Raw genomic sequence first — 72,089 nt, 5'->3', positions numbered from 1 at the left:
GGATTTTCTCTGTGAAAGTGTTTTTCCAACTCTGACCTTACAATTACAATTTGATAAGATTGAAATTGTGTTGGATGTTTTTTGTGAATTCCAATATATTGTTTTGACATTTAAATTGTGTAACTGGTGGTTTGAGTTTATCCTGGGTTAAACAGTTAATTTAATGTGGTAGATTTGAGTCTGCCTGGCGCCCGAATTAGCAAAGATTTTGAATTTATTTAATTAAATTCCAATAGTTTAGGGTACCACCGTTACAAACGGCGTTGCCAGAGGAGGAGGGAGTGGGAGACCATCAGTGATGAAGGAGACTTGGAGCTGGGCTGGACCAGTGGTGACAGAGCTGACTTGGAACTAGGTGGGACCAGTGACGACTGGAGACTTTGAGATTTGCCATTATCCAGATCATCACACCAACTTGTGGGGACGGGGCTCAGCTCACCCAAAAATTAAAATATTCCATATTTTAAAGCATCAATCTAAAGCATTTTGAGATGCTTTTTTTGCCAACCTGGGGAGAGCTGGAGAAACTTAACTTCAGCCATGAGTCAGCCAAAAATTATTATGGCCTCCTTACTAAGTATTATGAAGGGGGATCGAGCGGGAAATTATGTTTTATTAACAAAATTCGGGAGGAGCAACGTTCAAATAATCTGACTAATCATCACGTCATCTCAGCCAGCTGTCAGCAATCAGTAATCAACATATCTACCCAATCAGCACGAGTGAAAGCATATATATAACAAATGGTCGACTCACCTATATTCCGCGACAGTTTGACAGCATCCCTCCACCACCCCGTCTCCTCACATTTGCACTGGTTACTTTCCAGAGTGCTAACCAGAGGGTTGCCTATAACTTTCTACTAATCCTAAAGACCTTGATTAGCTGGTTCAGGTGTGTTTGATTAGGGTTGGAGATAAACTCTGCTGGACACTGGCCCTCCAGGACCGGAGTTGTCCATCCCTGGCGTACAGGTTGGCAGGTCTGCTTATTGATTTGTTTAGGTGGACCACTTTACCTTCTGCCTTGTCAGTCCCCTCACCTCAAAATCGACCTCCTCAAAAACGGTAGCGTTAGCTAATAATTTTCCACCGGAGCTTTAGCTAGCTGGCTAACGTTGCGTTCTCTCCTGCTGTGTTCAATGACTCAATTCATCAAGCTGTAGCTAACGTTAGCTAAGTCTATGTCAACAGAGCTCCTGGGTAACTTAACTTAGATATACCAGAAAATATTAAAATTATTGAAACCATCACTCACCAAATTCAGTCAGGTAGATCGCCGAGGCCAGGCGTGCTTTCAGCTTCTGATGGTGGTCTGCACTGGTGATGCAAGGCCCTTTGCATTAATATTTCCATGCACTTGTGCTCCCTTCTGGCACGCGCACCTGTTCTCAATTCACTGAATCGCAGCTTGCAGTTCACTGAATCTCGCGCTCCCTTCTGGCACGCGCACCTGTTCGCAGTTCACTGAATATGAATATTGTGTCGAATCAGCTGTTCGGAGTGCCAAAGTCACATGATTTTAGCAGTTTGGCAGTTTGACACGCAATCCAAATCATGATTCGATACGCTGATTCATAATGCTCCGAAGCTTCCTGAAGCATTGTTTTGAAATCAGCCATCACTAAATAAGTCGTTATTTTGTTTTTTTGGCGCACCAAAAATATTCTCGTGGCTTTATAATATTAATATTGAACAACTGTACTCACATGAACTGATTTAGATGTGTTTTTAGTACCTTTATGGATCTTGAGAGAGGAAATGTCATTGCTCCCTATGCAGGCCTCACGGAGCCATCGTATTTCAACTAAAATATCTTAATTTGTGTTCCGAAGATTAACGAAGGTCTAACGGCATGAGGGTAAGTAATAGGTGACAGAATTTTCATTTTTGGGTAAACTAACCCTTTAAGGTCCATTCAGTTATGAACTATTTGCATCATTTGATTTTAATTAAATAATTATATTCTCAAAATGCATTTATTCAAATTGCTTAAAATCAGCACAAATCTGTTCATAATGAAAAAAAAAACATACATTCATTTAAAAAGTATGAACATGGTAAAATATGATTAGCTGTGGAACAAACAATATTCATTAAGTTCAAATATATGAGATTGAAATAAATTGGATTGATTATAAATATATAAACCTGGTAAATCGTACCTGTTTCATATATTTATGACTTACAAATATGCATCACATTTAGTTTAACAGTGTATGTTAGAACTGTGTAATCCAAAAGAATGGATTCCTAACTTAATATTAATTTTATAATATTTCTGAGTTAAGATGTAAGTGTATAATGCCACATGTAAGAATCAAAGTATAATGTAAAACAGTTAATGCACACAGCAAAAAAAATTATTGTTCACTTTTAAGTAAACTTAATATACTAACTAAAGAGTTAAAATTCCTATTACATGACCATTAATCCTGTTTGAACACAAAAGAAAAATGTGTAAAACACTGTAAATGATCTTCTATGTTGTTTAGAATTTCTACCATTTCCATTTTATTTCTTTAATACATCGTCTCAGAATACACAAGAAAAATCTGTAAAAATAGGGCCCAATGTACTGTGTTAATATAAAATAATTTTCTGTATTGATTTTTCACTGGTGTTTTACCCATATTTTGAATTGCACATTATATTTGTGTTGTGCTTTAAAGTAAATGTCTGTAAACTTAACGGACAATATCCTGGCAAAAAAAGTACCTGGATCTTTTTTTTCCTTTTCTGCTGTTTTTTTTTTTTTTTTTTCTTACAGTGTAGGACAAAAGAAATATAAGACAATAAAAGCTTGAGATATCAATTAGAACTCTCCCACATTTGATTTTCAATGGAACACAGCATAAAACCACTGAAAGAAAAAGAGCCACATGGCCTTTACCCACTTTTAGATGCCATCTGGGACCTGCGGTTCAACCCTTTGGGCTCCTCCAGAGTTCTAACCAGACATCCTTGTTAACACAGGTCAGAAATTAGCACCTGCTGTTCTCTTGTTAGTGTTTGTGAGTGAAGTGTTAATGGAAGCCTAACCTGTTGAGAGTTTCCAACTGTGAGATAAAGCAGAGATGGATAAGGTGAGAATATTGTATTTGGAGGAAGCAGTACTTTGTAGATTGTCAAAAGTCACTAGTTATGAGCACGTCTTTCAGTGTTTATCTTATGACAATGGTCTATATAACTAACTATGCTCAGATACTCAGTATCTATGTAGTAAAGAGCAAGGTTTTCAAACCATTCTTGAAGCCTCCCTAGCACTGCACATTTTGTATGTCTCCCTTAATTATCCCAGCATCAGATGATTAAAATAGTTACTCTGAGTTACCATGGACTGAGCTGGGTGTTTCCAATAAAGGAGAAAATGTGCAGTGCAGTTATGGGAAAGAATGGTTTATAAACTCCATCACAGTGTGGCCAAAAATAAGACCAACACAAGCAGTCTTTCATTTGAGATCACAGTACTAATTTTCTTTTTATTCAAACCACAACTACTACTGACAATTGTAAATTACCTCAACATACAGCATATTACCTGATTAAAGTCCCAGTTTACACGGCACCATTTTCAACTTAAAAACGAAAACTTGTTATGGTTTTTGGCCGCTCATTTACACGACAATGGCGTTTTGGGGGTCCGAAAATGAAAACTTTTGAAAACAGGTTTCAAAGTGCAAGTTTTTGAAAACGCTATCATTGTTATCCCCTTTTAAACTGCAAAAACGCAAATCTGTGAAAACAGTGACATCATGCACATGTGTATTACGTGTTTAGTATATCCACCTTATTTTTTTACGCTTAAGTAAGGTGTTTTCTGTGAATGTGTGAGACTTCCGATTTATTAGCCGCTAAAGGGAAATAAAGAGAAGAATATCAATAAACTGTAAAAATATGCAATAAACTGTAAAAATGAGGTAGATAGGCATGCGCGTTTGGTGCAAGTGCTCTGTAAAAGAATACGTATGCGCAGGAGCATAGTCTTTCTTATCAAAGTGACATCGCCAACTACTTGTCTGGCATGCGTAACACAGCATGTTTTAGCCATTTTCGTGTGAATGGAGATAGTTCTGATAATGCTGTCATCTGTAAAGGAAAAAACTTTTTAGTTTTTAGTACACAGTTTAAATTTACCCTCAGTGTAAATTTACCCTCAGTCTCATATCATAAAATGGTGTGGTTCAGGGGGTGAATCTCATGAAGATCTTATAAAAAATGGGTTGTTCCCAGCTCATATTTCACCCCATAACCAAAAGAAAACATACAAAATAATTTTCTGCATTAAGAAAATGTAATCTACTATTCAGATATATATTCTCTTTACTGTAATGCATCTGGTGTTGTATTCTCATTTTCTCATTTTAATGATAATTATGATTACTGGAATAAAGTCATTGCAGTAAAAATACTACAATGTAAAAATGTAATTTTTACAGATTTTGTTTTTTTAAATCTACAGTAAAAACCTGTTCTTTGTTTAAATGTATGTTACCTTAACATATACAAGGTAAATTGAAAATAGTTTAACAGTGCATTATATGTAATTTCACTGTAAAATATTGTCAAATTTATGTTTTTTGCAAGTAAAAACTATGAATTACTGTATAATTTACAGTGAAAAACATTAAAATGACATTCCCAGAAGTCCTTTAATGAAACATCAAATATAATTATATTTTACATAAATAATTTTGTTTTTATTATTTTTTTGTATCTTCTCATTTTAATATAGGCTATATTAGGATTTTACATGTTATGTTATTTGAGTTTTTTTTTTTTTTTTTTACATAATGATGGTGTATTTGCATGTTTCTGTGCTTTTGATTTTTGGCCATATTTTATGGACAGGCCATTATAAAAAATGAATGAATTAATATTTAAATAATTAATGGGTGTTCAGTCATGACAAGTCTTGGAGTGAATTATTTAACCAGCATTTATTGGCATGAGGCATGGAATGTAGGGAGACTGGGGATGGTTGTAACATTTTTGACATTTCTGTCTGTATCTTGGAGTTCTTTTAAGCTAGTGCGGTCAAAATGTGATTAAAACTAGTTACAAGTGTCTTGCTATTAAATGACATAGCTGTTTTCTTTGCAGCACTAACAGAAAACTCGGGGAGTGAAATGTTACAATTCACCCCATAGTCTGGGTTAGTTGTAACAGACCCTGGGGTGAGATGTAATATTATGAAAAAAAGGATTATAACAAAAAAAAGCTTGAAAGCTTTTGAAAGCCTTATATTCAATTTACATCCCTTTTCTCTTCCAAGACCTAGGCCACAGGTATACAATCCTGCTTCTGGAGGGCCACCATCCTGCAGAGTCCAGCAACAACCCCATTTAAACACACCTGAACCAGCTAATCAAGGTCTCCTAGGCATACTAGAAATTCCAGTCAGGTGTGTTGAGGCATGGAGCTAAACTTTGCAGGACAGTGGCCCTCCACGACCGAGTTTGGAGAACTCTGACCTAGGCATACAGAAATGAATAAAAAAGAAGCATAAATACAACTAAAAATGTATTTGGGTTAAGCTGTAACATGCTTCATTGATGATACAACTAACACAGAGTCTTGTAACCATTACAGCTAACAGCCAAAACATTGGCACTAACAACTTGCATGAAAAATATCTACGCAGACACACAATAAACATAATTTAACTTTGATGAGTTTAACTACAAAGCAGGAATTGCCATAACAAAAATAAATAAAGTAAAAAAAAAAATGACTTTCTTACATCAAAATTAGTTTTTCTCCTCTGAAATCTGCTGTGTCTGCCACAGGGCTCTACTTTCTCACATGTGGAATAAGGACTAAACAAACCAAGCATGTGTGAAGTGAATCAGGTGATTTGTAACTTGTTCCTGATTGGAGAAATGGGAAGTGTTACAACTAACGTCTCGGTTACAAAGGTAACCCTCGTTCCCTGAAGGAGGGAACGGAGACGTACGTCGGACAGACCGACGAATAGGAATCTCGCTAGAGAGGCCAATCTACTTCGAGTGTAACTAAAACGAGCCAATGCACATTGGCATGCAATCATATGCATCAGCTGCTCGCCTCGCAGCGCGGGTATATAATGAGCAGCAGGTGCGTTGCATCTTCAGGTTTTCGCTGAGGAGCCGAACCGGATAGGCGGCAGCATCAGCGGGGTACAGCGACTGTGGCGACGGGACGTACGTCTCCGTTCCCTCCTTCAGGGAACGAGGGTTACCTTTGTAACCGAGACGTTCCCATTCAGTCGGTCACGTTCGACGTACGTCGGACAGACCGACGAATAGGAATCCCTACCAAAGCGCCACAGGAGCTGCCCCCTTCCAGCGCTCTGTTGTAAGCCACCTGAACCCCCTTGCCTGAGGATGGTGGGACAGTGCTAACACAGAGAGAGTCGATCACTGCTGTTCCCCAAAACCCATTCAGTGAGACTATTGGATAACGCTGGGAAAGCGTACCCTTCGCTGGGAAAGGAACGCTGCGGAAGCCACATCCTTCCCCGAAGGATTTATGTGGAGAAGTACATATGGACTAACCCTGTAGGGCTGTGCTACATATGGAAGAGCTGGGGTGACTCCAACCCGATGAAGGGTAGGTTCTCCCAGAGGGAAAGACACGGGCTTCGTTTAGGAGCAACCGTGGAACCAACCATATGAGATCCCCGTAGGGTCACACATATGGAACCCAGCCTAAACCCGGTTCTCAAGGATACAACGGAGTATAGGCCTGGCGCCAAACGCTCCGCCACGTCGGCTGCGAAGGGATATCGGAGGACTCGACAGGGTCTGCCTTGTAGGGACTCTCTGGAGAAAAGAAGCGCATGTAGCGCAGCAAGCCGACACTAAGCCGGGGCCTCTCCGTGCCTCTGACCTGTGGCGAGAACATGGGAGGAGACCGGCTCGACACGAAGGCTATAGTATCTAGCGAACGTGTTAGGTGTCGCCCAGCCCGCAGCTCTACAAATGTCTGTCAGCGAGGCGCCACGAGCCAGCGCCCAGGAGGATGCGACACCTCTCGTGGAGTGAGCATGCAACCTGATCGGGCAGGGCACGCCCTGAGCTTGGTAAGCCAGGGCGATGGCATCCACTATCCAGTGGGCCATCCTCTGCTTGGAGACAGCCTTTCCCTTCTGCTGGCCTCCATAACAGACAAGAGCTGGTCTGAGGTCCTGAGGCTTTAGGTTCTGTCTTTGTACAGTCGCAAAGCGCGGACTGGACAGAGTAAAGCCAGGGCTGGGTCTGCCTCCTCCGAGGGCAGCGCTTGCAGGCTCACCACCTGGTCCCTGAAGGGAGTGGTAGGAACCTTGGGCACATAGCCAGGCCGGGGTCTTAGTACCACGTGGCTATCACCCGGCCCGAACTCCAGGCACGATTCGTCGACCGAAAATGACTGCAGGTCCCCTACCCTCTTGATGGAGGCCAATGCCACCAACAGCAAAGTCTTCATAGACAGAATCTTTAAGTCTGCTGACAGCAAAGGCTCAAAGGGAGCAATCTGAAGTGTTCTCAGCACCAGAGTGAGGTCCCAAGAGGGTATGGAGAGGGGACGAGAAGGATTTAACCGTCTCGCCCCCCTAAGGAACCTGATGACCAGGTCGTGCTGACCAAGGGGCACTCCTGCCCGAAGAAACAAGGGGTCCGACCACGGACTGATGGTTCGGCGGCACTCCTGAGTGATTGGCACCCGGAATGTGCCGCGCTGCCACTCCCATCTCGGGACTCGGCCGTGAAGCCAGTGCTGAAGCGGTCTCATATGAAGCAGACCGAGCGGTGTTACAGCCGCAGCAGCCGCCATATGCCCCAGGAGCCTCTGAAAGAACTTCAGTGGGACCGCTGTCCTGCCATTGAATGTATTCAGGCAGTTCAACACCGACCGAGCACGTTCCTCTGTGAGGCGTGCTATCTGCTCGACCGAATCCAACTCCATACCGAGAAAAGAGATCCTCTGCACCGGGGCGAGTTTGCTCTTTTCCCAGTTGACCTGAAGCCCCAACTGGCTGAGGTGTCTGAGCACCAAATCCCTGTGTTTGCACAACTGATCCCGGGACTGTGCTAGAATGAGCCAGTCGTCGAGATAGTTGAGAATGCGAACACCCTGTTCTCTCATGGGAACAAGGGCTCCCTCCACGACTTTCGTGAAGACGCGGGGAGACAGGGCCAGCCCGAAGGGTAGGACTCTGTACTGATATGCTCGACCTTCGAACGCGAATCTCAGGAATGGCCTGTGTCGCGGAAGAATTGAAACATGGAAGTACGCGTCCTTCAGGTCAATCGCTGCAAACCAATCTCGGGGACGGATGCACTCGAAAATGCGTTTCTGCGTGAGCATTTTGAATGGTAGCTTGTGGAGGCTCCGATTCAAAACTCGCAGGTCCAAGATCGGTCGTAACCCACCGCTTTTCTTGGGTACAATGAAGTAGGGGCTGTAGAACCCCGACCTCAAATCGGCTGGAGGGACCGGCTCTATCGCGTCCTTCGCCAGTAGGACTGCGATCTCCGCACGCAGGACAGGGGCATCGGCATCTTTCACTGTAGTGAAGAGGACGTCCCTGAACTTGGGGGGGGAAGCCGGGCGAACTGAATCGCAACGCCGACCCTGATGGTCCGAAGGAGCCAGCGAGACGGACTGGGGAGCGCTAACCCGGCTCGCAGAGACCGTACAAGCAGGACCAAAGGGACCACCGGTGTACCCGCAGCAGGGCAGCGAGGTGGAACACAGAGACGCGGCTCGGGGGGCTCTCTTTGTGAGGCGGCCCGAAGCGGCGTCACAGTGTGCTAGGCAACACTTACCTGGCTCCACGGATGGACAGAGGGAGCAGTCGAGTCTTTGACTGCCCGCTGCTCGCTGCTGTCCGCTGGCGACAGAAGAGGGGGATGAGAGTGGTGAGGTTTTTCTCCTCCCACTGCTCTCCAAACCCTCTTCAGACCTGGAAATGGAGGAACTGCTCTTTAAAATTTGGGTACCGCTGCCTCTTGGGTCAGTGGCGGAACAGAAACAAACCCAATAAAGGATTTACCACCTGGCCCTCCTCCAGGGGTGGAAGAGCAGCCCCACCCATCTCTGGTTCGCCCATCTCAGGGGTGATTCTCACCAACCAGTTAAACAGCTGCAGAGACGGGAGGCGTCATCTCCCCGCAATGGATACAGCAGAGCCTGCTGGGCCGGAGTTTCTTGCAGGGGACGACACCCTTGGCGACGAGCAGACTGAGGGGCGGCCCAAGAGGAACTCAATGGTTTGTCATGGGAAGCTCCCCGATCCGCTACTAACTGAGGAGAACCGCTGGGCTCAGTCCTCGACAGTGTCACCGAAAGGCCACCTCGTAAGATGGGAGCATTGAGAAAGCATTTAGCTTGACAACCTCTCACACCTCACAAGGTAAGCCAGGGGGCACTTTTGGACCACAGAGGTGGACATCGTCTGGCTGAGGGCCTGCGCCGTGACTTTGATCACGGTTAGTCAACAAGCGCAGCTCAACCCCAGCACAGAACTACCCTCATGCAAAAAGAGTGCCTTGGCCTCACATGCAGGGTGGGTGTGGTCTGTGTACAGCCGCCCCATCCAAGAGGGTAGTGAGAGATGAAAAACTTATGCAGATTGGCACCTTTGGCATTCCATATTTATGGCACCAATATACCCCCATAATGCCAAGTTTTCCATGCACATCTGGAAGACCCAGGAAAGCATGGCTGTAAACTCTGAATCTGAGTCAACATAAGCACACACCATTACAGTGGGCAGCGTCACCCTCATTTCCAGAGCATAACAGCACTCTCTGCGATGCTGCAATCGACGTCTGTCCCTCAGCTGGAGCTCTGAATGAAATGCTAGGTTCCCCTATGAAAAGGACCAGCAATCCAATCCAGAAACTGCACAGCTTGCAATGCGCTAGAGAGGGAGGGGCCCTAGGGGGTTGGTTCCCCGAAGGAACCCCTCAACCTCATGTCACCCAAGCCATATCAGCAAAGTAGACCTCTTCTGGTGCACCAGAGAGGGCGCTACAATGGAGATTACGCAAGGGAACCGCGCATCTAGAGCGCCGAGCGAGCGCTGGGTTGCCGTGACAACCCGCGCTGCTGCCCGGCAGCTCGACGGCACACGACACGCAGAGGAGCGAGAGGTTTGCTCTCGTTGATCTCCACGGTCTCCCAGAGTGTCGGGCAGACCCGCGGCTGTGCTTTTACACACAAGCGGCAGCTGGCCAACAACAGAGGGGACTCAAGCTTCCCGGAGAAAGAAGAATCACGACCGGCGTGTCGACGTGATCATGTTCTCATATGAAAACATGAACACCCACGAACATCATTTCAGCACGCGCCCAGACATGCGAAACGGTGATCGTGGCCGGCAGTGAGGACAGGAACGATCGCATCCAGAAACACAAGTAGGATGTCGTCTTTAAAAAGACGCAAATCTACTTGTGTAAGCTCTTTCAGGGACTTTACTCTTTTAGAAGTGCTGAATCACGCAGGGGAACGGCCACCGCAACACAGACAGGGATTGTGTGCAGCCTGTCATGTGCTTTCTCTCTCTTTGAAGGCACTCACTCTTACCAGCCGTAAAAACGGCTTTTCAACGCTCAAAAGCGCACCGTACCGGCCGTGAGAACAGCCTTCTGATGCTGTCAAACAGCTATTTGCTCAAAAACGGCAAACGAAACAAAAACAGAAAAAGAGAGGACTTCGACCCCGCAGCTGTGCTGTTCGCCCGCACTCGGAAAAAAGAGAAGTTCAACCAAAAAGCTTGACTCGTCTTCTAGCAGACACTCGCTTGCAGAGAACAGGAACAAACACCGTTCGGCTCCGAAGCGAAAAGCTGAAGATGCAACGCACCTGCTGCTCATTATATACCCGCGCTGCGAGGCGAGCAGCTGATGCATATGATTGCATGCCAATGTGCATTGGCTCGTTTTAGTTACACTCGAAGTAGATTGGCCTCTCTAGCGAGATTCCTATTCGTCGGTCTGTCCGACGTACGTCGAACGTGACCGACTGAATGGGAACCTGTGTTACAACCATCCCCGGGCTCCCCCTACATATGCTTGATTTTGGCAGACGAGATTTGCAATGCTGCTGCTGTTGACCAAATGTAAGAATTTTTTTAGCTTAGTGAAAATTGCATGCATAAAGGACATGCCGTTGCAAGAATATATAAGAACCCCCGTAGCAGATCTCTACAGGTGGCACTGGGGAGGAGGAGGGGTACAGGCTTTGAAAAACATGGCAATACTAGCATTTGTTTTACAAGTGTGGGATTAGGAACAAAAAAAATAAAATAATAATAATAATTTACTGTCTGCAAATTACGGAAGAGGATTAGGGCCAAGCAATAATAAAAAAATAAAACCATCTCAAGATTAAAGTTGTTAAATTTCGAGAATAAACTCATTAAATTACGAGAAAAAAGTCGTTCAATTATGAGAACAAATTCGTTAAATTATGAGAAAAATGTTGTTAAATTTCGAGAAAAAAGTCGAGATAAAATGTTGAGAATAAAGTCATTAAATTAACACATTTATTCTCTTAATTTAACGAATTTGTTCTCGTAATTTAACGACTTTTTTCTCGTAATTTAATGACTTTATTCTCAACATTTTATCTCGACTTTTTTCTAGAAATTTAACGTCATTTTTCTCATAATTTAACGAATTTGTTCTCGTAATTTAACAACTTTTTTCTTGTAATTTAATGACTTTATTCTCAACATTTTATCTCGACTTTTTTCTTGAAATTTAACGAGTTTTTTCTCGAAATTTAACAACTTTAATCTCGAGATGGTTTTATTTTTTTTATTATTGCTTGGCACTAATCCTCTTCCTCAAATATTTGTCTTATTATAATATAGGCTAAAATTAAACCATTAAACATGTTATTTTCTATATACACAAGGTTTCATTACTTAATTTTGCGAGTCATTGAATGTTTGCTGGACATCAAAACACCATCTTTCTGCGCATTTCCTTCATTTAGACTATCACTGCCTCAGTAAAATCACCCCCTGCCAGAGTTTAAACATACACTGCAGCACACACACTGCACTATATCAAAATGTAATTAAATTATGAACTGATATGCATCAGAGCGGTCACGCTTATTTGTTTCTCCATTATTAGAGAGGGAGCGCTTCATGTGGTGAATATGAAGTAGGGTTTGTGTATGACTCTCCTCTCTTTGCTGTGCGCCAGGGGCCGTCTACTCCAGCGAGACACACTCATGCTGCGAAAACACATCTTCTGCTGGGAGCCCCTCTCTTAAATAGTTTTACTCTCTCTGTAGAGCAGAGACGCTACATTATCTGCTGTGCTAATTGAATTGTGGGGAATCTCAGTGAGGATATTAGACTGCATGTGACAACAGCAGTAGGAATAATTATTGCTAACAAGGCTGGTCGAATTGTAATTGCTGGGAGAAATGCATATGAAACCTTGATATTTACTGACCGGAAACCTCCAAAAAGCCCTGGAGAGTAAAAGAAGAGGTAAGTGAAGATCACAACTCTAAAATCACATTGAAAATCTGAGAGTTAATAATTAGGATGATTGGAAATAAAGTTTGAGGGTTGTTTGATAATTTAATTCATCCGAAGAGACATAAATGAGGAGGAGTTTTGAAAATCTCTTCTGACCACTGTTATGTGCCATGCTATTGACACTTTATGTTGCAAGCATTTGTGTATTTTGTATAAAATAGAGGCTTATATATAATATGCTTATATAAAACTCTCAATAAATGCTAGGGATCTGAACATGACATTTTTTTGATTATTTAAATATTATTTGATATATAAACATGGATTATATGCACATTATATGGATTATGAACATGCAACTGACTTCATGAGAAGAAAAATTCCAGGTTCGTCAAACAACAGAACACTTCATTCAATTACTTACCACCTAGATTCATAGGTTTCATCATGCATTTTAATAGACTTCCATCTAATGCCGAGTTCACACAATTTTCAAAGTCGTCAGATCACTGTTCTTTTCACACTGCATGACTATCTAGGGTAGCTTTCAATCGCTGCTGTGTGCACATTGCACAATGGATCAGCGACGGGGTTACACATTGCAAGAATTTACAATAGGAAGAATCGGCAACAACTCTGTCTGGTCCGCAAACTATGTTTCAGAACCAAACACGCGAAAAGTGATAAGGAAATAACGCAAGGTGAGACTGGAGATCGGAAGTGTTATCAAAAATGTTAGCCCGCAAGAAGCTTGTGATCCAAATTGTCTGTGAACCAATTTGCTGTGAAAAGGAGAAAAAAAAAAGAAAAAAAAAAAAAGATTATGCAGGAGGAAACATTTGGGGAGATGTGGGTCTATAACTTCTCCCCGTATGTCCCGCTGCCCTGTAGCTTTCTCTCTCATTGGCTGTAGGCCAATGCCGATGTCATTTTCAGTCAGAACACATTTCACACAGCAGGATTTTGAATCGCTGACAAGTCTAGAGCTTTAACATGCCACATATGTCACGGGTGTCTGCGATGCATCGTAGATTCTTTCAAAGCACCAATTTGCCTCTGATTTCGGGCATTTGTTGGCGATTTCGCAAAATCTGCCGCCGAGTAAAAATCAGGCCTAAAATCAGCAGGGGTCTCCAAACTAGGTCCTGAAGGGCCACTGTCCTGCAGAGTTTAGCTCCAACCAGTTCCAACACACCTGCTTGAAAGTTTCTTGTATGCCTAGTAAGACCTTGATTAGCTGGTTCAGGTGTGCTTAATTGGGGTTGGAGCTAAACTTTGCAGGACAGTGGCCCTTCAGGATCGAGTTTGGTGACCCCCTGTCATACAGTGTTAACTCGGCATAAGTGTTATACATGGATCTATTCTAATTTAAGTATTGCTTCACAGCAATACATGTAAGGACAACAACTGATAGAAGACAATTAAAACACAGAGGCATATATACACTGGATAACAAAGGGGTTAACAAGGAGCAGGTGTGGGCAATGAATTGACATGGTGGCTAACAAAGGGAAACTAAGGAAACAAAGGCAAACAAGAACTATTTAGTTACCCCAAGTGAACAAAGGGAACAATGGAAATCGAAAATACACTTCAAAATAACAGAACACAAAAAACACAGGGGGGATCGTGACACTAAGAAATATTTACTATCCAAAGTAATTCTGCACTATTTGTTTTGACACTTTATGTGACAAGCATTTGTGTATTTTGGATTAAATTAACACTTAATCAAAAGAAATGTACTGCTTAGAAAATTAAGTCATTGTTGTCAACAAAAATGTGATTCCTTTGTACAGATGGTCAGATGTTTTTTCTTCTACTGAAGTATTTGGATTCTCAAAGAACTTCTCAAGTTCTCATTTTATATATATATATATATATATATATATCTAAATATATATATATATATATATATATATATATATATATATATATATATATATATATATATATATAAACAAACAAAACCAGAAGCATTGTCTATAGTGAATTGTTACATTTTCACTAGTTCAGTGACTTTTGGACCTAAACATTAGTATATGAGTCTGACTGAAAACTGAGTTTGAACAATTTTGCTTTTTTTGTTTTGTCCCTTTCCAACAAAGTGGACTGACCTTGTACCAGAATTACATTGGCTATTTTTACAGAATTTGCCCATGCCATATTTATAGCACACAGGGCAAATATTGCCCTACTTCAATCCTTTTGACAGAAAAGACTGTTTTTTTTTTGGCATCTCTTTTGTTCGCAAGCTGAATCTGTTTTGTTGTACAGAGAAATTGGTATATTACATTTTATGCATTTTACTTTTTCAAATTGAGGACACATTATGGTATGTGGGACTCACAGCGAGCACCACTGAGGTGAGGGCAATTCATAAAACGCTCACTGTTCAACAGCTTTAATGACCTCCAGTGGGTGATGTACTGTTTAGAACGTGTCTGAATCAATATGAGGTATAATTGGCTCTGATGGGACTTTATGACATGTTAGTGGTGGGACATGACAGTGTAAACACTCATTTGTCTAAAGGAGGCTTTCTGAATACAGTCACAGGAAGGTACAGGAGAAGTGGAGAAATACAGCAATCTACCATAATCACCTCTCCATTTTCTAAAGGAGCTCTTTATTCTGCTCTGTATTTCGGCAGCGACCAATTTGAGGCTGTTTGCTTACTTATTAGTGTGCTTATGTGCTGTTTGTTTGGTGGTGCTTACAAAATCATTGCGTTTTATTTTGCTTTTCATCTAGAAAATTGAGTCCAGCAGGTCATTTTGAGACATTAGTATACAACACCATCTTATCTTCATTGATAGAGCACTCAAAAAATGAATGGAATAGCTTGTTGAGTATGAATATTTGATTTTATATAAATAAATAAGCGTATTTTCAAAATGTATTTATTCAAATTCGTTAGCATCAGCATAATTCTGTTAATTGTGAAGAACAATTAAATGTAATCAGTTAAAAAGTATGAACATGGTTTAAATATGATTCAAATAGTTAAAATAGATTAGTTAATATAGATTTGTTTACATATAGTGTGTATATATAAACCTGGTTATTGTGTATTTACCACTGTTTCTGTTTATTGGTACTACTACATAAATCTCATTATTGTTGCATTTATGTATAACTGACAAATATGCATTACATTAAGTTTATGTTAAAACTGTGTAATCCAACTGGATATAAATTTTATATGCAATTAAAATACATAAATCTTCGAGTGAAAGGTGAAATAAAACACTTTGCATTGCATCTGCTAGGCAAAACCATTTCCCTTTCATCTCACACTTGTTTGTTTACACAGACATATATAATATAAGTTGCCCAGTAAACTAATTATGTACTGTCAGATTTCAAAGTTCAGGTAAAATAGAAAGAATGATAGTTTGAATATCGCTGATATTGGTGATATAAGCAGTTTAAGACAGACACACAAGCAGATGACAACAAATGTATTTATTTTTCCTAAATAATACAAAATACAGTATTTTGTCTGGTAAGAAATATTTATGACTGGGCATTTACAACTATTCACGCACCATGTACCTACAATCTTATATTATAGTAAATATCTGGACAGAGCATATTTTAGCATCTAAAAATTAAGATCAATACCCAAATATTCACCCAAAACTCTTTCTTTTGATTTGATGTATTCCATGTGATATGTAAAGCTGTGATGAATGTGTACATGAAGTGGATGCATAGTATATCAACATTACTCTCGTCAGCCCCTGAAATCAATTCAGTCTAATTAACAGAAAGGGCTCTCCAGTATAGACACTGTCTCATTGACATGATGATGCCACTCAACCTGATACAAAGTTACCACAATTATGGCAATTACATGTGGATGATTGCACTCAAACTGGGCAGAGCTCCGAGAGACTCTCAGCTCGATTATCACTCTATTCCTACGAGCTCTCTGATGGAGGGCTGTGCTGATGACACATTAGGGGCCCTCACAGGCCCTCTGACACACTGCCCAACATTACTCAGGAAATACAAAACACAAACATATTGCACTTTATTACACTATTCAATGGTCACATGGTGATTTAGTCCTTACAAAAGATCTTTGTTGTGAATCTGTTTCAAAATCTAGTGAGTTAGCTTGATTAAAATGAACTTATCCTAGGTTATCTTGGTTCACATTTCACACTGCTCGGTTAACGATTATTAAAATAATGAGTATTCATAAGCTGATGTTTCACATTTCACCCTGGGTTAATGTTCTTATTTGCAGATTTGTTGTGTTGTGTCAGTGATTGGATGAACGCAGCATGCGACCTGTTTATATAAGGCTTTAGCATTGCATATCCTTCTACTATTTATTGCCGACTGTACTTTTTTGTTTTTCCTGAATGGACTATACTGTCTCTTAACTCCATTTGACGTGTTTTCCATCACCAGTTGACATTTGTTTCCTCAAACACTTGTGTGAATATGAGGCACGTGATTGATAGCTGTAACATTCTAATGCCATGCCATTTAACACTGTACAAATTTGGCACCACAATGTGGGGTTAAAAAGATTTCAGACTGAATGTGAGCAAAGTAGCATTTATCACCTTTTTTTTTTTTTGCAAGTGTGTGAGCAGTTGGTTGGCAAGGATATAACTAGAAATCTAAAACAACAACAACAAAAACATATAAAAAGGCCCCTAGTGGTCTGGCTTTCTGACAACAACAATGTTTATTAGTTAAGAGGCTGGTTCTGGTTAATGGAGCATTGAGACAATAGGTTTGGCTATAAAGGGAGATTTATGGTTAATGGATCATAGCTGCCAAATGCTGGCAAGTCTTCTTTAGCTACAGATAGGAGTCATCTTCTCAAGTTGGCAGCCTTTCAGCCCCCCGCCCAGAACCCTATCATGTATTTAACACCTAATCACCATAGAGAATGAGCCTTACTAACACTGTTATACACAAAACATCAATGGCAATTACAATGTTGTAATTGTAATTTCACTTGGAAAGTATGTGATTGACAGTGAATGTTACACTCTAAAAAATTCTGGGTTAAAAACAACCCAAGTTGGGTTGAAAATGGACAAACCCAGCAATTGGGTTGTTTTAACCCAGCGGTTGGGTTAAATGTTTGCCCAACCTGCTGGGTAGTTTTATTTAAACCAACTATTGTTTAAAAATTTCTATATGGCTAGCTTAAAATGAACGCAAAATAATTGGGAAATTAACCAGATGCAATTAGAGGCAACAATAATAGAAAAAAGGTGAATGTTTATTAATAAGCTTTAATATTGTATTAATATAAATTTAATAGTTTAATAGTTTATTAATATAAATTTATTAATAAGCAATTTAATAAATGTTTGTTGTTTAATAATTATTCATTGAACGTTAATAAATGTTAATTTCCAACATACTTTGGGTTAATTTTAATTAAGCAATACAGTAATTTTTAAACAATAGTTGAGTTAAATAAAACTACCCAGCAGGTTGGGCAAACATTTAACCCAACCGCTGGGTTAAAACAACCCAATTGCTGGGTTTGTCCATTTTCAACCCAACTTGGGTTGTTTTTAACCCAGCATTTTTTAGAGTGTATAAGAAGGTGAGTTACTATTTAGTTACTAACAGAGAAAAACATATATTGCTAGGCCTGCCACAATTTATACATACACTGTAAGACAAACATAGAAAAACAAAAAAAGTACTGGTACTGCTTGGACATTATCCATTAAATTCACAGACATTTACTTTAAACACAACTGAATGTAACAAATAATCAGAAATACTGGTAATACTCTTAAAAAATGAATACAGAAATTTCCTTCATATTACATTGTATACAAATACTATTTTGAGGACTTTTTCTTACAATATACATATTTAAATAGAATTATTGTATTTTACTGTATTGCATAAAAAGAACTTAGATGTATGAAATAAAAAGTACATATTTGTGGAATAAATATTAGTATAATAAACATTCATATGGAAAAACACATCTTTGAGGTTTCATTGAAATAAAGCACATCACACGTCTCTTCATCAATTTGCACTGGTAGCCAATTGCTGCTCGCATCAAATTCAAGGCACAAATGTTTGCCTAACGAACAACCACTGGCTCTGCGCCCCTATACCTAAACTCACTACTTCAGGCTTATGTGCCCTCCAGAAGCTTGCGTTCTGCAAGTTAAGGGTGCCTTGTGGTGCCATCCCAAACAGGCACAACATCACTTTCACTGACCTTTACCTTGACTGTTCCCTGCTGGTGGAATGACCTGCTTAACTCCACCTAAGCAGCTGAGTCTTTATTTATTTTCAAGAAACAGTAGTTGAAGTGTGCTCAATCTGAGGTATATAGCAATAAAATTAAAATAATTAATCAATAAAACAACACATGTAACCATTGAAATGAGGGTTGATAGGGTTGCATGGCATGTCTTTGCATGTCATAAACAGGCCAAGCACTAAACAAATCCACAACTTACAGAAATATAAGTGTCCAGATGAGCTGAAACACCACAGCAGATTAACGTTTATTTGCAACCTTCCACCCCACAGCTTGACCTCTCACACTGTTACTCATCTCGCACAGTCTTGACTTGCAGCAGTGGCTGTGGTGACACTGGTGGTCAATGTGGCCTGTAATTGGGTGAAAGGAGAGGCCAGCAGCCCCTCTATTAGTCCTCGGCACCTCTGCACTGTATCACAGGGGAGCTAATGGCAGGAGGTGAAGTAATTGGACCTGTCTAGTCTCTCTCCAGTCACCAGTTCATGCGTAAAGTTATAGAATTATTAAAACACAAAAGAGAGCTCAGATATTTTAATGTCAGGTGTAGGAAACAGACTCCAAGTGCAGAAAAGCCAGAATGTTTTTGTTTTTTTTTAAGTATTTTTTAACAAAAAGTAATAAAAATAACCACAAACTTGGCAAAAAAAACAAAAAAAAAACAGACTTCAGCCAACAGGGCTGCAAAAAACAAAACTTTTTTTTTTTAGCCACGTATCAATAATTTCAACTTTTCCCCGCAGCACCGCTCACCAATGTCAGTTCCAAAACAGTGGACCAATCAGAACTCGGAGGCGGGGCAGGCATTGTGAGCTTCTGTTTACGCCAGCAAGTTGGCATGGCAACTGTTTTATTTGTTCTTTATTGCCGTTATTGCATTACGTCTCAAAAGCGTGTTTTTAGACGCAAAGACGCGTTCTGTGTGAACAAGCCCTAACCCTGGTTCTGAGGTAGTGTGTGACATCATGACTAGAAAGCTATAAAGCTGAGTCAGGGGAGAGATAGCTCCCAAGCGTCTCTTCCACCTTATGTATTGCCTTGTACCCCTGTTCATTCAACCCCAATATTGATGTGTAGTTCGATACTTGGGGGCTGAAGAATGGGCGGAAAATGGTTTATTCCATCTCGACACCTCAGTGTGGAGAATGGGGAAAAAAAGGAAGCCCGTCATGGAGGTTGTGTTCATCGAGTTTGTTTATTTGATGAACCACCTGCCTCTCAGCGGGCCATTCAATATTTAACTTGCTTGAGTAACAACCTCCACAAGCTGCCTCGATACTGATACCTCCTCAGAGCTGGAGAGCGTCAATACTGGGGAGAAAGTGTTGGACCAGCGGGACCACAACTTTGAGGAACATTGACAGTGCTCTGTCTGCTCCCAGAAAAACAACAAATAAAACGTGTGTATCCCCACCTGTGATGTACCATGGCCAATTTAAAGGTCCCATTCTTCGTGATCCCATGTTTCAAACTTTAGTTAGTGTGTAATGTTGTTGTTAGAGTATAACTAAAATCTGTAAAATTTTAAAGCTCAAAGTTCAATGCCAAGCGAGATATTTTATTTAACAGAAGTCGCCTACAGTTTGGACAAAATCCCTCTACTTCCTTCTTTAATGACATCACTAAAACAGTTTTTTGACTAACCTCCACCCACAGGAATACACAAGAGTTGCATTTGTAGAGTGTGTTTTTCGCCATGTCGTCGAAACGCTGTTATTTTCATCCCGCAGTCCAATCACCGGGTCTGATTCCGGCTCAAATTGATAGGGTAAAATTAAAGACATGTTTACAATAACACTGAGCGCGTGCATCTCCACGTTATATTAAGAGGCGTGACCTTTCCTGGCAAGGTGCGCTCAGAGCTGTCGAATCACAACACCGGAACCGCTGGCACAATCAGAACTCGTTACGTATTTCTGTAGGAGATACTTCATAGAACAAAGAAGTCATCAGCCCGTTTTTCTCAGTGCCCAAGGAAGTCGACCGGAAGTTGAAGTCGGCTGGGTGCCGCCATCTTGTAGCAGAACTTCACTTGCGTTAGCATCCCCATTGACTCCCATTCATTTTGGCGTCACTTTGACAGTGAATAACTTTACATCTGAGGCGTTTAAAGACTCCATTTGTCCATTATTTATTTCCAAAGATACATGACAATGTATAAAGGGCTCCATTACCTTCTATGTTACATTATGGCCCCGTAGAAACAGTTTTTGTAAAAATAAGCTAACGATTGCGTCATAACCACTCGACTCTCTGTCGCACAGTAGAGAAATTACCGTACAGACAGGAGGAGAAGCTCACAGACAATCGGGAAGATTATCTTAATATGGCGTACTGGCGTTACATTTTAAAATACTACACAAACTAATTAATCAGAATACTTACTCCTGCTCACTCACGCCAAAGAACTCCCCGCTCAAGCTCGCCGTCTCTGCAAGATTAACGATGGCAGTTTGCACGCACAGCTACTAGAAGATTTACATCTGTCAGACAGGTTGCTGAAGTCATCAAGCTTAGTGTGAGTCTGCGCGTCAGAAACGGAAGTGCTAAAAATCGCTAAAAATGGGCTTCACTTGACTCAATCGAGTTCCAATGGGGTCGCTTTGTCCATTTCTTTTACTGTCTATGGTTTTTATGACGCAATGATGTTTTGATGTTTTTACACGCAAAACATGAAAACGTTATATTGCACACTATAAACACAATCAAAGCTTCAAAAAAAAACACAAAAAATGGGACCTTTAAATTACTGTTTGCTCACCATTTTATGTATTTATATCTTTATAATAGGGCTGGGCGATATATCACATGCGATTGTCAAGCGCATTTTGTCAATAAAGCCGGTTATCTGATTACCGTTAAATCGCCATCACCTGCTTTCAAATGGAGCGGCATTTAATAGACAGAGCCGTAGATCACTGACAAGCTACGCAATATCACGTTCATTATCGAAGGCGATTCATCTGCGATAATGAACGTGATATTGCGGCTCTGTCTATTAAATGCCGCTCCATTTGAAAGCAGGTGATGGCGATTTCTTGGTAATCAGGGAACCGGCTTTACTGATGAAATGCACGTGACAATCGCATGCGATATATCGCCCAGCCCTACTTTATAATAGATACTATTGGACAAATAAACAATAAATAGTACACATAATTTCTGCAGAGCACTTGCTGAAGGCAAAGAAGCTGAAGTTGTTTGGTCTGGGTGTGCTTTATAGCTTCCTGATCATGACATCACATGCTACGGGATGACATCTCGCCATGCCATTGGATTGATTTCACACTTGCTTCAAGATGCAATCACACAGAGACAGCATCAACATCCTTCTCAGGGAACCAAACATGAACATTTGAGAGCAACTGGCCTATGAATACACTCACAAGCCAGGTGCTCACCAGAAAGATAACTCAACCTGTGTGCTCACAACAAAAGACAAAACATGGAGATTGAATGTCCGGACCCCTAAACTGAAACAAAAGTCAAACTAGACAGGATTACCGGAATCCAGACGCCACACTCCGCACACACAATACATCACATAGATGGAGGAACGGCTTGTGGAAGTGTGGAAACTACATCTGAGCCATAGCTTAGTGGGCAGAGCTATGGGCGACCGGAGTTCGAGTCCCAGCTTGTGGTCCTTTCAAGATCCTGTGGTCCTCTCCTAATCTGTGAAAATTATCCTGTGTGATGCAACCAGATTTCATAATCAGATTTAAAAACTCCTGTAATCTGAGCCAGGTTTTAGTCATTTATTCTATGATGCACTGTTTTCCTCTGTAACCATTTACAGTTTTTAAGCAAACTCCACTAATTAATTCAAAATATTCATTTTAAAATATTAAGAAAGAAATCCTGGCATTAGTTTACTATTGGGAATTTGTCATGTTGTGTCGCCCCCGCATCCAGTGTAGACAGCATCAATGAATATAATGGGTTTTATAGTCTTGTATCTATTGTATTGTCTCATGTCGTGCCAATCGTGTCAGTGAAGACCAGTACATGCAACATTTAGGAAGTGCCGCAAAAAAAAAAAAAACTGGCATGCTAAAAATAAAGAATTGTATGGGCCATTTCAAGCATTGGTGGAGACACAAAATTACACTTTGTCCTCATCAAGCTCAAACAGACTATTATGTGCCCAATGAATCTATATCATCACAAAGTCATGTGCTGTTATATTCCCCATTATTTCCCTCCCATGCATCAACATTTAGGAAGGTTAAAACGTACTTCATTACGCATGCTATGAATCTGAAATCAGGTGTTTCTGTAATGATTTGGTATCTGTGCTGGTAGACGGCTTGAGTGAAATCAATAACTGGCGACACCTGTCTCCAGCATACCGGAGAAAGGATCTATCATAGTAGAAGCGTGATTTATGCCGTTAGAAGACAGATCAGGAGGACAGGCCACAGAGACAGATGAGGGCGGATGGAAAGATGCAGATAACGATAGATGCACATCCTTCCTTGCCAGAAAGTGTCAGGGAACAAGACTGCTGTGTTTTTTTCTTATGTTTCCTGTTCCCACCAGCAATGAAAGGTCTGTAACCATCAGTGCTTTTTTATCTCAAGCAATATGTGTGAAAGTACACGCATTAACAAGTGGGAACTGTTTGCGATAAAATGAGTTAAGACACAGTGATAAATGGACAAATCATTGCAGCAGGTGAAGAAATACAGCATGCTAGAATTGTAGTGGAATTGTATTGCAGTACAGTCTTATTACACTATTATCATTTGTTTATCATTGTGATGTATTAAATTTAGAGTACCTCCCTACTATAGTGTTCAATAAACAGTGTACCTCATACCTGTGGCATATCTGTGCGAACCTGAGGAGAAATTACTTCATGTATCTGCTAAAAATCGCTGACACTAGTTGGTTAAAACTAATGGTAATGTAAAATGGTTAAGTTAGTTTTGGGGAAAACTCGTGGAACATTTTTTTCCAGATGCCACTTGGTTTGTTATGCCATGCAGTTATATGTAGGTATTTAGACATCATTTTAATAAACACCATAGACATTTGCAATATACTTTAGTATTTAATACTACAGTATATTAAAAATGTCTATATGGCTGTTAGAGGTGAGGCTCCCTCTCCGCTTCCTCTGGATCATCAGAACCATTTATACATGAGTTATAAACATTAATAACCTATGAAAATGAACCTTAACCTGTGAACATAAACATAACATAACCTGTGAACATAAACCTGTGAACCAATTATTAATGAGTTCTAAACATTAAAGGGTTAGTTCACCCAAAAATGAAAATTCTGTCAATTATTACTCACCCTCATGCTGTTCCAAACTTGTAAGACCTTCGTTAATCTTCGGAACACAAATTAAGATATTTTAGTTGAAATCCGATGGCTCCGTGAGGCCTCCATAGGGAGCAATGACATTTCCTCTCTCAAGATCAATAAAGGTACTAAAAACACATCAAAACAGATCTAATTCATGTGAATACAGTGTAATATTAATATTATAAAACGACGAGAATATTTTTGGTGTTCCAAAAAAATCCAAAATAACAACTTATTTAGTGATGGCCGATTTCAAACACTGCTTCGGGAAGCATCGGATCATAAATGAATCAGTGTATCGAATCTGCTGTTCGGAGCGCCAAAGTCACGTGATTTCAGCCGTTGACAGTTTGACACGCGATCTGAATCATGATTCGATACACTGATTCATTTCATGCTCCGAATCTTCCTGAAGCAGTGTTTTGAAATCGGCCATCACTAAATAAGTCGTTATTTTGTTTTTTTTTGGTGCATCAAAATAATTCTTGTTGCTTTATAATATTAATATTGAACCACTGTACTCACATGAACTGATTTAAATATGTTTTTAGTACCTTTATGGATCTTGAGAGAGGAAATGTCATTGCTCCCTATGGAAGGCCTCACGGAGCCATCGGATTTCAACTAAAATATCTTAATTTGTGTTGTGAAGGTCTTACAGGTGTAAAACGGCACGAGGGTAAGTAATAAATGAAAGAATTTTCATTTTTGGGTGAACTAACCCTTTAATAACCTGTGAAAGTGAACCTTAATGTAAAGTGGAAGCCTGTGAACCATTTATGGGTAAGACTGAAACTTCTGGTAAGCAACATAGTAAGAAAAGTGGCAGTCATGAGATATTAATAAGATATTAATAAGAAAACCACAAATACAACACCCTTCAGTCTAATTATGATAGTCATTTTTTGCTGCATCATGAAATAAACCAGGAAACTGGTTGAATTAAATAAGTGTTAATAAATACATTTATTAAGCATTTATAACACGTGAGTTCAAAACGGCTCGCTATTTGGCAGGTATTGCATTAAAGTTACCCTTTTTATTCATGCAGTTATAACTGCATTATTAATGATTTATAATGTATTTGTAAATGACTTATTACTCATTAACAAACACCTTTATGAACCCCTACAAAGGGAACCTTAATGTAAAGTGTTACCGAAATATCATATAGAAACTGGCGAGCTGTGAGCAAGTACATGATGTAAATGCAAATCATTTACGGCACAGTCTGTCTCCTCCTGGCTCTGTGCCATAGCAACCACAGTCTAATTTCAAATGTGTCATGCTGCATTATCATCATACACACACACACACAGGCATTCACACACAAGTTTACAGTTCAGTGTTCTTTGTCATCTTTTGTCTGACACTTTGACCAGAAGCCAAACTGAATGACAGAGCATATCTGATGTCTTCCTTGGTTTTCAATTAAATTTAAGTAGTACCAATAGTTTAATAAACCAAGAAATATATTTTGTAAATCAATAAAGAATACATTACAATAATGAGCATTTGTACAAGTTTCCCCACATACAAGAAAAAAAAAAAAAATCATATAATTGCACTAAGGATACACTTAAATACTTAAAACTAATCCAATTTAATTACATCTAATTATATTTAAACATTTATAGAGGACTAGACCTATCCACATAGGCATTAATCCAGGCAGTATTTATTTATATGTCTTTTGGTAATTTGGCACATTGAATAATTATGGAGCCCAGTTTCCCTCTAGGCACATTAGAGAGAAAACGAAGATGAAAGGGAGGGAAAGAAAATTGATGAATGCCAATGACTTGTATTTCGTTACAAATGGATTCCCTTAACTAGATTGAAGTGACAGCATTAAAACACAGCAAGTCATTTTACTATTTAATGCAAAGTCTTCAATATACCCAATATATTGAAAAGTACAGTTACACTGTAAAAAATTACCGTGATTTTAAAAGTAAAAGACTGTAAAAATGCTGCGGTGAAAAACTGTTAATTGGTTTACAGAAAGTTTCCGTACTATATACGGTGAATAACTGTAATAGATCTAACGGTACATTTAATGTCATTTTACGGTAAAATACCGTTAAATTCACAGTTTTTGAAAGTGAAAAATAACAATTAATTGTAAAATTTACAGTGAAAAAACGTAAATTGACATTCCCACAATTCCCTGCGTGACACTTCACATTTGATATATTTTTGTTGAAATAACTCTTTTTTTTTTTCTTAGTTTTTCTCTTTTTTTTTCTAATCAGTTATGTACATTAGGGTTTTGTGTTACATCTTATATTGTTAAATTAATGTTTATTGCATTTTTAAAATGTCATGCATGTTACCATGATGGTGTTTAGTGTGTGTGTGAATGACACTGTGTGCTCCTTCTATATATTAGTATTGTCTTCCTCAGCTTGTGGAAAAGCTGCTTGTGATGAACTTTGATTCATCATGTGATTCTTATCACCACTGTGTTTGGTGACTGTCAGTGTATTATAAAGATACAAAACAGATATTAGTACTTCATTAGGTTGGTAAATTAACATTATATAAGTTGATGAAATATGTTATTTTACCGTAAATTTTACTGGGATTTTTTTTACAGTGTACTGAAATCCAATGTTAAATATACATATTTAAAATGTAAAATTCACATGTAACTCCGTAAGTATGTTTACGGTTTATGTAATTTTTACAGTATTGTTCTGGTAACCACAGCTGCCGGTATTTTTCCATAGAAACAACAGCATTTTTTTTACAGTGTACTTCAAAAGCTGAACAATACATTCAGTTGTCCTATTCAAAATTGTCATATGCAAATAGTTATATTTTATAAAATATATATATATTTGTTACGGGTGGCTGGTAGAGAGATGAGGCAGATACGGATTTCCACGATAATAGAGACTTTACTTCAAACAATGGCAATGAACAACAGACAGACACCTTAACAAAACAGAGAACGGAACGAGGAGTGAAGGGAGTGAGTGCAATATATGGGGAGTGCTGACAATAGAGTCCAGGTGCAGGTGATGAGTGACGATGAGGAGCTGACGAGGGAAGTGAGTGCAGGTGTGGAGAACAGGAGGAACATGGGAATTGAAGTCCAGGGAAACAAGGGTTCTGTGACATTACCCCCCCCTCCCGGTAGGCGCGTCCTCGCGCCGTAGATGTAACAACCGGGAGGGGGGCGGGCGCCCTGGAGACCTCAAGCTGGTGCAGGGGGAGGAGCAAACTGGAGTGGAGGTCTCCAGGGCAGGTTCAAAAGCCATGGCAGGTCAGGGGCTGAAGGCAGCCATGGCGGGTCAGGGGCTGAAGGCAGCCATGGCGGGTCAGGGGCTGAAGGCATCCATGGCGGGTCAGGGGCTGAAGGCATCCATGGCGGGTCAGGGGCTGAAGGCAGCCATGGCGGGTCAGGGGCTGAAGGCAGCCATGGCGGGTCAGGTGCAGCGGGCAGCCATGGCGGGTCAGGTGCAGCGGGCAGACATGCAGCAGGCATACATGGCGGGTCAGGTGCAGCGGGCAGCCATGGCGGGTCAGGTGCAGCGGGCAGCCATGGCGGGTCAGGAGCCGAAGCCTTCGAGGCGTTGAGCCCAGGCGTCGCTGAAGGACTGGCGGGTGATGGCGGAACCGAAGGCTCCGCCGACCGAAGCGCAGCCGGGGCTCCAGAAGGCCGCAGTGAAAGCAGAAGGACAGCCAACAAAACGAACACCGGGGGGAGTGAGGAGGCCAACTGAATCCGAGGGACGGAGTGACGGAGCGGAGACGGAGGAGTGAAGTCCAGAGGGGAGGGCAGGCTGATGAATGACCAAGGTGTGAGTGGAGGCAGGATGGAGACTGGTGAAGCTGGAGGACTGATGGGCAACGGTGGAGCAGAGGGAGGTTGGAGCCGGGGTGAAGGTAATCGCCCAGAGGTCCGAGGTGGAGATCTGGGCGAGGGGGCTTGAGGTGGAGGTGCAGTATAGACATGACTTGGAGGAGGCGGGAGAGGGAGGCAGGGAGGGAAAACAGTCTTTGGGCTGGAGGGTTCAAAAACACAGTTCATAGGAGCAGTAGGTTCGGCGGCGGCGGCTGGAGCAGCTGGCTCGGGCGGCGGCGGCTGGAGCGGCTGGCTCGGCGGCGGCGGCTGGAGCGGCTGGCTCGGCGGCGGCGGCTGGAGCGGCTGGCTCGGCGGCGGCGGCTGGAGCGGCTGGCTCGGCGGCGGCGGCTGGAGCGGCTGGCTCGGCGGCGGCGGCTGGAGCGGCTGGCTCGGCGGCGGCGGCTGGAGCGGCTGGCCTCGGGCGGCGGCGGCTGGAGCGGCTGGCTCGGCGGCGTGGAGCGGCTGGCTCGGCGGCGGCGGCTGGAGCGGCTGGCTCGGCGGCGGCGGCTGGAGCACTTTGCTCGGCGGCGGAGACTGGAGAACTTTGCTCGGCGGCGGAGACTGGAGAACTTTGCTCGGCGGCGGAGACTGGAGAACTTTGCTCGGCGGCGGAGACTGGAGAACTTGGCTCGGCGGCGGAGACTGGAGAACTTGGCTCGGAGGAGACTGGAGAACTTGGCTCGGAGGAGACTGGAGAACTTGGCTCGGAGGAGACTGGAGAACTTGGCTCGGAGGAGACTGGGGTTGAGGGCCATTTCATCCCCTCAAATACAATTAAAATCCCCACAGGCACTGGAGCTGGCTCTGTGGGGACTGGAGCTGGCTCTGGAGATACTGGAGCTGGCTCTGGAGATACTGGAGCGGGCTCTGGAGATACTGGAGCGGGCTCTGGAGATACTGGAGCGGGCTCTGGAGATACTGGAGCGGGCTCTGGAGATACTGGAGCGGGCTCTGGAGATACTGGAGCGGGCTCTGGAGACACTGGAGCGGGCTCTGGAGATACTGGAGTGAGCTCTGGAGATACTGGAGCGGGCTCTGGAGATACTGGAGCGGGCTCTGGAGATACTGGAGCGGGCTCTGGAGATACTGGAGCGGGCTCTGGAGATACTGGGGCCGCTTTCTTCCTCCTCCTCCGCTTACTGGGCCCAGTAGCGGAATATGGGTCCAGCCTGGGGCAGGCAGGGAGTTCGTTGGAGCGGTATGCGGAGGAAGCCGGAGGTTGACTGACTGGCCCGGCCAACCGTGTTTCTGGATGGACCGGACGACAACACTGATCCTGAACCTCTTCTACTAAGAAATTGGAGCCATTCAACCACAAAATTAAATTGATAGTGTCGCTTAAGGAGAAACAAAAACAGGTTCATCAAAACGGATAGTGTCGTCATCCAATCCATCCAAAAACAAGGAGATCAACTGAGCATCAGGCCAGTCAGACAAGAAAGCAAGCTCCACGAACTCCTCCACATACCTCTCCAGCGAACGTCCTACCTGCAGGAGCCCGATAATGCGTTCGCTGGCTGTTAGAAGAGTGAGAGGCGCTGGAGGAGCAGGAGCCAGGGAGCTGGTGGAAGTCTCCATTTTTTTTTTTTCGTGGAAAATCCGGTCGGTTTAGGTCCGTTCTTCTGTTACGGGTGGCTGGTAGAGAGATGAGGCAGATACGGATTTCCACGATAATAGAGACTTTACTTCAAACAATGGCAATGAACAACAGACAGACACCTTAACAAAACAGAGAACGGAACGAGGAGTGAAGGGAGTGAGTGCAATATATGGGGAGTGCTGACAATAGAGTCCAGGTGCAGGTGATGAGTGACGATGAGGAGCTGACGAGGGAAGTGAGTGCAGGTGTGGAGAACAGGAGGAACATGGGAATTGAAGTCCAGGGAAACAAGGGTTCTGTGACAATATTTAGAATAACTTTGTTTTTTTTAAGTGAAGCTCAAATGCAATACTCACCCATTAGGCGTACATTTAGTGTAATCATAGCACACCATGCAGCTCAGTCAATGTGGCCTGAACTTCTAATGAACAAATTAGCTAATAACTCACCATCTGTAATGAACTAAAACACTGTCATACAAAATTTATGATTAATTTTCATTTGTGCAATGGAGTTGCCTCATTTAGTACATAGAGCAAAGGAGGGTGGACGAATATGAGCGATTAAATGTGACAGACAGACAGATAGATAGATAGATAGATAGATAGATAGATAGATAGATAGATAGATAGATAGATAGATAGATAGATAGATAGATAGATAGATAGATAGATAGATAGATAGATAGATAGATAGATAGATAGATAGATAGATAGATAGATAGATAGATAGAGAGATAGATTCAGCATAAGACTCTTTTGGTCCTACTGTATTTGCTTGAGGAACTGAGAATTTCCCTCAGCCTTGACCTCCAGCTATCAGTGCTGGCAGGCAGCTTTTACGCTCGGCTGTTCCATTACTTTGCTCCTTTCTGTGGCATATTAAACAGATTAATAGAACTGCACTCTGGGGAGGGGGAAATGCCAGTCAATCTAACCTGCCGACACAAAGGCGAGAAAAGCAGACACGCCCGCGACTCATCCTGAGAGCTGATAAAGAAAGACAAATGTCACATGAGAGGAAAGTGGAACTCAGCGAATGTTGACTTTCGGCTTCAATTTTGTAAACAGAGGAAGGATCAGAATAATTTGCTCACTGAGAAAGTACCAGTGAGAAGTGGATACTTTTAAGGGTCCCTGCTAAGGCTAGAATCACTCAAACTTAGCTTAAAGATTTGAACAAACTACTAACAACTTGGTTTGTGAGAATCCCACACTAATCCCACACCATTTGTTCTACAGTCTTTCATTTAAATAATCATCTTTTCAAAATGCATTTATTCAAATTGATTAGAATCAGCATAAATTATTGTGAAAACTACTTATTCAATTACAAAAGTATGAACATGGTTTTTAAAATATAACTATGGAACAAACGATATTAAATTAGTTAAAATGTACAAGATAAAAAAAATATTTATTGATGATAATCCTGTTTATTGTGCATTTTAAACTCATTCAGTTTATTAGTATACACTCGAAAAAATGCTGGGTTAAAAACAACCCAAGTTGGGTTGAAAATGGACAAACCCAGCGATTGGGTTGTTTTAACCCACCTGCTGGGTAGTTTTATTTAACCCAACTATTGTTTGAAAATGACTATATGGCTGACTTAAAATGAATCTAAAATGAAATTAAAATGTTCATTTATTAAACATATTAATAAATGTTAATTTTCAAGATATTTTGGGTTCATTTTAAGTAAGCAATACTGTAATTTTTAAACAATAGTTGAGTTAAGTAAAACTACCCGGCAGGTTGGGCAAACATTTAACCCACCTGCTGGGTTAAAACAACCCAATCGCTGGGTTTGTCCATTTTCAACCCAACTTGGTTTGTTTTTAACCAAACATTTTTTAGAGTGTACTATTACAGAAATCTTACCAGTTTCTTTTAATTTCTTTTAACCCATTTAATTTACGTATGACAAATATGCATCATACTTATTAGATTGTTTGTGTGATCCAAATGGATGGAATCCCATAGATGTACATTAAGCCATATCTAGGAGCCAGAATATTATAGAGATTTAGGGTTGGGCTTTTTGACTTATGCCAGTAAACAACTACCTAGCGACCACCCTTACAAATAGGAAAAGAACACTAAAGGACTGTTATAGCAACCAAGCAGAGCAATGCTCTAGTTTACAAAAAAAGATATTTTAAAGAATGTTGGTAACCAAATAGTTCCGGTTACCATTTACTTCCATTGTAAGGACAAAAAAAAAAAGAAAAAAAAAAAGAAAAAAGTCTGGGGCCGTATTCACAAAACAAAAATAGCAGTAAAAGTTCTTAGCCAAGAGTTTTCTCTTAAAACCTATTCACAAAGCTGCTGAGACAAACTTTTACTAAGGAATAGACTGAAGTCTTAAGCTAAGAGTAAGGGCGGGGTTGACCTCATTGCTATGGAGTAAACACACAGTGATTGGCTGATGGGGGAGGAGTCAGTGATTTAATCATAGAAATATTGTAGAATGAGGTGTCATGTTTCCACATTAAAATAAAGGTTTTAAAATACAAATGTTGCCCTATTCAAATACATTTTTAGTATTTTTTGTCAATTTTGCCATATTGTTGCCATAAAGGTTTTAAAATGTAGGCTAGTGTCACTAATTAAACTAGTATATACAGTTAATTGTCCACCTCTTGGATGTCTTCATCTCAAAGGAATGCAGAATTCAAGCGACAATTTATATTATATTATTATTATTATTTTTTTTTTTTACTCTATTCAATCATTTGTAAGTGTGAACTCATCAAAACTCATCGTAGATTCAAATCTGTAAATCAAAATGTATTGCATTGTATTGAAGAAAGGGTTCAGCACCCAAAGCTCTATCACTATTGTCTCAATGGTGAACAGTGTCTTTAGGTGGATTAGGACTGTTTGTGATTTGGTCTTAGTGATTTAGGATTCCTCTTGACTACTACTAACATTTCCAGATTTAGGAGCTAGTTTTAGTTCTAAAATGCTTTGTGAAATACTCTTAGAGCAAAAATGTAGGACTTCTAAAATTAGGATTGACACACCCATTATTTTTAAAGGTTTTTCCTAAATCGGCAAGTTAGGAGCTACTTTTAGCCTTAAGATGTTTTATGAATACGGCCCCAGGTTTCCAGGTTTGGACTGACACGAGGTAGAGTAAATAATGAGAGAATTTTCATTTTTTTTAACTATCCCTTTAAAGAGATATAAAGTTGCACAAGACCTAACAAATAACGCCATTCCAGAGCATTCCAAAGAAGAAGTATCATTAGTATCATTGAGCTATTGTATTTTCCATTTCCATGTTTTATAAATGTTGTGTTTTTATTACTTTTTTTATTTATTGTTTATTTTTTTTACTTGCTTTGGCAACTTTTTTCCAGTTAACGTTTATTTTATTTACATGAAAATGTTCTTTTATGGTTTTAGTATAGGTCTGAGAAACATTAAAAAGCAATCAATACCCAAATACATGTACTTATATACATTTAAATTACTTAAATTGAATCAAAATGCTATGGGAATGCAATGAAACTCTGCTAATGAAATTTAACAGCTGTCCCAATCTGCTGAAGAAAGGATGCTTGAGCTATTCTGTTTGTATTGAAAGGGTACATAAGACAAACAAGGTTGGGATTCAGTGGTCTAAATTATCTATTGTGATTATTAGTATTACAAATCCACAGATCTGTCCATCTAACTATTGGAAGGATTAACAAATTGGCTGCTTGATGAGACACATCAGCATATAGCTGTTTCTGTCACAAAGACCTTCAGATTACTCTTCCCTGTAAAAACAATAGAGTGGTTCATTACATTCAATCTCATCTAATATCTCCCTCTCCCCTGCAGCTATGGGTAAAATGAAAGTGAGGTCTAACTGTCTATAGTATTAGCAGCTTAATCGTCCTGTCCTGCTCCCTGCAGGCGTGCCAATCGTGCACATTTTAGTTTAATTGTAAACCATCTTGGTCCATAACCTGCAGTCAGCACCTCGCTGTGAAGCGTGAAGGGAAATGGAGGTGTGAGATATCTTTCAGTGAACTTTACGTAAATGCTGCTAGATGTAACTGGTCTAGCACCAGCCTCCATGTGTCAAGCCCTCATCTTAATTCTCACAGGGAAAAAAAATCAATGCTGATGTCTACTATAGTCAACACAGAGTTACTATAGTCTATATATGCAGTGCCACCTGCTGAACTAACTTATGTACTGCTGATTTGTTGGAATACATATGCACTCTATGGCCTATTATTTATTCCACAATACATTGCACTTGCCTTCATTTGACTAATCTTATGATCATTGTTTTGTTGGTTATCATAGCCCGTTATCTACAATTTAGCCTACTACTGTTTATTGTGGCATAATCTGTGATGTTTACATTTTTAAAAACTAGGCAGTAAACAGCAGTGCAGTTTGTACACTAGTATTACTGAACATTACCTTACTGCCTAACATTACCAGGACTTCCACTACCATTCAGAAGTTTAGAGTCGGTAATGTTTTTTAAAATGTATTTGAAAGAAGTCACTTATGCTCACCAAGGCTGCATTTGTTTGATCCAAAATACATTAAATTAACTGGTTTCGGTTTTAATTAAAATGTAATTTATTCCTGTGATGGCAACGCTGAATTTTTAGCAGTCTTTAGTGTCAAATTATCTTTCAGAAATCATTCTAATATGCTGATTTGGTGGTCAAGAAACATTTTCTTAAATGTTAAAAACAGTTGCTTACTATTTTTTGTGGAACCGGAATTTTTTTTTTCTTTTCAGGATTCTTCGATTAATATAAAGTTCAAAAGACAGAAATCTTTAACATTATACAAGCCTTTACCATCACTTTTGTATTAATTTCATTAAAAAAAAATTATTGTCTGTTGAGGTTCTTTTATTTATTTATTAAAAAAAAAAAAAAAAAAAAAAAAGTATTGTCCCAAATCCTTTGAATGGTAGAGTATACACTACCGCTCAAAAGTTTGGCATCGGTAAGATTTTTAATGTTTTTAAAAGAAGTTTCGTCTGCTCACCAAGGCTTAATTTATTTAATTAAAAATACAGTAAAAACAGTAATATTGTGAAAAATTATTACAATTTATAAAAACTGTTTTCTATTTGAATATATTTTACAAAGTAATTTATTCTTGTGTTGGCAAAGCATCATTACTCCAGTCTTCAGTGTCACATGATCCTTCAGAAATCATTCTAATATGATGATTAGTTCCTCAAGAAATATTTGTTATTATTATCAATGTTGAAAACAGTGGTGTACTTTTTTTCAGGATTCCTTGATGAATAGAAAGTTCAAAAGAACAGCATTTATCTAAAATACAAAGCTTTTTGTAACATTTTACACTACCGTTCAAAAGTTTGGGGTCAGTAAGAATTTTTTTTTTTTTTTAAGAAATTAAAGAATACTTTTATTCAGCAAGGATGCATTAAATTGATCAAAAGTGACCGTAAAGACATTTATAATGTTACAAAAGATTAGATTTCAAATAAATGCTGTTCTTTTGAACTTTCTATTCATCAAAGAATCCTGAAAAAAAAAAACATTGTACACAAATATTTTGTACAATTGTAAACAATACATGTTTCTTGAGCAGCAAATATTAGAATGATTTCTGAAGGATCATGTGACACTGAAGACTGGATTAACGATGTTGAAAATTCAGCTTTGTCAAGAATAAATTACATTTTAAAATATTTTCAAATAGAAAACAGTCATTTTAAATTGTAATAATATTTCACAATATTACTGTTTTTACTGTATTTTTAATTAAGTAAATGCACCCTTGCTGAGCAGACGAAACTTCTTTTAAAAACATTAATAATCTTACCGATCCCAAACTTTTGAGCGGTAGTGTACATACTGTATATAGGACTACCCCTACATTTTGACCTCAAAATGTTAAAATGCATTGCAAGCTCTTTAAATATGTAAATATTTCTGCTTCTTTATTGGCGCATGTAGGTGCACTAGCCTCAACAAGCATCCTACAAAGCTCATAGATATGGAATTTTATATTTAAAGAGTAAAACATATATAGTTATATATTCCTGCAGCTCAAACATTGCATGTAGAAACTCAGCAACACCAAAGCCAATGGTTTGATTCAAAGGGAATGCATGAATTGATAAATTGTATGCCTTGATCCATAAATGAAAATGTACAGCATGGGTCAACTGGGTATATAAACCGCAAATTATTAACTACATATTAAGCTACAAATGGGAATTTTCAAAGAATTATCAAATGTATTCAAAATAAAATTAACATGAATTTTCATCCATCTTTATGTGGCAAATGTTTACAGTGATAAAGCACAATAAATAATTAGCATGTTTCATGAATAATAATTGTTTCATATAAGTATATAAGTATCTCGAGCTCTTGGAAAACAAACCAAACTCCTTGTGTACACTTGGTGAATAAAGTGCATTTTGATTTTGATAAGATGAATAATTAAACATTACACCTCTGTTTTTAAAAGCACGTTGTCCCAGAGATTATAGAGACATAAACAAGGTGGTCATAGTCAGTAACTGGACCAGAATGCATCTACATCCTCTCTTTATCTGATCAATGGGCCTCTCCAGACTCTCAGACTGTTAATTGATGAAGTAATCCAGTCATTAATCACTGTAGGGGGCTAATGAGAGACGCCTGAGTAAATCATGCTGCTGCCTTGTCGTTGTTGCCATCATCAGCAGCTTCCTGTGCGTGTGGACAGAAGAGAGTGCAGCAGGATGCCTGGGAGAAGGAAAAACAAATCCATAAAAATATGCTCTTAATAATCCATATGCTTTGTTAATTTATATTCATAGATGGAGTCTTGAAAGAAAATCATATTATATATATATATATATATATATATATATACACACACACACACACTGATAAGACATAACATTATAAGCACTGACAGGTGAAGTGAATAACACTGATTATCACGGTGCCTGTTAGTGGGTGGGATATATTAGGTAGATGTGTAAGAAGCAGGAAAAATGGGCAAGAGTAAGGATTTGAGTGAGTTTGACAAGGGCCAAATTGTGATGGCTAGAAGAATGGGTCAGAGCATCTCCAAATCTGCAGCTCTTGTGGGGTGTTCCCGGTCTGCAGTGGTCAGTATCTATCAAAGGTGGTCTAAAGAAGGAACAGTAGTGAACCGGCGACAAGGTCATGGGCGGCCAAGGCTCACTGATGCACTTATGTAAATCTCATTTGTTTAAAAGACCTCCGAAGAACAGGCGAATCTCAATATAACACCGACTGTTACGCAACAGTCGGGTTCATTAATATGTACGCCCCCAAATTTTGCATATGCCAGCTCATGTTCAAGGCATTAGACAAGGGCAGCCAGTATTAATGTCTGTATCTGTGCACAGCTGAATCATCAGACTAGGTAAGCAAGCAATAACAATAGCAAAAAATGGCAGTTGGGGAAATAATAACTGATATCATGTTTCGTTAGCAGGTTTCTAATGTACTGGTAAATGTGGTTAAAGTTACCATTGTTTCTTACTGTATTCATGGAGACTGAAGCCATCGTTATTTTCATTATTAAACACTTGCAGTCTGTATAATTCATAAACACAACTTTATAAATCTCTCCAACAGTGTGTAATGTTAGCTTTAGCCCGTTAGCCATGGATCATAGCCTCAAACTCATTCAGAATCAAATGTAAACATCCAAATAAATACCATACTTAAAAATCTATGGGGTATTTTGAGCTGAAACTTCACAGACACATTCAGGGGACACCTTAGACTTATATTACATCTTGTGAAAAAGCATTCTATGGCACCTTTAAGTAAATACCAGCAATTCAGGGCAATATTTACATAAAAAAAAACATACAGTACCTGTGGCTACAGATACATTGAGTGACTCTATTCCAGGGTGCATGTTTCTGCGTGGAGGGATGGTGAGCAGGACGTCACACAGCTGACGCAGTTCTGGAGACAGACCGTCACCCTCTCCACCTGATAGCACAAACAAAGACAGACTAGCGTTTAAACAACACAGAGAACAAAACAATTATCGGTCCAAATAAGTTTGAACACATACCCATTAACAGCAGTGTAGGTCTGGACATCTTGAAATCTGAACATGGCATAACAGGGGATTCAGGATTGCCTTCCTCTAATCCAACAGTGCCGACTACTTGCCAACCTTGTTCCACTTTCACCTGTAATGTCATACAAAATTGGTTATAGCCATTAAACTATGGAGTATTAGCATGTGTTTCTCAAAAGGACTTGACAGAGACAGTCTAAACCTCAATGATTTCCTTTAACTGCCCTCTACAGGCTATAGATGGAAAGACTGTTAGAGAACTTGGGAGTTATAAACGGGTCTTATCATATAATTCTTAAAATGTTCTATTCAATTCATAAACTAAACCAGTTTTGATGAACACCTTGAAAATTACCTCCTTCTTAAAATGTAAAGACAACTACAGTAAGTTTTAATATAAGTTAATGTAATGCATAAAAATATGTGCAAGTAATATACCAAGTGTGATATTATAAAAACATATTATGAAACAGTACAACCACGATTTCACTTTCTTGTTTTTGGAGAATTTCAGGACTTCCTTCCAGTTTTGTGTTTCAAATAGACAGAATTTGCTTTTCTCAAAAAGTCAGAATTTGCTTTTCTCAACAATGTTGGTGATATTTGCAGCATTTCTGTGTCGATTTGCAGGAAAAAAAAAAAACACAAATAATCATTTTCTATTTATATAATAGTATTACTGCAGTAGCAGCAACCTGTAAACTGTTTTGTGCTTGATCATTGAAATAAATTGTGAACAGTTTGAAAAAACAACAGACAAGAGTAGATGGCAAACTGATCTGGATTACTTGGAAATATTAAATATTACCAATAGGCCTACCTCAGAACATTCCTTTTAAAACACCATTTCTTATATAACCTAATTGGTGTCAAAGTCTTATTGCTCTGTGTGGCTGGTCTATCCCTGGTCATTTTACAGAAGAATTCACTACACTTGCACATTGATTAATTTGTCTGGGCTCAGAATTTGAATTTGCCATTCATTTTTTGGGATCGCACAATCCTGGAGGGACTGATCAAAAACTATGGCAGTCACAAGAAAGAAAACACAATTAGTCTCATGATTTCCAACCATTTATACTTTCTGACTGAAAATGTATACTTTTTTTTCACTTATATATATATATATATATATATTATATATATAGCAGACCCCTAGAAATTCCCTGGACCCCAGTTTGTTAAACCTTGGACTTAACCACAACTGTATTCTTTAACTGCCCTCTACAGGCCACACATGTAAACACAGTGAGGTGAAGTGGAGTGATCAACTTCCAGACCTTTATCATATCTTTCAAACTGCTGTAGCCAAACACCTCCATGACCTCCATCACACCAGCACTGGCTTTGCTCACTGTGGGCGTCAGAGGACAGCTAACAAAGAGAGCATACAAAGTAACAGTTCATACAAAGTAACAGTTAAAAGCACATTTTAATTTAATCATAACCAGTCAATATGACCAAATATACAAATAGTGTTGGTTTTAGATCCTACAGTCCATTTAACAAAGTTATAACACACAGGATAAACACAAAACCTCTTTTCACTCCACCTGTTTTGAATGCTGCTGGCAATCCGATCCACTCCCAGGAAGTAGGCAGACCGCAAAATGGCACCAAGATTCATCGGATCCTGCACTCCATCCAAAACCAGCCATAATGCCCTGTCATTCCTCACCTCTTGAGATGTTATTGGTCTTTCCACGTTGATAAACCCTAGAGAACTTGCCTGCAGACACAATCCCTGGTGCACCTTTCCACCACACATCTTGTCAAGTGTTTGCTTGCTGACTCTCTGTATCTGCACACCACGTCTGACAGCCTCCTGACAGACCCTCAGAATCGCATCTCTCTGCGGCCCCTCACCACTCTTCACAAAAAGACGACTCAACCTCCTTCTACCCTGAGTGAGGGCCAGCAAACATGGGGCCACCCCGAACACAATCTCCAACTGTTCTTCATTTGACTCTTTTTGGATATGCCTCAAAGTCCTTTTGGTTTCTGACTCGCTGAAATCCTCAAACCTTAGTTTCTGAAGCTCTGATGACACTTTTCTCTCTGATATTGAAGACGGAGCTGCTTGAGATTGTCTCCTCTGTGTTTTTGTTGATTTGGGAATATCGTCTCTGTTAGCAGTATATTTATGCTGCCTAGGCACAAATATCTTTTTGAGTTTCTCATCTGACTTTGAAACACTGTCACTTGAAAAGAAAAGTGCTGCATGTTGTGTTAAAGATGCTGGTGTAATAGATAAATCATTCAGCCCAACCAAACATCTTCTATTCCTAGTTTGGTTAGAGACTCTGAATGCTTGGACACTCATTTTCCATACCTGCATATTTGCGTTTAATAACTTGGTATGCCTCAATAAACAGCATAAAACAGTTTATGCTGTTTTTTTTTTGTTTTTGTTTTGTTTTTTCTTATCAACTGGTCAGTTTGGAAGACCAGTTGACTGATACATAAAACCAGCTGAACACCAAGTCTGAGAGACCAGTTAAGAGCAGCAAACCTGGTTTAAGAAGTCGGTTGCAGGCAGCTGCTAACCAAAAAGCTAACTTGCCCTTCAGGATCAAAGCATCAGCAAAGTTATTTAAACATTTAATGAAGCAGAATTTTCTGTATTAGTAAAATTCGATATATCAAAACAAGCGACCTCAAGCATATCTATACCATTATATTCGTTGTTCTACAACCACATGGAACGGCTTTCAGTTCATTAGCAGTAGTCAATGTGTAGATGTGAAGCGTGGAGTGTTTTTACAACCGCTTCTGCTCCCAGATCAGCTGTGGCTACTGGCCTCGTTGCTGTGTACTGCTTCAAGCAACGCAGACTGATTTGAGAACAGCGTATTTATATTCGTACCGAGCATGCGCACAATTGGCTTCCGGCTTCTTCCGTTTGTGTTACTATGCAACAAGACGCTCTGATGTGTAGTATTAACTTCCTACCTGAGTGTTACATTGAAAAGTAACTTAAATTAGTTTAAAATCGCTCTGCTTTTCCATGCTTGGCGTGTGTTTTTAATAGTAACCGACGCAAATGGTACACTAAAGCTAAAGACTTTTATCTTTTGAGGCTGAGTGTCAGATATGGCCGACGGCTGGTGCACTGACACCGGAGAATCGGTTTACCGTTCCCGGGATGCAGTTAAAAACTTACGAATACGGTAAGTCACGTCGCTTGAGTGTACCTGACATCTATAACAAAATTATACACAGTATTAAATATATAATAATGTCTTTTGGACATGGCAGTACCGTGCTATTCCTGGAATTACCTTGTAGTGCCATGTAAATACCATGGTAAATGAATTTCAGTTCCATTGTACAGTATATATCGAAGTACCATGGCTTTGTCATCTCTACTGCAAGCCAAAATGTCTTTACTGTGATTCTAAATGATTACTAAATTGCTTATGTGCCACTGTTTTTACATGGTACTCCAAGTCACTAAACACAATACCTTTGTGTTATGCCCAAAAACATGGTATTACCATGGTACTTTTTTTGCTCCTTCCTTTTTTAGAGTGCGCATACAGCGTGTGACCTCGACAGCTGCTCTGTCTCAACACCTCCATCAGCAAATGATTTCTCAGCAGGAAAGAGGAGTTATAGAGCTGGAAACCTTCAGCTCTCAGACACGATCAGCCTCCAGTATGTGAAGGACAGATATAAACCTGTTAAAAAGTATTTACAACAATTACCTGGTATATTGTGAATAATTTTTTTTCTCTTTCTTATTCTAACCCAGCCACTGATGAGGAGGAACTGGTGGTTGGTTGGCAAGAGAAGTTCTTCAGTCAGGTAGGCAACTAGTGTGATATGTGTGCTACTAGATAGTCGGGAGGCTACCTGTTTTCATGATTTATCTGATGAGTTCTGCTTTTTATTATTATGCAGTATGAAGTGGACCTTTACCAAACAGAGTCAAATTGTCAAACACCACTGGAGCGTCAGTATCACACAGAAATCATGGCAACTGAGAGATCCAAAAGAAGGCAAAACCAGCGCATTTTTACCTACACAGATTTTGATCGCTTTTCCAAATGGGAAGAGGTTGGTTGACTACTGTTTTCATTTTTAAACATAAAAAAAAAAATACACAGGTCATATTTCACCACAAAATCAAAAGAAAAAAGAAAGAAAGAAATGTTGGTAGCGCTTTATTTTACATTTATAGTGTCCCTGTTATACATCTTACATATATTTTGCCCATACAGTGGAGATCAAAGAAAATGAAAACTGTTAAGGAGTTATCTGCTACCAACATTCTTCAAAATATCTTCTTTTGTGTTCCACAAACGAAACAATGAATTTTGGGGCAGACTATCACTTGAAGATAATTTTTCATTGTGCATTACATTGTCATGAAATTAAGAATTGTCATAAAAATAATGACAAAATACAGAAAATTTTAATGTTTCTAAATTATTTATTTTCCTTAAAGGTGCCATGAAATTAAAATTCATATTTTTTATGGAATATTCCAGAATTTATTATAAATTATTTATCCGTGCACATAATATTTTTTTAAACTCACGCGCCCTCATAATCTTTAATCAAATAACTTCCTCTGCCTCCATCTCATCTCTTCTCTGGTGATGTGTTCACTGGCACGAGGGTGGAACAACCTGTCACTCACATGACATCACAGCGATAGCAAACCACAGCAATCCAATTAATTCCCGATGGACAAAATCAAGTCCCACCCTACATTTTTTCTTATTTGAAAAGCCATTTCACTTGGATATACGTAATAAAAACTTCAAGTTCATGCTTGACTTTAAAGGGTTAGTTCACCCAAAAATGAAAATTCTGTAATTAATTACTCACCCTCATGTCGTTCCACATCGTAAGACCTTCATTCATTTTTGGAACACAAATTAAGATATTTTTGATAAAATCCAATGGCCTAATGAGGCCTCCAATTGACAGCAAGATAATTAATACTTTCAAATGCCCAAAGACATATTTATATTTTTGTATCAAACTGCCAAAGTCACTTGAACCATTGAAATTTCAAAACGTTTCAAAACACTTATGACGTAACGAAGCCTCATTTACTGAAATCACGTGACTTTGGCAATTTGGTACATGCTCCAAACCACTGATTCAAAACAAAAGATTTGTAAAGCTTCGAAGCTTCATGAAGCAGTGTTTTGAAATCTGACGATGAATGTAGGTTTTACGGGTTTTACGGGACATGAGGGCGAATAATTAATGATAGAAATTTCATTTTTGGGTGAACTAACCCTTTAAGCAAAATATAAGTTCTTAATAATAAATAAATATCTGCAGTAAAATATGACCCGGACATGATTTTGACAGATTTGGTGAGATTCACCAGTAGATATATAGACTACATATGTTTTGCAGTTTCCTGAAGTTGTGATTTTATTGGCAGCAAGCTCAAAGTCTGCTGACCCCAGCTCAGTCAAAGCCAACCTTCTTAGCAGAACGCATGGCCAATGTTAGACACAGGAGACAAGAGAGACGTCCTGTGTAAGTGTACCTATAAGCAGTTTCTGTGAAAGTCAGATCACATTCAGGAAGTTAAGGAGATTTACCTGTACATAATTTTGATTTTTTTTCTTACATAATTTAGAGAGTCTAATGTTCCCAAGTCACGTTTAATCACATGGGAGCCTTCAGAGGAGTTCATAAAGAACAGCCACATCATCAACACACCAGTGCAGACCATGTACATCATGGGAGATCTTGGGCCTTCAGGAAAGTAAGTGAGTCAATGATACTCTTCATTAGCCACTTAAAAGGCTCATATCATACATTTTACATTAACTTGAGGTCCACTTATAATGTTATTCAAGGTATTTTGCATCCAAAATGCATTATGTAGTTTAATATAACCATTTTCCACCAGCAGACCAATTTTTTACTGTACCTTTAAGACTTCTATGCAAATAATCTTCAGAAAAGTTACAGAAAAACTCCTTTATTTCACTTTTAAGTTCAGAATTAGATTTTTATAATATGACCCCTTTAAAGTTACGTGAAATAAACAGACATTGGTGTCCATTTCGCAAGGGAATGAGATCTGATCTATCAACTGACTGAGTTGACGGTGTTTTATAGGTTGGGCCTGAAAGAGAATGAATATATATTATGCACCATAAAAGCAGACGGTAATGGAGTAATCTCAATAAAACCAGACTTTAACAACAACAGAGGAGCCTACAGGCAAGACCCACCAATTTCTTTTAATTTCTCTTAAGAATAATGTGGGGATGAGTTGTGATTACAAAAAGTGTATGTGACTGTCTTTCACTCCAGGCTGGAAACAGAGGGGGAGAAGAGGGAGGTGTGGAGGCTGTATCTGGAGAATGCCTCATCAGACATTCATGCGGAGGAGAAAGAGAAAGAGCAGCGCATGTACAGAGATGTATGGCCAATTGCCCTTGCTTATCTTGGTTTGCCTCATTGTCTAGACCAGAGGTATCCAATCCTGCTCCTGGAGGGCCACTGACCTGCAGAGTTTAGCTCCAACCCCTATTAAACACACCTGAATCAGCTAATCAAGGTCTTACTAAGCATACTAGAAACAAAGATGGATTTATTATTAGGAGATACGAGGGTCCGTGGTTCCACCATTGGAGAAAGCATAACAGCTAACTTGGATCACATGTGCCTTGATAACTAATCACAGTACATCTTTGACATCACTGAATTTTGTTCAGTGATTCAGAGTTGTGCGTCAGTCAATTAACTGTTTGCAGATATCATAGAAATGAATGAGAAGTGTCTTAAACTAGTGATGGGAGAAACAAAACACCACATGCTGGTGACCATGCTGGTCAGATCAGTGGAAATGCAACAAAAATTCAGCATAAAAACACATTTTACAAACATTGTAAACTGAAAGTAAAATCTATCATATGCAATGAACTAATCATCTAATAAGATTAAAAAATTAAGCGTCTGTGTAATATGTGTTCTTTTATCAATTTTCATGCTTGTTTTTTTTTTTTTTTCATGGATTGCTCAGCTAAACAGATACTATTAAAGGGTTAGTTCACCCAAAAATGAAAATGTCATTTATTACTCACCCTCGTGCCGTTCCACACCCATAAGACCTTCGTTAATCTTCAGAACGCAAATTAAGATATTTTAGTTGAAATCTGATGGCTCAGTGCGGCCTGTATAGGGAGCAATGACATTTCCTTTCTCAAAATCCATTAATGTACTAAAAGCATATTTAAATAATTTCATGTGAGTACAGTGGTTCAATGTTAATATAAAGCAACGAGAGTATTTTTGGTGCGCCAAAAAAAAAACAAAATAACCACTTATATAGTAATGGCCGATTTCAAAACACTGCTTCAGGAAGCTTCAGAGTGTTATGAATCTTTTGTGTCGAATCAGCGGTTCGGAGCGCCAAAGTCACATGATTTCAGCAGTTTGGCAGTTTGACACGCGACCCGAATCATGATTCGATACACTAATTCATAATGCAAAGTGAAGCATCACCCTTCACTTTGCAATGTATCTAGACAGTTTGGAACAGAGTCTCCTCAATGTGACCTTCTTGGTTACTAGAAAACTCTGTTCATTAAAGCATTTTAAACTGCACTTACTGTGCGTCCCTGGAGCAGTATGGAATTCTTTGGATGGCCCAAGACTCAGTAGTAGATTGCTGACCCCTGTCTGGTGGATTCATCATTCACACACTTTTTTTTTTTTTCTTTTAGCTGTACATGCGTCACAAAGATTACCTTAACAGCCTGGTTGGCCAGGACTTTGAGATGGTAAGAATTACAATTCTTGGTTTAAAGTATAATCCAAATAAAAAAGGCAAATCATTCTTCATTCTGATTCTCCAAAAACTTCCTTTAGCCACCTCCAGGGATACTTCGCCTGATTGTAAATGGAGAGATTGGTGAGTAGAACAGTTATTATAAAATTTAAATTTTGCTAAGGGGAAAGCAGTATAACATCTGTCCATTATATGCACATTATGCATGCTTAAATTGTACAGTGTCTGCAATATATTTTTACATTTTAGCACAACCTGGGGTCTCAAAAGTTACTGTTTGGATCATAATATGACCATTTTTCTTTTTTTTTTTAGTTTCTGCTCAGGGCTATGAGTATGACAATCTTTATGTCCACTTCTTCCTGGATTTACCAAACAGTAAGTCAATCTACTCTCATGCACACACAATGACAAATATTATTTAAACAGTTAAGCCACACTTATAAATGTACAACCCGAATTCAACCCGACAACAAATGTTTAACCTGAGAAACTTTTATCCACTAAATGAGCTCATTTTGTGCATAAAATTGTAAAATTTCTCAGTTTAAACATTTGTTATGTTATCTATGTTCTATTGTGAATAAAATATTAAAATGAATTAAAAGTCTTAGTTTTCATTTTATTCAAATTTAAAAAATGTCCCAACATTTCCGGAATTCAGGTTGTATATATGACATTGCTTTTGATGATAAAATCTAACCAAGTGCCATTTATTTAAATTTTTAAAGAAAGCACAATCATACTTTTCAAGCTTTAAATGATAAACAATAGTTATACTGTTAAGAAAATACACATTCTGATGGTAAAAGTAATAAAATGACATTCAGATATTTTAAAGGGATACTTTACCCAAAAATGAAAATTCTGTCATCATTACTCAACCTCAAGTTGTTCCAAGCCTATATGAATTTCTTTCTTCTGTTGAACACAAAAGAAGGTATTTTGAAGAATGTCTGTAACCAGTTGAAAGGCCCCATTGACTTCTATAATATTTTTTTTTTTTTCATACTATGGGAGTCAGTGGGGCCCTGGGCCTGTTAGATTACCCATATTCTTCAAAATATCTTATTTTGTGTTCAACAGAAGAAAAAAAATCATACAGGTTTGGAAGAACTTGAGGGTCACTAAATGATGACAGAATCTTCCTTTTTGGGTGAACTTTCCCTTTAAGTTACTGTATTACTGATTTGTGCATTTTCTGTCAGTAAATCATGGTGTTGAGGTTGGTTTATGTTCTTCAGGTTGGTCCAGTGTTCCCTTTCAGTGTCTGTCTGGTGTGACTCAGACATGTCGCACACGCAGTATGGGAAAGGTAAGCCGCCATTTTAGTAGACCCCCATCAACCGGCTCTGTGTTCATGTGGTAAGCATGTTCTCTGTTTTATAGGAGGATGTTGCCTTCTTCTCCTATCCATTCAGCTTTGAGACCTTCTTCCATAAAGAAGATGAGTCTGATGGTGAGATCTTTGATTGCCTCAGAATATCTGTAAATAAAGGATGGAAAATACTTTACATAGACAACCACCTGATGTGAAATTGAAGTACCACTGTCAATACATTTCAGTGAATAAACACAGGTGCTGATGTTCTGTGCAGGGTCATTATCCCAGTGGCCTGTGCTGTATTTCAAAGTTCTCTCACTGGATTTTTGGCAGCGCTACAGAACTGAGGGCTATGGCTTCCTGGTCATTCCCTCAACGCCAGGTATGAGTCGGACAGTCTTTTGTTCTGAAGTATTGCGTCTATTATAATGATTTTCAATTCATCAATTAATCGTTCTTTCAAACTGGGAAACATACAGACATTCAAAAGTTTAGAGTCAGTCAAATGATCAAAAGGGACATTTATGTAAGTTAATGCATTAACTAATGTTAACAAATGAGACCTTATAACACTCGTAAAGTGTTAACAACAAACACATGCACATGCTATAAGGGATGCATGTGTTAGAAACAACTTTTGACTGGTTCATCTCTTATGATTGTGCCCATGTAGTTTATATACAGTCAGTGATTAAAAAACAATTAAAATTAAATATATTATTTTTGTGTGATATTGAGAGCTGTTTGGGGAATTATTTTATGGGACCAAAATCTCTTCTTTACTTTACTGTATTGAAAGTCTTATTAGGTAGCCTAATGTCTTCTTATAATTTATTACTTTAACAGTTAAACTAATCAAGAGCAAAATAAAAAAATATATAGAAAAATGTGCACATAGAGTATTACATGATACAAATATTTTTTTGACCAGTTTTATTACATTTTTGTTTCTGAAATCCACCCTTCTGCATGGATCAGGATAATCCTGAATTATAAATCAAAGGTATCCCAATCTTACTAAAAAGTTTTGATCGACACAAACTGACGATTTGATCCAGATCAAAACCAAGATTGGATTTTGTGATCTAATCCAATTTCAGAATCCATTTTTCTCTTTTGAACAACCCATTTTCAAGATTTGATCCAATCCAATTTCCAAAATCTGATCAGATTACTTTTGAACAACTGGGCCCGGGATATCATATATATATAATGTATATATAATATATATGTATATACTGTATATAACAAGTACATTTTATTAAGTATATTTGTATCAGTTTGTTGAATAATGGCGTTGTTTTATTCTCAGGTTGTCACAAAATGACTTGCCGCACATGGAGACCCGTCCAGCTTGGCACGGTGGCTGAACTGAGACGCTTCTTCATTGGCGGAGCACCTGAACTCGAGGACATCAGCTATGTCAGAATACCTGGCACTTTCAAGGTGATTCATTATACATTTTGTGCTGTGAAGTTTTGTATAAGCATATCTATTAATTAAATTTGCTTCTATTTTTAGGGAGAGCGAATGAGTCGCTTTGGCTTTCGCACTCAAACCACTGGAAGTGTGACCTTTACTCTTAATTGTATCCAGCATGCCAGGTTGGCCAACCCTATCAGTGAATCATGCTTTTTGTGACTGCAGCAGTAGGCTACTATTTTGTCCCTTTGAGATTGTAAGAGCTTGTTGTACCTTATTCAGGGCTTTTATTGATGCCAGCACCCTGAAAAAAAGGAGACAGACTGTTCTGGATCAGTTGGGAGGCCACAGTCAGCAGGGATCTGTCTATAATGTTCTGGGTAAGGCAAGTCTAAATAATTTCAGTTAGGACTTTTATTGCTATTACTTAGTGTTGTTTGCTGAGGTAATTTCAAAGTAAGTAAATGTTCATATTTAGGATTTTAACAAACCCCTAATTGTTCCACTTATTTCATCCCACCCTTTAAGTTACGGGGATTAGTGATAACTCAAATTATGAATTTTGTTGAGGATTCAGTCATTTTGTAAAAATAAGTCTGATTGCTAAGAAAAGTAATGGTTCACCTTGTACTGTGTCTACACCACACATGACATGACATGACAAAAGCAAATACAACCCATTATAAAGAGTGATGCTGTCTATACTGGATTCAATGCAAATTCCCATTAGTAAATCAGTTAGTAAAGACAGTTTCAAGTAATATTGTAAAAATGTATAAAACAAAACATCCTCTTTAGCACCTTTAAATATATTATTACATTATTATATTAAATTATTTAAAATATGACAAATAAGCATTAAAACAAAAACAAAAATCTAAATGTTATATGACATATTTCTCATTTTGCTCATTGCTCAAGTCTTTTTTCAGTTAAGAATGAGGATTCACCAGCATGAGGAAATTGATTTTTAGTGTGATTTTTTTTTTTTTTTAGCCCATGAAAAAGTTGTATAAATTAATAAAATATTTTTGAAAAATAAAAATAAAGTAATAGGAATTTAAATAACAAGCATACATTTTTCTATTTATGTCAAGCTATAAAATATCAATAGCGTAGAGATGTATAAAACATTGTTCACACATAAATCACTTTCAAACTAAGTTGCTTTCTGTTGGTCAGCTTGATGGATTCACATGATCAAGTACATTAAGGCAGAAACCAAAACATGTAATAGCTATGCACCAGAATATCATAGTAATTTTTTTTATTTGGGCCAGTAAGCAACCATCCAGCAATGCCCTGCTAACCACACAAGAAACGCTAGTGCATAGCAACACCCTGGCAACCACCCATAACACCCATGCATTGTTGTGCAGACTTAAAAAAATCTAGTTTCTTTTGACAGAATGCCAATATATCAGATTATACAGGACATATTTATTTTCTGATTTGGTGTGTGTTTGTGATTTCAGAAGCATTTCAGAGGGCCCATAAGCGCATGCAGGAGGCAAGAGAGACTTTACCCAGAGATCTCATCACCACCTCTGCACAATTAAACTCCGAGTCTTCTGCATAGAAACATTACACGTCGAATGTATATAATAATGATGTTCATAGTATTTGTGTTTATATGTGAATAGGTTATTTTTTTTTATTGTTTGAATTTTTCAGTTGTGTCTTATGTAGTTAGGATTTACATTCTTAATGCATTCTAACTATTTTTAAGAAGAATTTGCTTAATAAAGATATGTTTTTTTGTACATATTAAAACTGATTGCTTAGTTCACTTATAAAGAGTGAGGATATTTCAAAGAAATTCATATTGCGTTCATAATATTTCACAGACTGTACAGTGTGCTTGTGCTATCATTTCACACAAATAAGTTTATTGTTTAAATTAACATTTAACAATAGATATACTTTTAAAATGTAGGGGAGAAATGTATTTGGACATTTTCAGTTTTGTCAGACATGGGTCAAAGTTAATGTGGCTCATGGCTTTGAAAGAGTTGGTTTAGCTGCACAAAAGGATCAGTTCTGAGAGGCTCATGCTTAATTTATTTAATTGCAGATGTCACTTACTTTAATATATTATCTAATGCAGCCAGTGGGGCCACTGTACATGCACATGAGTGAACAGCAGATGGCACCATCTAATCTATAAACATCATAAAACATGGTAGGTCAGTTATTTGATTCATGAAAATTATATGAAATTACATGACAAAGTTATTAATGTAATCCTTTACATTAAACATTTAAGGTAATATAATCTGATACTTTTAGATTACTTTTGACCAAACTCATTTATCACATACATTGATTTTAATAGGATGATCTTGAACTATAATGATATAAAAATGCAAAGAGAAAGAATATTCCATTCTTTGTTATCAACAACATGAAGTGCATTAAATATTACATTATGTGAGGGTTTCCCAGACTGAGGTTCATGATGGAACTTCAGGGGGTTCATGAGTTTAATGTAAAGCTATTAAGTAATTAAATTATAAAAATGTAAAATTAAAATAAATTATTTTAAAATAAAAACAAAGATGAAATATTTTATTTGTTTACCTACATGAAAATCTCTTTAAATAAATAGGCTATGTTGAAAAGAGGATTTTGTGAAAGAGGATCAGCTGACAAAAAAGGGGGAGGGGGAGATCTCTGCATTGCATTTAAATATGAAATGACATAAATTTGTACATTTTAATGTGTTTGAAAGAGAAAAAAAAAAACCTTCCACTGACAGTATTACATGGTTAACTGACTCACTGAGTGTTAATTCCATTGCTGTGTTTGTAAGGAGTTGATTAGATATGCAATGTTGAGAAAACACTTGTTAAAAGTTAAATGATTTCTGTGAATCCTGTAATAAAATGCTGTGTGGGTCTCAGTTTTCAGTGACAGACACATGACTTGTGGCTGGTCTATGTGTGCAATTCCAAAAACCTTCTGAGTGTATAAGCTGCAGACTTTTATAGAAAAGACCATTTTAAATAGAACAAAGAAGTTGTATTAGAATTAATGAATTATAAATAATTCACTGCCCTTGTGACATGTAATCATTAAAAAAGTAACTGTAGCCCGATTACGAGTATTTTCAAAAAGTAATATAATTTAATTACAAGTTCTGTACTTCATTTTTGGAATCTGACTTACATGTAATCGGTTACTACCCAGCATTGAAAGAAATGCATGATCACAAGGCCTTCATCTGATTTAGATGGATATAGTGAAAATATGTGTTCACAGCCCTTAAAGCAGGCACTCGGATTAAACAGAGCTCACTGTCCCTCAGACCACCTGTCCCTGTGTTAAGGGAAGCAGAGTATGCAGACTCTTTGGGTAACATGCAGCTGTGTGAAGTGTTCTCCATTTTCATTATTAAAAATAAAGGTTCTTAAATGGATTTTTTGAATCTTTAAAATTCATGGAAACTTCCAACTGCACTCTTTGTAGAGGTTTTTTTTTTTTTTTTTTAAGAATCTTTAGATTATAAAAAGATTTTTCACACACAAAAAAATGTGGTTCTTCTGTGGCATTGCTGCAAAAAGCCCTTTTTAGTTCATCCTGGCGCTTTTATTTTCGAGTGTGTACTGCAGAGTCTAAAGGGGTGACCATATCAGAACTGCCCTGATCAGTCCTGGCGCCTATAGCACCTGCTTCTGTCAGATTACATCCTGCCCATAACCTCGTGTCACTAGAGACACAAGGTCAGAGTGCCACAGATAAATGAGAGAAAAGCAAAGGTTTCATTTGCATGAGTGAACAGCTAGGGGCAAATAAGTCTTCTCAGCATGCTGTGCATTGTTCAGGTGGCGCTAATGAAATTTGCACACATGGTAGGCAAGTTGCTGATGGGCTCTTTTAATAGTGCCGCAGAGTCTGTCATCTAAGGTTACTCATAATAGTAACCCCCTCCCACCCACCCAAACACACACTCAAACAACAGCTTAAATATTATATTGTAACAGAAGAATGCATTCAAATGCTTTTATAAAATTATGCTTTACATTTTCCTCAAAAATTTGCCTCAACATAACTCTGAGTTGGAATTTTATTTGTGGTAATCAACATTGTGCCACAATGTTGTCATTTGAGCTTGAACCTGGAATATTTTTAAAGCCTTGATTGCATTGATTATTGGGTTCATTGTCTATTGTCAATAGTGTATTATGAAGCGCGGCTCACACAGAAGTCACTTTCTATCCAAGCAGCTTTCTGTTGGTCAACGAGGCGAAGTGGCATGACCAACGTGAATCCATTGCTAAATCTGTGTAGGAAAATGTTCCACCTCAATGCAAAATCCTCCGTTGTGTGGATTCCTGTTGAAATGACTGGATTTTTGAAAAATTGCTGAACAACAGTAAATGTGACTGATTCTGGTAACTACCCACAACACTCATTGTACATAAGTATTCGCATTTTATTTAAAAAAAAATCTAGTTATCTTTTTAAATTCTGTGATGTGTCAGAAATGACAGAATTCTCTTATAGAGATAGCTAAAAATTTAAAGCAGATGAGACGGAATTCCTGGTGGCTGGCATGGAGGCGACATGCCTGGCACAGCTTGGCCTTATCCTGTCATCATAGTGACATCTATTACCATATGACTCTCTTTCATTAAACCCTTCTGCTTCTGCTTTAGCTTGTCAGCCATGCCAGGCATCTTCATTAGAGAGTCCTGCTGCTCTGTCTGCTGATTACCAGCTGACCTTGTGTCCCATCTCTGTCCCTGCTCTCCAATGATCAGCCGACAGAGCACAAGTTATAGCCCTGCTCCGTCTATAGGGATGACCTTGCACCACCCGGAATGGGGAAGTCTCATGAAAGCACAAGATGCAGTGGATCACATTCACGAGTCCCTAAACTTTTGCTTTTAAAAGTGTGTAATTTCTGTGACAATAGCAGAAACGTTTTTTTTTCTTTTCTTTTCTTTTCTTTTCTTTTCTTTTCTTTTCTTTTCTTTTCTTTTCTTTTCTTTTTTTTTCACTTTTTGAAGAAGAGATTTTTTATGAAAATTTGTCACCATGATGTTAAGGCCCATTCACACCTAACAATAGATGTGGTACAGTAACTGTGCACAGTGTAAATTTATAACGAAGTGCCATTTCTTTAGTCATCTGCATTCTGCAACAATGGAAAATTAATAAGTTTAATTACAGTAAAATTAAAGTTATTTCATATAACATAATATAACAGTTATTTGCCAGTTATGGTACTTATATTATATTGTATGGCCTACATAGGAAAAACACAATCGAATTTAAAAACATGGATAGCCAAACATAGAAGCAACTGTATAAGATACCAAGAAGAAGGGGTGACATCAACAAATTACGGTAACACTTTATAATAACTGCACACTATTAAGCATTAGTTAAGCATTAGTTAATAGTTAATTCATCACTTATAAAGCATTAATAGACATAAGTAGTTTATAAATATAGCTATAATTGCTTTATTCACTCGTACTGAACCTGGGAGCCTGGCTAGTGCTAGTCAGACTTGGCTACGCGATTCAGTTTGCCAGGTGTCCCCCCAGGATCAGTGGCATCCTATTTACCTCAGTGGCAGGCAATAGACATCCATGTCCTGCGAGTGGAGATTGCTTTCCTGTTGGCAAAAGATGCAATAGAGCCTGTCCCTCCAGCCGAGTTACTTCATCGTACCCAAGAAAAGCGTGGGTTACGGCTGATCTTGGATCTGCGAGTCTTGAACTGGGCCCTGCACAAGCTCCAGTTCAAAATGATAATGCAGAAACACATTCTCATGTTCGTTCGCCCCCAAGATTGGTTGACAGCGATCGACCTGAAGGACGCATACTTCTACGTCTCGATTTTACCTCAACATAGACCATTTCTTCAGTTTGCTTTTAAGGGTCAGGCATACCAGTACAAGATCCTCCCCTTTGGGTTGTCTCTGTCTCCCCGCATCTTTACCAAAGTTGCGGAGACTGCCCTTGCCCCGTTAAGGGAAGTGGGAGTTCGCAATCTCAACTATCTTGACAACTGGCTCATTCTGGCTCACTTTCGAGATTTGTTGTGCAAACACAGGGACCTGGTGCTAAGACACCTCAGCCATTTGGGGCTTTGTGTCAACCATGAGAAGAGCAAGCTCTGCCCTAAGCAGAGCATCTCTTTTCTCTGTATGGAGTTGGACTAGGTCGATATGACGGCATGTCTCACGAACGAGCGTGCACAGTCAGTGCTGTACTGCCTGAATACGTTCAGGGGGAAGACAGCGGTTCCAATGAAACAATTTCAGAGGCTCCTGGGGCATATGGCATCAAGAGCCATGGTAACGCCTCTCGGATTGATGTATATGAGACCACTTCAACACTGGCTGCACAGCCGAGTCCCAAGATCAAGAGCCATGGCACACATCATGTGATCATCAGACTGATCTGTCAGCAAACTTTCAGCCCTTGTCAGACCATGGCATTCTATGGGCGGGAGTGCCCTTAGAACGAGTGTCCAGGCCCGATGTTGTTACAACGGATGCCTCCAGAACAGGAGGCACCCCTCAGTACGGACACGCTGGCACACAGCTGGCACCGGGACTTAGGTAAATATGCATTTCTCCCAGTGAGCGTGATTGCACAGACACTGTGCAAGGTCAGGGAGGACTAGGACCAGGTCTTGATGGTTGCGCCTTACTGGCCCACCAGGACCTAAATCCTCCCAGGCCATGACTCAGTCCCTCCTGGGATCTGTCCTTGTAGTCCTTTCGGGACTGCAGAGAGCTCCCTTTGAGCTGCTGGTGTCAGTCGAGCTTAAGATCCGATAATGCTCCTTACCGCGCTCACTTCCATCAAGGGGAGGGCGGGTTACTGCAGGCATTTTCATTCAGAATTGTGCCTTGAATTTGGGCCAGCCTTCTCTCACGTGATCTTGAGTCCCCGGCCCGAATACATGCGCAAAGTTCCCACTACTTCCTTCCGGGACCAGGTGGTGAATTTGCAAGCCCTGCCCACGGAGGAGGCAGATCCAGTGGATGCCATCGTCTTGATATACCAAACCCAAGATGTCCCGTGCCCCCTTGGAGTGGGGGCTCACTCCACCAGGAGTGTTGCATTCTCCTGGGCTCTAGTGCACAGCACCTCTCTAGCAGATATCTGCAGGGCTGCAGGCTGTGCAGCACCTAATACTTTTGCAAGATTCTAATCTCTGGGTGTTTAGCGGTTTCTTCCTGTGTGTTGGGTACAAACAGGTAGTGCGGGAAGACTGGCTCAATGTGTTTCTTGCAGAGCCATTCCCCACTGTGCTCTCCTTGAGAAATCAACAGTTGGCAAAATCTTGATTAGAGTCAGACGTGGCTTGAGATGCATGCGTGGTCGGTCAGCCCCTATACTGGGCTAGAATAACTTTTGATTATTAAACACAATGAGGCTGTAAAAGTTGAGTAGTGAGTAGATCAGTTTACCTGTTCAACGTGATGACATTTAACGTCCCCGACAGTTAGCCACATGTTAAAAGCTTTGAAAAAAAAAATCACAAGGGGGTATTACTGATATATTATAAAATAAAAAGGGAAAATATCTTGATCTTGTGTTAACAGACCATTTTTCAAAAACCCATTGAAATTCACACTGAATTCAGGACAGTGGAACTGGAAGTGCTAAAATGCTAACTTGTTTTGGCCTACAAAAATATAACATCCCTGCATTTCTATGTTAGCCTTAGTCAGTCGAGATGGTCCTGTCCCAACCTCACACCACTGGTAGACAATGTTCAGACTAGGCATGTCTTTATTAAACTGTATTATTGCTGGAAACATTCACTATGGTGGGGAAGATTGTCCAAAGAACTCTAGTAAAATATTTACATTCACACTTGTAACATAGCAAACTGCTGATGAAAACTCAACTCATGTGGTGGGCATCATCTGTGTGCGCGTTGTTGCTGTGTGGTGGAGGATGGTGTGAGAGAGGAGGAGAATTGAAGTGGCGCAGCTGTGGAGGGTGAAAGTAGAGCTCACAGCTGTGAGCAACTGTTCTGCTCTTTATTTTTACACACTGACTCTGGAGCCCAGCCGGTCCATTACAGTTGGGACATATCTTCAGGGAACAAGGACAACACAAAGGCATCCCAAATTAGTCTGTGCTCTGTTTTCCTGTGGCCATTCAAGAATTACAGGCAGTGTTATTATTGTTAATGAAAATTAAAACTTTTTGAAAATCCCCCAGTTTCACAGACAAGGCTTAAGATAGTCCTGGACTAAAATGCATGTTTGAGCTGTTTTAATTGAAAGTTACTTGCACTGACATATCTTAAAATATATCAGTGCCATTGTTTTGTCTCAAGATGCACACCAGTAATGTTTTTTTCTAGTGTACGTTTATAAAATTTATTTAAATACCCTTATTGAACTAAGGCCTAATCCTGGTTTAGGCTAAGCTCTGTCTGTGAAACCGGGCCCACGTATATTAAAATTATTTACTGTGGCTTTTGACACATTGTATTTCAAGGGATACATCAAACAAGCCAACATGAAAATTACGCAGTTAGCAGGAACATTAGACTGTGCTGAGAAATTATTAAATGAGTTAGTGCAATAAATCTGTGTGCCCTAAAATTAACTTAATAAATTTAACTTTAAAATAAGATAAAATGCTTTTATTTCATTTTTTTTTTTTTTAATAAAAAAAAATGCTTAATTTGAAAGTGAAAATACAAATTGAAAATAAAAAAAAAAAATCAAATAAATACATATTGTGGCCAAGATTTAAAAATGTGTTTCCTTATTTTTAGTTAAATCATGGCCATGACCAAACTTAATTAAAACAAGGGAACAAATTAATGAATCACGTCCACAAAAACTTTTTTTTTCTTCTGTAGCATGTGTGAGGCTCCGTAAACAATTGAATCTTGAGTCGAAGGGTTAACAAAATCAAAGACAGACTGAATGACTATAATTTTAAATATTTTTTAGTCTTCAAACAGAACATTAAAAGGAGTCAGGAAAGTGCAGCAATTAGGGAAAAAGGCAAGTTAGGGAAAAGACACAAATTGGATTCAATCCTCGTCCTCGTGATCCAACATCTCATATTTTGTGAGCAACAGCATTACCTTCTGTGCCACGGCTGTGATGTCTGTGATTTTAATGCTGTAACAGTGGACAGCTTTTCTTTTTCCCAACGTTCTGCAACTTCACACGCTGCCTCGCTCCAGCTATCAAAAAGGGGATAATCAAAAAGCAAATATTGATGTCTGCAAGGAATGCATTCCTGTTTCCACAAATCAGCTTTGCAAATAAATGTCTCTGGGTCAGTTACAGGGATCCATTAAGGAAAGTAAATACATGGATGAAACTGTGTTTTTGTGGCTGCATAGATCAGATTATAACTGCTTTCATTTACATCTGGTTCAGGCAAAGTTTGAGACAAACAGCTTCTGTAACCGGCTGTTTCAGAGGGGATGTAGGGGTCCATTCGAATTCTACAAGTGGACACTCTGACTTGAAGCACGGAAACCCACAGCAGTTTTCCAGAGTGGGTGGAGTATGCTGGCATCTAAGGCCACAGCCGAACCTTTGCCAACTAAAAGTCAAGAACTCTCGACTGAATTCATACCACAGAGAGAACAATTCCCACACTCTTAAGAAAATTATTATTAATAGTGCAAGTACTATTATTAGTATTGGTATGAAAGGGATAGATAACCCCCACCCCCAAAACATTCTTTAACTTAACTAAACTAAACTTTAACTTAACTTAAATAAAAAAAAAAAAAAAAAAAAAAAAAATATATATATATATATATATATATATATATATATATATATATATATATATATATATATATATATATATATATATATAAATGGTTTTTCTTTCATTATTTACATTTATTATTTTATATTTAAATTGTTTAGTGTCCAGTCTTCAATATAATGAAACAGGTAATGGGGCTCTCAAGCTTGAAAAAAAATAACAAAATCATAACGTGTAGTAGTTTGAGGTTTGAAAGCAAGTCAGAAAGTGGATTTTTCTTGATTTTTCGATGAGACAGACATAGCAACAGATCTTTATATTCGATTGTAGCAGATTATGGAAGAAGAAAAAATATAGGACAGGGACTTGATTCTCTACAATGGTTGTACTCAAAAACATTGTTTTTTGAGGGTTGCACTCAAAAATGGAAGCAGATAAACGCGAGCTTGCAGTGAAAAAATCCAATCAACAACCAAGTCCCCACTGTATATTTTTTCTTTTTTGATAATATGTTTTTAAAGGGTCATGAAACTCCCCTGTTTTACCCTGGTCGTTCACACCTCAAAGCTTAAAAACTCTGTGAAAATGGGCGTGTAAAGCTTTGGAAAAGTGGGAGTGTAGGGGGAGGGGGGGAGAGAACAACCAATGAAACACAGACATACATACAACACACTCATTATACAGAATAATGAATATTAATATATGAGCATGGAGAAAATGACAACAAACTCCCAAGCACAAGGGAGAAATGCGAAAAAAATATTTAAAAGGGCTGATAATACTTTGATTACGTTTACAAGCACTTCAGTCTCATGATAAACAACATGTAGTTTAACACAGAAAGAATAAAGACATAGTTTATTTTTTGTCCATTTTTCTTTGATCTAAATCTAAATCAGTCTTTTGTCTATTAGAATAATCATGTCATTGTGTTCAGACACCATTGTATCAGTGTCCAGTTTGCACATATATTTCATTTGAAGAAGACTTGTGTGCATGAAGAAGACTTGATGAAATATGAGTGCATACACTGTGCTGGTTCATGTTTGGTGCAGGAGAATATGTGAAATATGTCTATAAAAACTTTAAACAGAGATACTTTATTCTGTATATGAGCTATGATCCACGTGGCTAGTGTTGTTAAACTCATCACAGAGCTCCACGCTGAAACAGATCATATGCGTGTTCCGCGTGTATATCATAACAATTTTATTTTTGTTGTGTTCGTAATCAAACTCCAGTTACGATTACATCGCGGGGAAAATACAAACAACACTTTTTTTGTGCTTGCTGTGCTGGGGGAAACATACACACGGCTCGCGTGTTCGAACGCAGAGGTGAATGAACAGCACTTTTGTGACATTTGAATTCTCGGCTGTAATGCGATCTCATGCAAACATATTCTTTCTGCTGGGAGATTACAGCAAAACAATCCACATGCACCGAAACTTCTGCTCTGGTCGCGTCACAGGAAAATGCATTTTTGTGTTGTAGCACTGAGGAAACGAGCACCGACCCATGAATGACAACAGAGAGTCAAGAGAGGTGATACTTCCTCATGCATAATACTGCAATTATAATCTTATGCATACTACAGCACAGTGATTGGATTGAATGAGCTTTATGTCATGAATAAATGCAGAGAACCGCTCGAAACTGTTGACATCAGCATGTTCGACCAGCCCATAATGGAGCCAATCAGCACTCCGGATATTGCCGGTAGTACACCATGATGTCAGATTTTGTGACATTGCTCCGACTTTGTTTTTCAAACCGGAAGACAGAAATCACTCTGAAAAATGCAAAACTAATTTCAACTTTTAAATAAAATGAATGAGTACCTTTAGTGTTTCAATAATGTGCAGCCTATACATATCTGTTCACAGCTCAAAAAATGTGTTCTGGGGTTTCATGACCCTTTAAGTTTAAGCAGACTAAATGATTGGAGAAGTCCTGCATATATCACTAGAGAGAAGTCTGTTGTTTTTCTTTTAAAAATGAAACATACATGATGGTTCGCAATAAGACCTATAACATGCATTTAGGAAGATTTCATTTCATGCTGACTTGAATTTCACACAAGGCTCTAGAAGATTTGAAATAGACTACACATGTCCCATGAACTTCTTTTGGGACCTTGGAAGTCTTGGTCACCATTTACATCATATGGAAATTTGATGTAAATGTTTTGTGTGTGTGTGTGTGTGTGTTCCATGGAAAAACAAAACTTGAGGGTGAGTAAATGATGACAAAATGTTTATTATTAGATGAACTATTCATTTAATGCTATTTTTATGATTATGTCAGTCCTCTTGGGGAAAACTCTAAGGCATTGCAGCAGGCCAATTATTGTCCAAGCCTCATAGGATATGTTTAATCCCTGCCTAGCTAGCAAGCAATTCTTCACTCTAAATGGCATATGACCCTCTGGGTGACTTAATCCTATTTTTGACAACATACGCTCACATATGGTAGCTTGTCACACAATATCACATGGCCATGTCTTACTCTCAGTGGTCTGGCAGAGAAAGAGAGTGTGTTTGTAAGTATGGTAATGTGTTGTCAAAGAGAGGATTAAACACTGTGTAGGCCATCTGCCAAGTAAAGATCCTGTTTCCTTTGCGCCTTCATATTCGGCAATGGCAGAGAGTCTTTGGTCAAGCTTTTGTGACTGCTCTGTGTAGCAGTCTGCTTTTTCATTATTATTCACAATTGCAATAAATACAGCACACTGAAAACATTATAATTTGCTTATCATGCATGATGCTAAGATATTCTGTGTGGGTGCTAGAGTAGCTGTCAGAGTTAATCTTTTATAGTTGCTATGCAGTCTATATTGTGTTTTGGACCTTTTTAGCATGTTTCTATACAGCTAGGTGGTTGTCAGGGTGTTGCTATGCAGTTTCTTTGGTATTCTGAGTGTTTTTTTAGCAGGTTGAGCTGAGTGGTTGTCAGAGTGTTGCTATACTGTTGCTATGGTGTTATGAGTGTTTTAGCATGTTTCTATACAGCTGGGTTGTTGCCAGAGTGTTGCTATGCAGTTGCTATGGTGTTTTGAGTGTTGTTAGCATGTAGGTATACAGCTAGGTGGCTGTGCAATTACTATTATTTTCTGAATATTTTAGCATGTTGCTAACATGTTCATAGCACAAACAATGATGAGCTTTATGAGCACAAACAAGGACAACTAATGTAGCACACTTGAAAGAAGCAAAAAGCATGTGAGTCTTTTGGGTTCTTTATTCAGCCAGCACCATTTGCACAATCATTCACAGATCAATTCACAGCTACAGCTCCGTACAATACTGACAGTTGTAACGTGACAGCTGCTAACTTTTTTTTCTTCCCTACTAGGTGAACTCTGGGGTTCTCTACCTGGTTACTGCCACCAACTGGATATCCATTTCATAGCTGTAAGTATACTACAAATAGATGCTACACGCATACGCTGAATAATTTAACAACAATTGTTAATAATCAAATAGAAATTACCCACCCAGACTTGGTTCTCAGAGCTCATGCTCCTTATGACAGCCCCTCCTTGGTGAATCCCCCTGAGGAAGAACCTTTGGACTTGTGGAGCCTGTTTTCTAACTGGTGTGCTTCCCGAGGGGAAGAGCCACAGAGATGTGCAGTCAGGTCAGTGCTTTCCTTCCTGCAGAAGAAGTTGGAGGGTTGGCTATCCCCTTCCACCTTGAAAGTTTATGTGGCTGCTATAGTGGCACATCATGATGGTAAGTGGATGGTAAGTCTTTAGAGAAGCACGACTTGATCATCAGGTTCCTCAGAGGAGCCAGGAGGTTAAATCCTTCTAGGGCACACCTCATTCCCTCATGGGATCTCTCTGTAGTCTTGCTGGGCCTGCAGAGAGCTCCATTTGATCTGCTGGAGTTAGCTGAGCCAAGACCCTCTCTTTGAAGGCGGAACTCCTGACTGCGCTGACTTCCATCAAGAGGGTTGGGGACCTGCAGGCATTCTCTTAAAATGCCTTGAGTTTGGTCTGGCTTACTCTAATTTAATCCTGACACCTTGACTGGGCTACGTGCTGAAAGTTCCCACTACCTTTTTCGAGGATTAAGTGGTGAACTTGCAAGCGCTGCCTCAAGACAAGGCACACCTAGCCTTATTGTTTCTTTGTCCAGTATGTGCCTTGCACATCTTATCTGGACTGCATGCATAGATTCAGAAGCTCTGAGCAGCTCTTTGTCTGTTTTGGGGGACAACAGAAGAGGAAGGCTGTCTCCAAACAGAGGTCTGCCCACTATATTGTGGGTGCCATGGCCTTGGCTTATTAGGCACAGGAGTCCTAACACACTCCACAAGGAGTGTTGCATCCGCCTGGGATTTAGCCAACGGCTCCTCTCTAACAGACATCCTACTGCAGCCGGATTTGGCAAAGGAATTTGGTGCCAGGCCCAGTACTTGTGATGCATGCCCTGTTGGGTCAGCCCGTATACTGGAGCTAGTGGACCCCCCTGTTTGTAGTAGACCCCACCCCACCATTTTCAGGTTGGACCTACTGCAGGGACTTCTTTCCATGTGTGGTACTTCTCAGGTGGTAAATCCATGTGTGTTTTCTCTATCTGTGCATTCTCTACATACTAATCTCCCTTCGGGTAGGATGAAGAACAGAGAAAGGTCATGGAAATCCAACTCTTGCAACCTATTCCCATTGTAATTACCGTCTACTCAGTACCGTCTTCTCAAAGTTGTATGAGTGACTACAAGGTCATTGTGAATGCATTTGTTAACCTGCATGTAGTGGCCTGCCTACATCGGCACTACTGAAACTATGTAGCTCAATTCAGCCATTGTGGCGCTTTTCATAGGGAACCCTGGTGTCATCACATCAACATCACTTCGAAGTGACTGACAGACAGGGAACATCTCGGTTGCCTCTGTTCCCTGATGGTGTCCCTACTGCCACAATAATGGACTGATCGCTGGGACACATTCAGATTCAGCACAAAGCTGAATGAGTGAATGCACACTGCTCCTTATATACCTGTAGAGGGAAGTGGCATGCAAATTTCACTCGCCAATTCTCATTGGCCTTTTCTGAAGTATCAGAGGTGTTTGCGACCACTAGTGTCATCACATCAACACCTCCATCAGGGAACAGAGGTTACAACGGGAACCGAGACATTTTAAATTAATATCTAGGGCATGGTTTAGGCCAGAATTAAATGTAAAAATGTTTTTAAGTTTGAAAATAAATAGTCTATTATGTCTTTAAGTATTCGGTGATGTGATACACTCCATAGCGAATACAAAAATCGAAATTGCTGTTTGGAACATTGAAATACTATTCAGAAACAGCACAGCTGCTTTGTTTACAGGGGTTACCAACATCTGCATTTTCTCTGTTCAATGATCGCCATATACTGTCAGAGAGTGAATATGCATTTCCATTCAGCACAGCTTCTTTACATGTTCCACCATGCTGCTCATCCATGTTGTGGTTGTTTACATCAGAGTGTGCATGCCTCTTTCATGCAGCATAAGGAGTGTTGTAAATTTAACTGGTTGATGGAAAAGTTTTCTTAAAATGCATTCTAAAAAAATCTAAATAATTCATACTCATTGTATTTTGAAGTGCCATCAATAACAATACAGTGCATGTTCATTATCATGATAAATCATATTACTGTATATTGGCACATGTCCAGTCATGTTGTACATGTCCTGTCCACTGATGTAATGTTAGGAAAATTCTGCTTAGAGCATAAAACCTTTTTAGTGTCAGTCTCTACCAGTGATGATGACCTACTGTGATGTCCCCTGTGATGAATGCATTGCATCCCCTCCTTGATTTTTTTTTCTTTTTTGCACAGCAGCTGCTCTGTAACATGTGGTAAGAAGAGAATGAATCAAACAGGAATCTCAGTTTTAGGGACAACTGTATCAGGGGCGTTTCCTCCGAGTAGGCAAGGGAGGCAGTGCCTCCTCAAAAAAAAATAGGATGAGAAAATAATCCATATTACATATAAAACACAAATATTACTAATTATGACATTAAAAAGAGCGCAAGTCACGCGTATTTCTTAAGGAACACTGCCCAACAGCGACACCCGCAGGTAAAGTTACACAGAGGAGTCATGCCTCCCTTTCCTCTCATAGGAATCCATAGAAAATCATCAGAACCCCGGCGTGCGGTGGGTTTTGTGGGGGGTAATTGAGAATGAATGGGGGAAAGTCACGTGAGAGGAGGCAATGTCTAAATCGCGCTATGATTGGATGTAATTGGTTATGATTGGATATGATTGGTTTGTGCGATAAATCCCGCCTCTCGTTGACGTGCGCTTTCCGCGCGAGTAGGTTTGACTGAACAAATAATGGCGTCAATCGGAAGACTAATCAAAAAGTAAGTAAACAGATCACCCAGTTAGATATCACCGCTTTATGTCACGTCAAAATCAAACTTGAAATGGACTGAAAACATGATGACTGCGGGGTTTTTTAGTGCAATCAGCTTGGTGAAATTAAAAATGCAATTCGTGTCTGTGACAGACGGTGTTAATGGAGCATGACTGATGATCCTAAATATTCTAGGTTGACAATTAAAAAGAAAAACCGCAATAAACAAAAAAATATATATATTGTTTAAATTATTATTGCCTTTAGTTATTATTTTGGAATGAATGTAGAAATGCTTAAAACACTTGATGCTTGATGAGATTGACTCGGTTTTGATAGAACATTACATTGTTAATGTAAAATTACAAAATAGAATTGTCTTTGTTTTTTGTTTTTTTATGTACTGTAAAGTAATGTTCATTTAACAAGGAAGATGTCAACTTTAAGAGTAATGCACATGAATTTACAAAGATTCATAAAAATAAAAAAAAAATGTGCCTCCTCATTTCAGAACACCACTGCACGCCACTGAACTGTATATACTGGACACTTTTGGTTTGGGAAGATACAGTAGTTGTTTCAGCAAGGCAATGTAATCACTCTCCAAAGCCTCTACACTAGTAGTATCACTATTGTGAGATACGAAGAAACAAAGACCTCAATCTCACCTTGAAATTTTATGATTTTTATGAATGGTAAAGAATTTCTAAAATTTGCAGCAGTTCCAGAAAATCTCCTGTGTTTAAATTAGGTCTTTAGGCAGCAGGTGACAAAAGTATTTTACACACTGATTCCAAGAGCAAACCATAGTTTTGAGTGTGGGGACACTCTACAACTGTATCCTACACATACTGCTTCCTATGATACTGTATATGCATAAAATAAAACGATGAAAATCACACCAGGTCCTATAGTATCTGCAAACGTTATTCGCAATTTTCTTTGATGATTTGTTGACAAAAAATGTGGAGTAGATTTAAAAAGTATTATCAAATTAACTGAAATATTTCGTAGGGGGGAACTGCATGTCATATTCTTTAGATTAGGCCTTTAAATAATGGACTGAACCAGTCCATAGAGTATGTGTTTTAGAAGCAGAAAAATTGATGCACATGCATCTTTTGACACTAATAGCCTACTTTTGTTAAAAATAGCAAACATAATTCACAAGATTCACAGTCACAAGATGCCAAAAATGTTGTTATGGTTATCACTATGTCAATCATCACCGTTCCATCTGCGAGTCACTCATGGAAGAGTAACTTAGCAGAAACTTGTGTATGGTTGTTGGTTCCTTAGCAGCATGAAAAATGAAAACTTTTATTCAAATTACGAATTTATTATATACAGAAATGAGGCGTGACTCATTTAAACACCTCTAATTAACCATTGCGAACATGTGCTCAACAGACGCGTATGCTCATCCAGTGAATTTGACCATTGATTGTAAATAGTAAATCAAGCATTTCACATAAAGATTTTCCAAGTTGTGCCTTCAGCAGAAATTTTTGTACTAAGAAAATCTTATATAAAAAAGAAATCTTTTTATGTAGGCATTGAGCATATTTGTTTTGATCCTTTATTCCTTTAATTCTGCATGTAGATTTACCTTTGTTTTATGTAGTTCAAAGATAAAACCTTGACAAACCTGAAAAAACTGAGAAAGACTTACTGCAGGTCCAGTAAACGTTAGATAATATCAGCACTAAAACTAACATTAGTTTGGCTTTCATAAATATTTAGTTTCTTCTCGTATCACATCATTCCCGAGGGAGTACTGCACCTCCAGACAGGGTGATATGAAACATCTGATTGCATGTAAATCTGGTGAAACATTTTTCAGATGCATTATTTCAATGGTGTTCTCCTCCAGCACAGGTCCCTGAGCTGAGCCAGCTGGCCAGAGAGATTCCTGAGAATACCCATGAGTCCACTGGAATGTGCCGCTGAGGTCGAGTTGTGTCTGTTATGGCTTACTCAGCACACTGCCATTCCATCAGAACTCTGTGTGTATATCTTTAATAATCTCTTATATCCCCTTGTAAGCACTTGATTTTTCCAGCCAAAGTAAAACAATCAAGCTCATTTTACTCGCATATTGAGTTTCAGTTTTTAATATGACTGCAGAAAATGTCCTCACCCTGTAAAACGGATTAGCAATGCAAACTGAAGATCCAAAACACTGACGTTTTTTGAAAACCTCACCTTAATTATTCATTTAATAATTCAACCAACTATTTTCTTAGTTCTACAATCAAGTTTATTCTGTTATAGTCTTTTTCCTAGTCCTGCAAGACTTTTATAACACACTAAATTTATTCAATAACAAACAAGTTGGAGAGATGATTTAACATAAAGTGGGTTAATATGAATTATTAGTGCTTAAAAGTCCCTTCTTGTATTTACTTAGATATTATTATCTATAGTCCTTCTTAATGTAAATAGAATAACTGGTAGTAATACATTTGGCACATATGTGTTAAGGTGTATAAGGTGCCTGGATGAAGTACAATATTAAGATTTTTGAAATCTATCTACAAAACCGAATTCCGGAAAAGTTGGGACGTTTTTTTAATTTGAATAAAATGAAAACTAAAAGACTTTCAAATCACAGGAGCCAATATTTTATTCACAATAGAACATAGATAACATAACAAATGTTTAAACTGAGAAATTTTACAGTTTTATGCACAAAATGAGCTCATTTTTAAATTTGATGCCTGCTTCAGGTCTCAAAAAAGTTGGCACGGGGGCAACAAATGGCTGAAAAAGCAAGAAATTTTGAAAAGATTCAGCTGGGAGAACATCTATCAACTGATTAAGTTAATTGATATCAGGTTAAGTGATTAGGTATAAAAGAGATGTCTTACAGAGGTAGATTATCTCAGAAGTAAAGATGGGCAGAGCTGTGAAAAAGATTGTGGAATACTTTAAAAACAATGTTCCTCAATGTCAAATTGCAAAGGCTTTGCAAATCTCATCATCTACAGTGCATAACATCATCAAAAGATTCAGAGAAACTGGAGAAATCTCTTTGTGTAAGGAACAAGGCTGAAGACCTTTATTGGATGCCAGTGGTCTTTGGGCCCTCAGACGACACTGCATCACTCATCGGCATGATTGTGTAAATGACATCACTAAATGGACCCAGGAATACTTCCAGAAAGTACTGTTAGTAAACACAATCCGCCGTGCCATCTGCAGATGCTAATTAAAGCTCTATAATGCAAAAGGGAAGCCATATGTGAACATCGTCCAGAACCGCCGTCGTGTCCTGTGGGCCAAGGCTCATTTAAAATGTTTCAGAGTGGAAAAGTGTTCTATGGTCAGACGAGTCCAAATTTGACATTCTTGTTGGAAATCACGGACGCCGTGTCCTCCGGGCTAAAGAGGTGGGAGACCTTCCAGTTTGTCATCAGCCTTCAGTTCAAAAGCCAGCATCTCTGATGGTACAGGGGTGCATAAGTGCATACGGTATGGGCAGTCTTGCATGTTTTGGAAGGCACTATGAATGCTGAAAGGTATATAAAGGTTTTAGAACAACATTAAATGAAAAATGTCAAAAACAACCATGAACTCTTCAGCAGCTGGAAACCTATATCAGGCAAGAATGGGACCAAATTCCAACATCAAAACTCCAGAAACCCATAACCTCGATGCCCATACATCTTCAAACTGTTTTGAAAAGAAGAAGAGTTGCTACACCATGGTAAACATGCCCCCATCCCAACTATTTTGAGACCTGTAGCAGGCATCAAATTTGAAATTAGCTCATTTTGTGCATAAAATTGTAAAATTTCTCAATTTAAACATTTATGTATGTTTTATTGTGAATAAAATATTGGCTCATGTGATTTGAATGTCTTTTAGTTATCATTTTATTCAAATAAAAAAAAAAAAGGTCCCAACTTTTTCGGAATTCAGGTTGTACATGCTTTTGGGGTAAATATTAACCATAGCCACTTGTGCTACAGCATGAAAGAGGTCTGTCGTACCAAGATAGAATTTTATGGTGTGGCAGCATTTCCGAATACTGCTTTATTTCATACTTTAAACTATGAATTTTATCAGTGCATGCAAATAGGAAATATACAAATTAGGATGAAGCCACAAGTCGCTCATTCCACCCAGGAACCATCACTTAGGCAGGCAGGGGCTGTCTGGTAGACGTTTTTACGTCACGTAAAAAATGGTGAGTAAATCTGAAATTAATGTTACCACAAGAGTGGGCAACGTGCAGTGTAGTACAACATGAAAGTGGTATCTTACTCATTTAATGCAGAAGTCCAGAATGGCTGCAAGGACAACACATTGGTTAAAATGTATGAGGCTATTGACAGAATTTCTTTCCATTCAAAAATAAGACTTCCCGTCAGAACCATAGCCTTGTGGGCTGCATTCTGACACATTGTGAAGTATTGCTTTGACTAAGCTAGAATAGAAACTACTAGACTCTAGTAGACTAGTAGACTCTCCAGGGTTTTTTTTTTTTTTTTTTGTCTGCATTGACTAGCAGCAGCAAAAGGACCAAAACATCTTCCACTGTTGCTGCACAAGAACATTCACAAACATTGGAGTCATTCCAGGACAGAATAGTTTTTTTTTTTTTTTTTTTGATAAAATACACAAATCAAGATATCCAGCATTTCAGGGTCAATCAGACTGTGCTGTTAAGTGCCTGGCATCCTTTGTCATAGCTGAGCATTAATAGTAAGAAGAGTAACAGCTGAGAAGGGGCATGACATGGAAACAAACAAGACATGGCCCACTGTCCTCTTAATCTGGCCTTGGTTTCCTGCTGACAGATGCGTTAACGGGAAAATGCAGGCCCAGAGTCTGGCGCCAAACTTTTTTATGGCCCACTGGGTGAGCTCAGAACTTTCCTCTGGTTGGATGAAGGAGTTACAGGGGCACAGCTACCAGACTGAATCAATTGACCAGTCAAGAGAGGAGGGTGTTTGAGAGGACTCCTGTGGGACACTGGCACATGTTGCCATTCCCATAAACACTCAAGCAGATGGAGTCTGCATCACCACTGTGCAGTTAATGCTCTTGGAATTGTTATAGCAATTATGTAAAGTCATGCTGTATGCGTGCAAGTGTGCTCAAGTGTGTAGACGCATCCAGAGGCATTGTTTACATTGGTATAATAGGAGCAGACAACATTCCAGAGTTCATATTAAAACGAGTGTGTCCTTGCTTGTTGATATCTGACCTTAAACTTGCATATTTGGTACTGTTTCAATTTTCAGCCACATGGTCCTCCACTATTTCAGCTCTGGTTTCAATGTTCTTTCATGCAGCATAGCAACACCCTTCCAGACACATTCATACTGTGACACTTCCCATCATCAGCTGCATCCCTGATGGACAACTTGAGAGGAGAATAAGATCATAATATCTTATAAGGTAGGATACTGTTGTTTGTCAAAGCAGACCTTACAGTGGTCCCGATTGCTTTCTAGATCACTGATATAGCAGGAACATGAGGATGCTATCTCACCTGTTCCAATGCTCTTTATTCTTCACAGCAGTGAGCGTCATTCACAATTCATGTGCTTGTTGGATCTAGATTGCCACTATGAAAGGAATCTACCTTCACTGCAATTCAGTGCCAGTGATGTTTTATTGATTCAAATAATGTGTTGAATTGGTTTAAGCAAGGGTCAAATTTTGTGCAGAATCTTTTATTCTTTATAACATCCAATAAACTCTGCTGGTAAGTGCTTAGAAGCTTCTGTCACCTTCTACTGCAATCTTGGCCCATTCCTCACTTGAAAAAGCTTCCAGATCACTGATAGTCTTTGGTTTCCATGTTACCACTGCTTTCTACAAATTCCACCAAATATTTTCAATGAGATTTCAATCTGAAGACTGTACAGGCCACTCAAGAACATTCTACGACTGATCCCTGAACCAAGCTTAAGTAGATATGGATGTATACTTTGGGACGGCTGTCCTGCAGGAAAGTCCATTGATCATCAGCCTTCAGTCTCTGCACAATAGGCATCACCATCTTTGCCAAAACGGCCTCATACTTCAAAGAATTCATGATTTCCTTCATACAGTCAAGATTTCAACTTTCTGCAACAGCAAAGAACCCCCATAACAAGACTGAACCACCTCCATGTTTGATAATGGAAATGGTGTTCTTCTGCTCTCACATGTACAGTATTTTTAAAGCAGTTTGATTTTTTTTTTTTAAATCAACTTTACATTCTCAGAATCACTCAAATGTGTATTAATAAACTTTGTATAATAGTTCACTGATGCCTTTGATGAATTTTCGTAAAATTTTGTTCTCAGCAGCAAAATGTCTTGCAGGTTAAGGGGGTTGAATAATTTGGATTGCAGCTGTATATAGTACATATTGAGCATTATTGTATTATTCTTTTTATAACACTTAACACATAATTATATTAAAGTTGGTGGATCCAAAATGGTCAATGTTCATATTCATGCATTTTATTCATATTTTATGTTAATCATTGATTTATCAATATTACTTTTGATTTCATATATTTATGTACTCCTAATCTATATATTAATTCTCATAATATTTTCAAGTATTTACTTTTTATTGTACCCTTACGGTTATTCTTCTTTTATATTTAAGAGTATTTATGCTTGCTATATTCAATTGTTCTTTAAAGTGTTCCAATGTGACAGGTCATGTATGGGATCAGATTCCCGCCAATAGTATTGCGGTCACGGATCAAAAAATAATACCACATGTATAACACATGTAAAAATATATAGCACAAACTTAAAAAAAATAATGCAAAATGATCGGAATGGCAAAGAACATGGTCACGGATCAAAATATAATAAGCGTAAATCGAAAAATCAAAAGCACATTTAAAAAAATAACAAGAATGAATCAAAACTTTAAACACATTAAAAATGATATTGCACAAATCTTAAACTTGTGTTTATGCGTTCTTAAAAGTTGTTTTCCTTGCTTTTATTACTCTTTTCTTTCTGCTCTCTTTACATTTTCTGCTTATATTTTACTCTTTTGTGCGCTTGTGTAGTTTTTCTCTTTGCTCTTCTTTCTACGTTCTGCTCTTGCTTTTCCAAATGTTGCAGTTCGAGTTTCATGTAAATTAGGCTGGGCTTAAGCGCCACCATTGGTCCACTAGTTCTAGATTGACAGCTCCTCCTCTAGCCAATCAATCGAAGGGAGGGAGATGACATCACTTCAATGCGACTCATGGCTACTGATGCTCACACTCATACAGGAGAAGATAACAGTTTAATCTGAAACTTTACACGGACTTTCAATCTGTAAAGTTATCTGAACTATGGACAAATAATTCCTCTTTTTGAGATACTCTTTTTATTGTGCAGTCTACTTATGATTGTTAATCTTTATGTTCATAATATATGGTATTTGGTGTTAAAATATTACTTGACTCATGGTGCTAATATGCTAAGGCTACTGTAGCTAATATATTTCTTAATTGTTGTTAAACGATCATAGGTAAATTAATTCTAAGACTGAATGTATCATCTCTGCATTGACTACGATAGTGTTACAGAGAAGATAGTTACAGAAACCAGGTGGATTTGATATGCAGTGATTTATTCACACATTTATTGTGTTTAATTACATAACTACATAATTGCACAATACTATAAGATTAATGTTTTAAATAAAAACAAAATTACAGATACAGATATGTAGGTGGCGGAGAGTTCATTCAAACTTCTCGTTCAAATCAGGAATTCATTAATGAAACACTGCTGTGTTGCTCAGAGACGAGCGAAGCTGTTCTGTGACTTTGTTTGATATTCCTTTCATTAAAATAGTGCAAAAACACATTCAAAATTAACTTATATAATAGCTATATTGATTTATACAACAGCTCAATAAACATTTGCAATTGCTCTAATATTGGGGAAAACACTGA

The 72,089-nt window shown here is 38.8% G+C and overlaps 2 protein-coding genes across 2 annotated transcripts; one reads left to right on the top strand and one right to left on the bottom strand.

Moving 5' to 3' along the window:
* Positions 1-35,320: 35,320 nt before the first annotated feature.
* Positions 35,321-40,328, bottom strand: mrm1 (mitochondrial rRNA methyltransferase 1 homolog (S. cerevisiae)). The gene is made up of 5 exons (XM_067407306.1): positions 39,128-40,328; positions 38,855-38,948; positions 37,566-37,686; positions 37,361-37,480; positions 35,321-36,247 (listed from the first exon to the last, which is right to left on the bottom strand). The coding sequence occupies exons 1-5, from the start codon at positions 39,910-39,912 to the stop codon at positions 36,201-36,203; spliced, it is 1,167 nt and encodes a 388-aa protein (XP_067263407.1). The 5' UTR covers positions 39,913-40,328; the 3' UTR covers positions 35,321-36,200.
* A 173-nt stretch (positions 40,329-40,501) lies between these two features.
* mks1 (MKS transition zone complex subunit 1) lies at positions 40,502-50,018 on the top strand. The gene is made up of 18 exons (XM_067407300.1): positions 40,502-40,744; positions 41,104-41,231; positions 41,329-41,381; positions 41,478-41,633; positions 42,982-43,079; positions 43,183-43,311; positions 43,671-43,775; positions 43,869-43,977; positions 45,284-45,340; positions 45,429-45,471; positions 45,664-45,726; positions 46,593-46,663; positions 46,738-46,807; positions 46,947-47,054; positions 47,985-48,118; positions 48,194-48,276; positions 48,377-48,474; positions 49,570-50,018. The coding sequence occupies exons 1-18, from the start codon at positions 40,668-40,670 to the stop codon at positions 49,671-49,673; spliced, it is 1,686 nt and encodes a 561-aa protein (XP_067263401.1). The 5' UTR covers positions 40,502-40,667; the 3' UTR covers positions 49,674-50,018.
* The last annotated feature ends 22,071 nt before the right edge of the window (positions 50,019-72,089 follow it).

Source organism: Chanodichthys erythropterus, chromosome 13 (assembly GCF_024489055.1).
Source record: "Chanodichthys erythropterus isolate Z2021 chromosome 13, ASM2448905v1, whole genome shotgun sequence".
NCBI lineage: Eukaryota > Metazoa > Chordata > Actinopteri > Cypriniformes > Xenocyprididae > Chanodichthys > Chanodichthys erythropterus.
The sequence above is the reverse complement of the archived record's forward strand: the minus strand, read 5'-3'. Positions and strand labels throughout refer to the sequence as shown.

Coding starts and splice junctions, on each gene's coding strand:
- mrm1 (XM_067407306.1), bottom strand. CDS start 39,912: ATGCAGGTATGGAAAATGAGTGTCCAAGCATTCAGAGTCTCTAACCAA. Junction 38,949..39,127: donor GCCAGCAGCATTCAAAACAG/GTGGAGTGAAAA, acceptor TCTCTTTGTTAG/CTGTCCTCTGACGCCCACAG. Junction 37,481..37,565: donor ACCTACACTGCTGTTAATGG/GTATGTGTTCAA, acceptor TTGTGCTATCAG/GTGGAGAGGGTGACGGTCTG.
- mks1 (XM_067407300.1), top strand. CDS start 40,668: ATGGCCGACGGCTGGTGCACTGACACCGGAGAATCGGTTTACCGTTCC. Junction 41,232..41,328: donor TCAGACACGATCAGCCTCCA/GTATGTGAAGGA, acceptor ATTCTAACCCAG/CCACTGATGAGGAGGAACTG. Junction 45,341..45,428: donor TTGGCCAGGACTTTGAGATG/GTAAGAATTACA, acceptor AACTTCCTTTAG/CCACCTCCAGGGATACTTCG.